At 38.4% G+C, this 72,089-nt stretch overlaps 2 protein-coding genes across 3 annotated transcripts; one reads left to right on the top strand and one right to left on the bottom strand.

Moving 5' to 3' along the window:
• Positions 1–45,357: 45,357 nt before the first annotated feature.
• On the bottom strand, positions 45,358–52,732 carry LOC309691449 (uncharacterized protein). The gene is made up of 3 exons (XM_082509096.1): positions 52,398–52,732; positions 51,858–51,901; positions 45,358–50,788 (listed from the first exon to the last, which is right to left on the bottom strand). Exon 3 carries the CDS (start codon positions 49,770–49,772, stop codon positions 46,416–46,418), a length of 3,357 nt encoding a protein of 1,118 aa, XP_082365222.1. The 5' UTR covers positions 49,773–50,788; positions 51,858–51,901; positions 52,398–52,732; the 3' UTR covers positions 45,358–46,415.
• Positions 52,733–58,417: 5,685 nt separating this feature from the next.
• Positions 58,418–65,858, top strand: LOC309690765 (uncharacterized protein). 2 transcript variants are annotated; one of them, XM_082508096.1, is made up of 6 exons: positions 58,418–58,507; positions 58,586–58,687; positions 58,963–59,223; positions 62,223–62,365; positions 63,877–63,954; positions 65,443–65,858. In XM_082508096.1, the coding sequence occupies exons 1-6, from the start codon at positions 58,444–58,446 to the stop codon at positions 65,458–65,460; spliced, it is 666 nt and encodes a 221-aa protein (XP_082364222.1). In that variant the 5' UTR covers positions 58,418–58,443; the 3' UTR covers positions 65,461–65,858. The 2 variants fall into 2 exon arrangements, with proteins under 2 accessions (XP_082364222.1, XP_082364221.1); XM_082508095.1 differs by lacking the exon at positions 65,443–65,858 and having other exon boundaries at positions 63,877–64,152.
• The last annotated feature ends 6,231 nt before the right edge of the window (positions 65,859–72,089 follow it).

Raw genomic sequence — 72,089 nt, 5'->3', positions numbered from 1 at the left:
TCTTTCCAACACTGATAAGCACAGAGGCCAACTTTGACATTAAAAGGTGTAAAAACAAGTACAAGATATTTACAATAAGCAGCCCTCAGTGCAAGAAAGAGTCTTTCCAACACTGATAAGCACAGAGGCCAACTTTGACATTAAAAGGTGTTCAAAAAGTACAAGATATTTACAATAAGCAGGCCTCAGTGCAAGAAAGAGTCTTTCCAACACGGAAAAAGCACAGAGGCCAACTTTGACATTAAAAGGTGTAAAAATCAAGTACAAGATATTCACAATAAGCAGACCTCAGTGCAAAAACGTGTCTTTCCAACACTGACAAGCACAGAGGCCAACTTTGACATTAAAAGGTGTAAAATCAAGTACAAGATATTCACAATAAGCAGACCTCAGTGCAAGAAAGAGTCTTTTCAACACTGAAAAAGCACAGAGGCCAACTTTGACATTAAAAGGTGTTCAAACAAGTACAAGATATTTACAATAAGCAGACCTCAGTGAAAGAAAGAGTCTTTCTAACACTGCAGAAGCGCAGAGGCCAACTTTGACATGAAAAGGTGTTCAAACAAGTACAAGATATTTACAATAAGCAGACCTCAGTGCAAGAAAGAGTCTTTCCAACACTGAAAAAGCACAGAGGCCAACTTTGACATTAAAAGGTGTTCAAACAAGTATAAGATATTTACAATAAGCAGACCTCAGTGCAAGAAAGAGTCTTTCTAAAACTGCAGAAGCACAGAGGCCAACTTTGACATTAAAAGGTGTAAAATCAAGTACAAGATATTCACAATAAGCAGACCTCAGTGCAAGAAAGAGTCTTTCCAACACTGAAAAAGCACAGAGGCCAACTTTGACATTAAAAGGTGTTCAAACAAGTACAAGATATTTACAATAAGCAGACCTCAGTGCAAGAAAGAGTCTTTCCAACACTGAAAAAGCACAGAGGCCAACTTTGACATTAAAAGGTGTAAAATCAAGTACAAGATATTCACAATAAGCAGACCTCAGTGCAAGAAAGGGTCTTTCCAACACTGAAAAAGCACAGAGGCCAACTTTGACATTAAAAGGTGTAAAATCAAGTACAAGATATTCACAATAAGCAGACCTCAGTGCAAGAAAGAGTCTTTCCAACACGGAAAAAGCACAGAGGCCAACTTTAACATTAAAAGGTCTTCAAACAAGTACAAGATATTTACAATAAGCAGACCTCAGTGCAAGAAAGAGTCTTTCTAACACTGATAAGCACAGAGGCCAACTTTGACATGAAAAGGTGTTCAAACAAGTACAAGATATTTACAATAAGCAGACCTCAGTGCAAGAAAGAGTCTTTCCAACACTGATAAGCACAGAGGCCAACTTTGACATGAAAAGGTGTTCAAACAAGTACAAGATATTTACAATAAGCAGACCTCAGTGCAAGAAAGAGTCTTTCCAACACTGATAAGCACAGATGCCAACTTTGACATTAAAAGGTGTAAAAACAAGTACAAGATATTTACAATAAGCAGACCTCAGTGCAAGAAAGAGTCTTTCCAACACTGATAAGGTCAGAGGCCAACTTTGACATAAAAGGTGTAAAAACAAGTACAAGATATTTACAATAAGCAGCCCTCAGTGCAAGAAAGAGTCTTTCCAACACTGATAAGCACAGAGGCCAACTTTGACATTAAAAGGTGTTCAAACAAGTACAAGATATTTACAATAAGCAGACCTCAGTGCAAGAAAGAGTCTTTCCAACACTGAAAAAGCACAGAGGCCAACTTTGACATTAAAAGGTGTAAAAACAAGTACAAGATATTTACAATAAGCAGACCTCAGTGCAAGAAAGAGTCTTTCCAACACTGAAAAGCACAGAGGCCAACTTTGACATGAAAAGGTGTTCAAACAAGTACAAGATATTTACAATAAGCAGACCTCAGTGCAAGAAAGAGTCTTTCCAACACTGATAAGCACAGAGGCCAACTTTGACATAAAAGGTGTAAAAACAAGTACAAGATATTTACAATAAGCAGCCCTCAGTGCAAGAAAGAGTCTTTCCAACACGGAAAAAGCACAGAGGCCAACTTTGACATTAAAAGGTGTTCAAACAAGTACAAGATATTTACAATAAGCAGACCTCAGTGCAAAAACGTGTCTTTCCAACACTGACAAGCACAGAGGCCAACTTTGACATTAAAAGGTGTTCAAACATGTACAAGATATTTACAATAAGCAGACCTCAGTGCAAGAAAGAGTCTTTCTAACACTGCAGAAGTGCAGAGGCCAACTTTGACATTAAAAGGTGTTCAAACATGTACAAGATATTTACAATAAGCAGACCTCAGTGCAAGAAAGAGTCTTTCCAACACTGATAAGCACAGAGGCCAACTTTGACATTAAAAGGTGTAAAATCAAGTACAAGATATTTACAATAAGCAGACCTCAGTGCAAGAAAGAGTCTTTCCAACACTGAAAAAGCACAGAGGCCAACTTTGACATTAAAAGGTGTAAAATCAAGTACAAGATATTTACAATAAGCAGACCTCAGTGCAAGAAAGAGTCTTTCCAACACTGATAAGCACAGAGGCCAACTTTGACATTAAAAGGTGTTCAAACAAGTACAAGATATTTACAATAAGCAGACCTCAGTGCAAGAAAGAGTCTTTCCAACACTGATAAGCACAGAGGCCAACTTTGACATTAAAAGGTGTTCAAACAAGTATAAGATATTTACAATAAGCAGACCTCAGTGCAAGAAAGAGTCTTTCTAACACTGAGGAAGCGCAGAGGCCAACTTTGACATTAAAAGGTGTAAAAAAAAGTACAAGATATTTACAATAAGCAGACCTCAGTGCAAGAAAGAGTCTTTCCAACACTGAAAAAGCACAGAGGCCAACTTTGACATTAAAAGGTGTTCAAACAAGTATAAGATATTTACAATAAGCAGACCTCAGTGCAAGAAAGAGTCTTTCTAACACTGAGGAAGCGCAGAGGCCAACTTTGACATTAAAAGGTGTAAAAAAAAAGTACAAGATATTTACAATAAGCAGACCTCAGTGCAAGAAAGAGTCTTTCTAAAACTGCAGAAGCACAGAGGCCAACTTTGACATGAAAAGGTGTAAAAACAAGTACAAGATATTAACAATAAGCAGACCTCAGTGCAAGAAAGAGTCTTTCTAACACTGCAGAAGCGCAGAGGCCAACTTTGACATTAAAAGGTGTAAAATCAAGTACAAGATATTCACAATAAGCAGACCTCAGTGCAAGAAAGAGTCTTTCCAACACTGAAAAGCACAGAGGCCAACTTTGACATGAAAAGGTGTTCAAACAAGTACAAGATATTTACAATAAGCAGACCTCAGTGCAAGAAAGAGTCTTTCCAACACTGAAAAGCACAGAGGCCAACTTTGACATTAAAAGGTGTTCAAACAAGTACAAGATATTTACAATAAGCAGCCCTCAGTGCAAGAAAGAGTCTTTCCAACACTGAAAAGCACAGATGCCAACTTTGACATTAAAAGGTGTTCAAACAAGTACAAGATATTTACAATAAGCAGACCTCAGTGCAAGAAAGAGTCTTTCCAACACTGAAAAGCACAGAGGCCAACTTTGACATTAAAAGGTGTTCAAACAAGTACAAGATATTTACAATAAGCAGCCCTCAGTGCAAGAAAGAGTCTTTCCAACACTGATAAGCACAGATGCCAACTTTGACATTAAAAGGTGTAAAAACAAGTACAAGATATTTACAATAAGCAGACCTCAGTGCAAGAAAGAATCTTTCCAACACTGATAAGGTCAGAGGCCAACTTTGACATAAAAGGTGTAAAAACAAGTACAAGATATTTACAATAAGCAGACCTCAGTGCAAGAAAGAGTCTTTCCAACACTGATAAGCACAGAGGCCAACTTTGACATTAAAAGGTGTTCAAAAAGTACAAGATATTTACAATAAGCAGGCCTCAGTGCAAGAAAGAGTCTTTCCAACACTGAAAAAGCACAGAGGCCAACTTTGACATTAAAAGGTGTTCAAACAAGTATAAGATATTTACAATAAGCAGACCTCAGTGCAAGAAAGAGTCTTTCCAACACTGAAAAAGCACAGAGGCCAACTTTGACATTAAAAGGTGTTCAAACAAGTATAAGATATTTACAATAAGCAGACCTCAGTGCAAGAAAGAGTCTTTCTAAAACTGCAGAAGCACAGAGGCCAACTTTGACATGAAAAGGTGTAAAAACAAGTACAAGATATTAACAATAAGCAGACCTCAGTGCAAGAAAGAGTCTTTCCAACACTGAAAAAGCACAGAGGCCAACTTTGACATGAAAAGGTGTAAAAACAAGTACAAGATATTTACAATAAGCAGACCTCAGTGCAAGAAAGAGTCTTTCCAACACTGAAAAAGCACAGAGGCCAACTTTGACATTAAAAGGTGTTCAAACAAGTACAAGATATTTACAATAAGCAGACCTCAGTGCAAGAAAGAGTCTTTCCAACACTGAAAAAGCACAGAGGCCAACTTTGACATTAAAAGGTGTAAAATCAAGTACAAGATATTCACAATAAGCAGACCTCAGTGCAAGAAAGGGTCTTTCCAACACTGAAAAAGCACAGAGGCCAACTTTGACATTAAAAGGTGTAAAATCAAGTACAAGATATTTACAATAAGCAGACCTCAGTGCAAGAAAGAGTCTTTCTAACACTGATAAGCACAGAGGCCAACTTTAACATTAAAAGGTCTTCAAACAAGTACAAGATATTTACAATAAGCAGACCTCAGTGCAAGAAAGAGTCTTTCTAACACTGATAAGCACAGAGGCCAACTTTGACATTAAAAGGTGTTCAAACAAGTACAAGATATTTACAATAAGCAGACCTCAGTGCAAGAAAGAGTCTTTCCAACACTGATAAGCACAGAGGCCAACTTTGACATTAAAAGGTGTTCAAACAAGTACAAGATATTTACAATAAGCAGACCTCAGTGCAAGAAAGAGTCTTTCCAACACGGAAAAAGCACAGAGGCCAACTTTGACATTAAAAGGTGTTCAAACAAGTACAAGATATTTACAATAAGCAGACCTCGGTGCAAGAAAGAGTCTTTCCAACACGGAAAAAGCACAGAGGCCAACTTTGACATTAAAAGGTGTAAAAAAAAGTACAAGATATTTACAATAAGCAGACCTCAGTGCAAGAAAGAGTCTTTCCAACACTGAAAAAGCACAGAGGCCAACTTTGACATTAAAAGGTGTTCAAACAAGTATAAGATATTTACAATAAGCAGACCTCAGTGCAAGAAAGAGTCTTTCTAACACTGAGGAAGCGCAGAGGCCAACTTTGACATTAAAAGGTGTAAAAAAAAGTACAAGATATTTACAATAAGCAGACCTCAGTGCAAGAAAGAGTCTTTCTAAAACTGCAGAAGCACAGAGGCCAACTTTGACATGAAAAGGTGTAAAAACAAGTACAAGATATTTACAATAAGCAGACCTCAGTGCAAGAAAGAGTCTTTCCAACACTGAAAAAGCACAGAGGCCAACTTTGACATTAAAAGGTGTTCAAACAAGTACAAGATATTTACAATAAGCAGACCTCAGTGCAAGAAAGAGTCTTTCCAACACTGATAAGCACAGAGGCCAACTTTGACATTAAAAGGTGTAAAAACAAGTACAAGATATTTACAATAAGATGACCTAAGTGCAAGAAAGAGTCTTTCCAACACTGATAAGGTCAGAGGCCAACTTTGACATAAAAGGTGTAAAATCAAGTACAAGATATTCACAATAAGCAGACCTCAGTGCAAGAAAGAGTCTTTCTAAAACTGCAGAAGCACAGAGGCCAACTTTGACATTAAAAGGTGTAAAATCAAGTACAAGATATTCACAATAAGCAGACCTCAGTGCAAGAAAGAGTCTTTCCAACACTGAAAAAGCACAGAGGCCAACTTTGACATTAAAAGGTGTTCAAACAAGTACAAGATATTTACAATAAGCAGACCTCAGTGCAAGAAAGAGTCTTTCCAACACTGATAAGCACAGAGGCCAACTTTGACATGAAAAGGTGTAAAAACAAGTACAAGATATTTACAAAAAGCAGACCTCAGTGCAAGAAAGAGTCTTTCCAACACTGAAAAAGCACAGAGGCCAACTTTGACATTAAAAGGTGTAAAATCAAGTACAAGATATTCACAATAAGCAGACCTCAGTGCAAGAAAGGGTCTTTCCAACACTGAAAAAGCACAGAGGCCAACTTTGACATTAAAAGGTGTAAAATCAAGTACAAGATATTTACAATAAGCAGACCTCAGTGCAAGAAAGAGTCTTTCCAACACGGAAAAAGCACAGAGGCCAACTTTAACATTAAAAGGTCTTCAAACAAGTACAAGATATTTACAATAAGCAGACCTCAGTGCAAGAAAGAGTCTTTCTAACACTGATAAGCACAGAGGCCAACTTTGACATGAAAAGGTGTTCAAACAAGTACAAGATATTTACAATAAGCAGACCTCAGTGCAAGAAAGAGTCTTTCCAACACTGATAAGCACAGAGGCCAACTTTGACATTAAAAGGTGTTCAAACAAGTACAAGATATTTACAATAAGCAGACCTCGGTGCAAGAAAGAGTCTTTCCAACACGGAAAAAGCACAGAGGCCAACTTTGACATTAAAAGGTGTAAAATCAAGTACAAGATATTCACAATAAGCAGACCTCAGTGCAAGAAAGAGTCTTTCTAACACTGAGGAAGCGCAGAGGCCAACTTTGACATTAAAAGGTGTAAAAAAAAGTACAAGATATTTACAATAAGCAGACCTCAGTGCAAGAAAGAGTCTTTCTAAAACTGCAGAAGCACAGAGGCCAACTTTGACATGAAAAGGTGTAAAAACAAGTACAAGATATTAACAATAAGCAGACCTCAGTGCAAGAAAGAGTCTTTCTAACACTGCAGAAGCGCAGAGGCCAACTTTGACATTAAAAGGTGTTCAAACAAGTACAAGATATTTACAATAAGCAGACCTCAGTGCAAGAAAGAGTCTTTCCAACACTGAAAAAGCACAGAGGCCAACTTTGACATTAAAAGGTGTAAAAACAAGTACAAGATATTTACAATAAGCAGACCTCAGTGCAAGAAAGAGTCTTTCCAACACTGAAAAGCACAGAGGCCAACTTTGACATGAAAAGGTGTTCAAACAAGTACAAGATATTTACAATAAGCAGACCTCAGTGCAAGAAAGACTCTTTCCAACACTGAAAAAGCACAGAGGCCAACTTTGACATTAAAAGGTGTAAAAACAAGTACAAGATATTTACAATAAGATGACCTAAGTGCAAGAAAGAGTCTTTCCAACACTGATAAGCACAGAGGCCAACTTTGACATTAAAAGGTGTAAAAACAAGTACAAGATATTTACAATAAGCAGACCTCAGTGCAAGAAAGAGTCTTTCCAACACTGATAAGGTCAGAGGCCAACTTTGACATAAAAGGTGTAAAAACAAGTACAAGATATTTACAATAAGCAGCCCTCAGTGCAAGAAAGAGTCTTTCCAACACTGAAAAAGCACAGAGGCCAACTTTGACATGAAAAGGTGTTCAAACAAGTACAAGATATTTACAATAAGCAGACCTCAGTGCAAGAAAGAGTCTTTCCAACACTGAAAAGCACAGAGGCCAACTTTGACATGAAAAGGTGTTCAAACAAGTACAAGATATTTACAATAAGCAGACCTCAGTGCAAGAAAGAGTCTTTCCAACACTGATAAGCACAGAGGCCAACTTTGACATTAAAAGGTGTAAAAACAAGTACAAGATATTTACAATAAGCAGACCTCAGTGCAAGAAAGAGTCTTTCCAACACTGAAAAGCACAGAGGCCAACTTTGACATGAAAAGGTGTTCAAACAAGTACAAGATATTTACAATAAGCAGCCCTCAGTGCAAGAAAGAGTCTTTCCAACACGGAAAAAGCACAGAGGCCAACTTTGACATTAAAAGGTGTTCAAACAAGTACAAGATATTTACAATAAGCAGACCTCAGTGCAAAAACGTGTCTTTCCAACACTGACAAGCACAGAGGCCAACTTTGACATTAAAAGGTGTAAAATCAAGTACAAGATATTCACAATAAGCAGACCTCAGTGCAAGAAAGAGTCTTTCTAAAACTGCAGAAGCACAGAGGCCAACTTTGACATTAAAAGGTGTAAAATCAAGTACAAGATATTCACAATAAGCAGACCTCAGTGCAAGAAAGAGTCTTTCTAACACTGCAGAAGTGCAGAGGCCAACTTTGACATTAAAAGGTGTTCAAACATGTACAAGATATTTACAATAAGCAGACCTCAGTGCAAGAAAGAGTCTTTCCAACACTGATAAGCACAGAGGCCAACTTTGACATTAAAAGGTGTAAAATCAAGTACAAGATATTTACAATAAGCAGACCTCAGTGCAAGAAAGAGTCTTTTCAACACTGAAAAAGCACAGAGGCCAACTTTGACATTAAAAGGTGTTCAAACAAGTACAAGATATTTACAATAAGCAGACCTCAGTGCAAGAAAGAGTCTTTCCAACACTGATAAGCACAGAGGCCAACTATGACATTAAAAGGTGTTCAAACAAGTACAAGATATTTACAATAAGCAGACCTCAGTGCAAGAAAGAGTCTTTCCAACACTGATAAGCACAGAGGCCAACTTTGACATGAAAAGGTGTAAAAAAAAGTACAAGATATTTACAATAAGCAGACCTCAGTGCAAGAAAGAGTCTTTCCAACACTGAAAAAGCACAGAGGCCAACTTTGACATTAAAAGGTGTAAAAAAAAGTACAAGATATTTACAATAAGCAGACCTCAGTGCAAGAAAGAGTCTTTCTAACACTGAGGAAGCGCAGAGGCCAACTTTGACATTAAAAGGTGTAAAAAAAAGTACAAGATATTTACAATAAGCAGACCTCAGTGCAAGAAAGAGTCTTTCTAAAACTGCAGAAGCACAGACGCCAACTTTGACATGAAAAGGTGTAAAAACAAGTACAAGATATTAACAATAAGCAGACCTCAGTGCAAGAAAGAGTCTTTCTAACACTGCAGAAGCGCAGAGGCCAACTTTGACATTAAAAGGTGTAAAATCAAGTACAAGATATTCACAATAAGCAGACCTCAGTGCAAGAAAGAGTCTTTCCAACACTGAAAAGCACAGAGGCCAACTTTGACATGAAAAGGTGTTCAAACAAGTACAAGATATTTACAATAAGCAGACCTCAGTGCAAGAAAGAGTCTTTCCAACACTGATAAGCACAGAGGCCAACTTTGACATTAAAAGGTGTTCAAACAAGTACAAGATATTTACAATAAGCAGACCTCGGTGCAAGAAAGAGTCTTTCCAACACGGAAAAAGCACAGAGGCCAACTTTGACATTAAAAGGTGTAAAATCAAGTACAAGATATTCACAATAAGCAGACCTCAGTGCAAGAAAGAGTCTTTCTAACACTGAGGAAGCGCAGAGGCCAACTTTGACATTAAAAGGTGTAAAAAAAAGTACAAGATATTTACAATAAGCAGACCTCAGTGCAAGAAAGAGTCTTTCTAAAACTGCAGAAGCACAGAGGCCAACTTTGACATGAAAAGGTGTAAAAACAAGTACAAGATATTAACAATAAGCAGACCTCAGTGCAAGAAAGAGTCTTTCTAACACTGCAGAAGCGCAGAGGCCAACTTTGACATTAAAAGGTGTTCAAACAAGTACAAGATATTTACAATAAGCAGACCTCAGTGCAAGAAAGAGTCTTTCCAACACTGAAAAAGCACAGAGGCCAACTTTGACATTAAAAGGTGTAAAAACAAGTACAAGATATTTACAATAAGCAGACCTCAGTGCAAGAAAGAGTCTTTCCAACACTGAAAAGCACAGAGGCCAACTTTGACATGAAAAGGTGTTCAAACAAGTACAAGATATTTACAATAAGCAGACCTCAGTGCAAGAAAGACTCTTTCCAACACTGATAAGCACAGAGGCCAACTTTGACATTAAAAGGTGTAAAAACAAGTACAAGATATTTACAATAAGATGACCTAAGTGCAAGAAAGAGTCTTTCCAACACTGATAAGCACAGAGGCCAACTTTGACATTAAAAGGTGTAAAAACAAGTACAAGATATTTACAATAAGCAGACCTCAGTGCAAGAAAGAGTCTTTCCAACACTGATAAGGTCAGAGGCCAACTTTGACATAAAAGGTGTAAAAACAAGTACAAGATATTTACAATAAGCAGCCCTCAGTGCAAGAAAGAGTCTTTCCAACACTGAAAAAGCACAGAGGCCAACTTTGACATGAAAAGGTGTTCAAACAAGTACAAGATATTTACAATAAGCAGACCTCAGTGCAAGAAAGAGTCTTTCCAACACTGAAAAGCACAGAGGCCAACTTTGACATGAAAAGGTGTTCAAACAAGTACAAGATATTTACAATAAGCAGACCTCAGTGCAAGAAAGAGTCTTTCCAACACTGATAAGCACAGAGGCCAACTTTGACATTAAAAGGTGTAAAAACAAGTACAAGATATTTACAATAAGCAGACCTCAGTGCAAGAAAGAGTCTTTCCAACACTGAAAAGCACAGAGGCCAACTTTGACATGAAAAGGTGTTCAAACAAGTACAAGATATTTACAATAAGCAGCCCTCAGTGCAAGAAAGAGTCTTTCCAACACGGAAAAAGCACAGAGGCCAACTTTGACATTAAAAGGTGTTCAAACAAGTACAAGATATTTACAATAAGCAGACCTCAGTGCAAAAACGTGTCTTTCCAACACTGACAAGCACAGAGGCCAACTTTGACATTAAAAGGTGTAAAATCAAGTACAAGATATTCACAATAAGCAGACCTCAGTGCAAGAAAGAGTCTTTCTAAAACTGCAGAAGCACAGAGGCCAACTTTGACATTAAAAGGTGTAAAATCAAGTACAAGATATTCACAATAAGCAGACCTCAGTGCAAGAAAGAGTCTTTCTAACACTGCAGAAGTGCAGAGGCCAACTTTGACATTAAAAGGTGTTCAAACATGTACAAGATATTTACAATAAGCAGACCTCAGTGCAAGAAAGAGTCTTTCCAACACTGATAAGCACAGAGGCCAACTTTGACATTAAAAGGTGTAAAATCAAGTACAAGATATTTACAATAAGCAGACCTCAGTGCAAGAAAGAGTCTTTTCAACACTGAAAAAGCACAGAGGCCAACTTTGACATTAAAAGGTGTTCAAACAAGTACAAGATATTTACAATAAGCAGACCTCAGTGCAAGAAAGAGTCTTTCCAACACTGATAAGCACAGAGGCCAACTATGACATTAAAAGGTGTTCAAACAAGTACAAGATATTTACAATAAGCAGACCTCAGTGCAAGAAAGAGTCTTTCCAACACTGATAAGCACAGAGGCCAACTTTGACATGAAAAGGTGTAAAAAAAAGTACAAGATATTTACAATAAGCAGACCTCAGTGCAAGAAAGAGTCTTTCCAACACTGAAAAAGCACAGAGGCCAACTTTGACATTAAAAGGTGTAAAAAAAAGTACAAGATATTTACAATAAGCAGACCTCAGTGCAAGAAAGAGTCTTTCTAACACTGAGGAAGCGCAGAGGCCAACTTTGACATTAAAAGGTGTAAAAAAAAGTACAAGATATTTACAATAAGCAGACCTCAGTGCAAGAAAGAGTCTTTCTAAAACTGCAGAAGCACAGACGCCAACTTTGACATGAAAAGGTGTAAAAACAAGTACAAGATATTAACAATAAGCAGACCTCAGTGCAAGAAAGAGTCTTTCTAACACTGCAGAAGCGCAGAGGCCAACTTTGACATTAAAAGGTGTAAAATCAAGTACAAGATATTCACAATAAGCAGACCTCAGTGCAAGAAAGAGTCTTTCCAACACTGAAAAGCACAGAGGCCAACTTTGACATGAAAAGGTGTTCAAACAAGTACAAGATATTTACAATAAGCAGACCTCAGTGCAAGAAAGAGTCTTTTCAACACTGAAAAAGCACAGAGGCCAACTTTGACATGAAAAGGTGTTCAAACAAGTACAAGATATTTACAATAAGCAGACCTCAGTGCAAGAAAGAGTCTTTCCAACACTGAAAAGCACAGAGGCCAACTTTGACATTAAAAGGTGTTCAAACAAGTACAAGATATTTACAAAAAGCAGCCCTCAGTGCAAGAAAGAGTCTTTCCAACACTGAAAAGCACAGAGGCCAACTTTGACATTAAAAGGTGTTCAAACAAGTACAAGATATTTACAATAAGCAGACCTCAGTGCAAGAAAGAGTCTTTCTAAAACTGCAGAAGCACAGAGGCCAACTTTGACATTAAAAGGTGTAAAATCAAGTACAAGATATTTACAATAAGCAGACCTCAGTGCAAGAAAGAGTCTTTCTAACACTGAAAAAGCACAGAGGCCAACTTTGACATTAAAAGGTGTTCAAACATGTACAAGATATTTACAATAAGCAGACCTCAGTGCAAGAAAGAGTCTTTCCAACACTGAAAAAGCACAGAGGCCAACTTTGACATTAAAAGGTGTTCAAACAAGTACAAGATATTTACAATAAGCAGACCTCAGTGCAAGAAAGAGTCTTTCCAACACTGATAAGGTCAGAGGCCAACTTTGACATGAAAAGGTGTAAAATCAAGTACAAGATATTTACAATAAGCAGACCTCAGTGCAAGAAAGAGTCTTTCTAACACTGAAAAAGCACAGAGGCCAACTTTGACATTAAAAGGTGTTCAAACATGTACAAGATATTTACAATAAGCAGACCTCAGTGCAAGAAAGAGTCTTTCCAACACTGAAAAAGCACAGAGGCCAACTTTGACATTAAAAGGTGTTCAAACAAGTACAAGATATTTACAATAAGCAGACCTCAGTGCAAGAAAGAGTCTTTCCAACACTGATAAGCACAGATGCCAACTTTGACATTAAAAGGTGTTCAAACAAGTACAAGATATTTACAATAAGCAGACCTCAGTGCAAAAACGTGTCTTTCCAACACTGACAAGCACAGAGGCCAACTTTGACATGAAAAGGTGTAAAAACAAGTACAAGATATTTACAATAAGCAGACCTCAGTGCAAGAAAGAGTCTTTCCAACACTGAAAAAGCACAGAGGCCAACTTTGACATGAAAAGGTGTTCAAACAAGTACAAGATATTTACAATAAGCAGACCTCAGTGCAAGAAAGAGTCTTTCCAACACTGAAAAAGCACAGAGGCCAACTTTGACATGAAAAGGTGTAAAAATCAAGTACAAGATATTTACAATAAGCAGACCTCAGTGCAAGAAAGAGTCTTTCCAACACGGAAAAAGCAAAGAGGCCAACTTTAACATTAAAAGGTCTTCAAACAAGTACAAGATATTTACAATAAGCAGACCTCAGTGCAAGAAAGAGTCTTTCCAACACTGATAAGCACAGAGGCCAACTTTGACATTAAAAGGTGTTCAAACAAGTACAAGATATTTACAATAAGCAGACCTCAGTGCAAGAAAGAGTCTTTCTAACACTGCAGAACCGCAGAGGCCAACTTTGACATGAAAAGGTGTAAAAACAAGTACAAGATATTTACAATAAGCAGACCTCAGTGCAAGAAAGAGTCTTTTCAACACTGAAAAAGCACAGAGGCCAACTTTGACATTAAAAGGTGTTCAAACAAGTACAAGATATTTACAATAAGCAGACCTCAGTGCAAGAAAGAGTCTTTCCAACACTGAAAAGCACAGAGGCCAACTTTGACATTAAAAGGTGTAAAAACAAGTACAAGATATTTACAATAAGCAGACCTCAGTGCAAGAAAGAGTCTTTCCAACACTGAAAAAGCACAGAGGCCAACTTTGACATTAAAAGGTGTAAAAACAAGTACAAGATATTTACAATAAGCAGACCTCAGTGCAAGAAAGAGTCTTTCCAACACGGAAAAAGCACAGAGGCCAACTTTGACATGAAAAGGTGTTCAAACAAGTACAAGATATTTACAATAAGCAGACCTCAGTGCAAGAAAGAGTCTTTCCAACACTGATAAGCTCAGAGGCCAACTTTGACATGAAAAGGTGTAAAAACAAGTACAAGATATTTACAATAAGCAGACCTCAGTGCAAGAAAGAGTCTTTCCAACACTGATAAGCACAGAGGCCAACTTTGACATGAAAAGGTGTAAAAACAAGTACAAGATATTTACAATAAGCAGACCTCAGTGCAAGAAAGAGTCTTTCCAACACTGATAAGCACAGAGGCCAACTTTGACATGAAAAGGTGTAAAAACAAGTACAAGATATTTACAATAAGCAGACCTCAGTGCAAGAAAGAGTCTTTCCAACACTGATAAGCTCAGAGGCCAACTTTGACATGAAAAGGTGTAAAAACAAGTACAAGATATTTACAATAAGCAGACCTCAGTGCAAGAAAGAGTCTTTCCAACACTGAAAAAGCACAGAGGCCAACTTTGACATTAAAAGGTGTTCAAACAAGTACAAGATATTTACAATAAGCAGACCTCAGTGCAAAAACGTGTCTTTCCAACACTGATAAAGCACAGAGGCCAACTTTGACATGAAAAGGTGTAAAAACAAGTACAAGATATTTACAATAAGCAGACCTCAGTGCAAGAAAGAGTCTTTCCAACACTGAAAAAGCAAAGAGGCCAACTTTGACATGAAAAGGTGTTCAAACAAGTACAAGATATTTACAATAAGCAGACCTCAGTGCAAGAAAGAGTCTTTCCAACACTGAAAAAGCACAGAGGCAAACTTTGACATTAAAAGGTGTTCAAACAAGTACAAGATATTTACAATAAGCAGACCTCAGTGCAAGAAAGAGTCTTTCCAACACTGATAAGCTCAGAGGCCAACTTTGACATGAAAAGGTGTAAAAACAAGTACAAGGTATTTACAATAAGCAGACCTCAGTGCAAGAAAGAGTCTTTCCAACACTGAAAAAGCACAGAGGCCAACTTTGACATTAAAAGGTGTTCAAACAAGTACAAGATATTTACAATAAGCAGGCCTCAGTGCAAAAACGTGTCTTTCCAACACTGATAAAGCACAGAGGCCAACTTTGACATGAAAAGGTGTAAAAACAAGTACAAGATATTTACAATAAGCAGACCTCAGTGCAAGAAAGAGTCTTTCTAACACTGCAGAAGCACAGAGGCCAACTTTGACATGAAAAGGTGTTCAAACAAGTAAAAGATAATTTACAATAAGCAGACCTCAGTGCAAGAAAGAGTCTTTCCAACACTGAAAAAGCACAGAGGCCAACTTTGACATGAAAAGGTGTTCAAACAAGTACAAGATATTTACAATAAGCAGACCTCAGTGCAAGAAAGAGTCTTTCCAACACTGATAAGCACAGAGGCCAACTTTGACATGAAAAGGTGTAAAAACAAGTACAAGATATTAACAATAAGCAGACCTCAGTGCAAGAAAGAGTCTTTCCAACACTGATAAGCACAGAGGCCAACTTTGACATGAAAAGGTGTAAAAACAAGTACAAGATATTCACAATAAGCAGACCTCAGTGCAAGAAAGAGTCTTTTCAACACTGATAAGCACAGAGGCCAACTTTGACATGAAAAGGTGTAAAAACAAGTACAAGATATTTACAATAAGCAGACCTCAGTGCAAGAAAGAGTCTTTTCAACACTGAAAAAGCACAGAGGCCAACTTTGACATGAAAAGGTGTTCAAACAAGTACAAGATATTTACAATAAGCAGACCTCAGTGCAAGAAAGAGTCTTTCCAACACTGAAAAGCACAGAGGCCAACTTTGACATTAAAAGGTGTTCAAACAAGTACAAGATATTTACAATAAGCAGACCTCAGTGCAAGAAAGAGTCTTTCCAACACTGAAAAAGCACAGAGGCCAACTTTGACATGAAAAGGTGTAAAAATCAAGTACAAGATATTTACAATAAGCAGACCTCAGTGCAAGAAAGAGTCTTTCCAACACGGAAAAAGCAAAGAGGCCAACTTTAACATTAAAAGGTCTTCAAACAAGTACAAGATATTTACAATAAGCAGCCCTCAGTGCAAGAAAGAGTCTTTCTAACACTGCAGAAGCACAGAGGCCAACTTTGACATGAAAAGGTGTTCAAACAAGTAAAAGATAATTTACAATAAGCAGACCTCAGTGCAAGAAAGAGTCTTTCCAACACTGAAAAAGCACAGAGGCCAACTTTGACATGAAAAGGTGTTCAAACAAGTACAAGATATTTACAATAAGCAGACCTCAGTGCAAGAAAGAGTCTTTCCAACACTGAAAAAGCACAGAGGCCAACTTTGACATTAAAAGGTGTTCAAACAAGTACAAGATATTTACAATAAGCAGACCTCAGTGCAAGAAAGAGTCTTTCCAACACTGATAAGCACAGAGGCCAACTTTGACATGAAAAGGTGTAAAAACAAGTACAAGATATTAACAATAAGCAGACCTCAGTGCAAGAAAGAGTCTTTCCAACACTGATAAGCACAGAGGCCAACTTTGACATGAAAAGGTGTAAAAACAAGTACAAGATATTCACAATAAGCAGACCTCAGTGCAAGAAAGAGTCTTTTCAACACTGATAAGCACAGAGGCCAACTTTGACATTAAAAGGTGTTCAAACAAGTACAAGATATTTACAATAAGCAGACCTCAGTGCAAGAAAGAGTCTTTCCAACACTGAAAAAGCACAGAGGCCAACTTTGACATGAAAAGGTGTAAAAACAAGTACAAGATATTTACAATAAGCAGACTTCGGTGCAAGAAAGAGTCTTTCCATCACTGATAAGCACAGAGGCCAACTTTGACATGAAAAGGTGTAAAAACAAGTACAAGATATTTACAATAAGCAGACCTCAGTGCAAGAAAGAGTCTTTCCAACACTGAAAAAGCACAGAGGCCAACTTTGACATGAAAAGGTGTAAAAACAAGTACAAGATATTTACAATAAGCAGACCTCAGTGCAAGAAAGAGTCTTTCCAACACTTAAAAAGCACAGAGGCCAACTTTGACATGAAAAGGTGTAAAAACAAGTACAAGATATTTACAATAAGCAGACCTCAGTGCAAGAAAGAGTCTTTCCAACACTGAAAAAGCACAGAGGCCAACTTTGACATGAAAAGGTGTAAAAACAAGTACAAGATATTTACAATAAGCAGACTTCGGTGCAAGAAAGAGTCTTTCCATCACTGATAAGCACAGAGGCCAACTTTGACATGAAAAGGTGTAAAAACAAGTACAAGATATTTACAATAAGCAGACCTCAGTGCAAGAAAGAGTCTTTCCAACACTGAAAAAGCACAGAGGCCAACTTTGACATGAAAAGGTGTAAAAACAAGTACAAGATATTTACAATAAGCAGACCTCAGTGCAAGAAAGAGTCTTTCCAACACTGATAAGGTCAGAGGCCAACTTTGACATAAAAGGTGTAAAAACAAGTACAAGATATTTACAATAAGCAGCCCTCAGTGCAAGAAAGAGTCTTTTCAACACTGAAAAAGCACAGAGGCCAACTTTGACATTAAAAGGTGTTCAAAGAAGTACAAGATATTTACAATAAGCAGACCTCAGTGCAAGAAAGAGTCTTTCCAACACTGATAAGGTCAGAGGCCAACTTTGACATAAAAGGTGTTCAAACAAGTACAAGATATTTCCAAATGCAGTTCTCGGTGCAAGAAAGAGTCTTTCCAGCACGGAAAAAGCACAGAGGCCAACTTTGACATTAAAAGGTGTTCAAAGAAGTACAAGATATTTACAATAAGCAGACCTCGGTGCAAGAAAGAGTCTTTCCAGCACGGAAAAAGCACAGAGGCCAACTTTGACATGAAAAGGTGTAAAAATCAAGTACAAGATATTTACAATAAGCAGACCTCAGTGCAAGAAAGAGTCTTTCCAACACGGAAAAAGCAAAGAGGCCAACTTTAACATTAAAAGGTCTTCAAACAAGTACAAGATATTTACAATAAGCAGCCCTCAGTGCAAGAAAGAGTCTTTCTAACACTGCAGAAGCACAGAGGCCAACTTTGACATGAAAAGGTGTTCAAACAAGTAAAAGATAATTTACAATAAGCAGACCTCAGTGCAAGAAAGAGTCTTTCCAACACTGAAAAAGCACAGAGGCCAACTTTGACATGAAAAGGTGTTCAAACAAGTACAAGATATTTACAATAAGCAGACCTCAGTGCAAGAAAGAGTCTTTCCAACACTGATAAGCACAGAGGCCAACTTTGACATGAAAAGGTGTTCAAACAAGTACAAGATATTTACAATAAGCAGACCTCAGTGCAAGAAAGAGTCTTTCCAACACTGATAAGCACAGAGGCCAACTTTGACATGAAAAGGTGTAAAAACAAGTACAAGATATTTACAATAAGCAGACTTCGGTGCAAGAAAGAGTCTTTCCATCACTGATAAGCACAGAGGCCAACTTTGACATGAAAAGGTGTAAAAACAAGTACAAGATATTTACAATAAGCAGACCTCAGTGCAAGAAAGAGTCTTTCCAACACTGAAAAAGCACAGAGGCCAACTTTGACATGAAAAGGTGTAAAAACAAGTACAAGATATTAACAATAAGCAGACCTCAGTGCAAGAAAGAGTCTTTCCAACACTGAAAAAGCACAGAGGCCAACTTTGACATGAAAAGGTGTAAAAACAAGTACAAGATATTAACAATAAGCAGACCTCAGTGCAAGAAAGAGTCTTTCCAACACTGAAAAAGCACAGAGGCCAACTTTGACATTAAAAGGTGTTCAAACAAGTACAAGATATTAACAATAAGCAGACCTCAGTGCAAGAAAGAGTCTTTCCAACACTGAAAAAGCACAGAGGCCAACTTTGACATGAAAAGGTGTTCAAACAAGTACAAGATATTTACAATAAGCAGACCTCAGTGCAAGAAAGAGTCTTTCCAACACTGATAAGGTCAGAGGCCAACTTTGACATAAAAGGTGTAAAAACAAGTACAAGATATTTACAATAAGCAGCCCTCAGTGCAAGAAAGAGTCTTTTCAACACTGAAAAAGCACAGAGGCCAACTTTGACATTAAAAGGTGTTCAAACAAGTACAAGATATTTACAATAAGCAGACCTCAGTGCAAGAAAGAGTCTTTTCAACACGGAAAAAGCACAGAGGCCAACTTTGACATTAAAAGGTGTTCAAAGAAGTACAAGATATTAACAATAAGCAGACCTCAGTGCAAGAAAGAGTCTTTCCAACACTGAAAAAGCACAGAGGCCAACTTTGACATTAAAAGGTGTAAAAACAAGTACAAGATATTAACAATAAGCAGACCTCAGTGCAAGAAAGAGTCTTTCCAACACTGAAAAAGCACAGAGGCCAACTTTGACATGAAAAGGTGTAGAAACAAGTACAAGATATTTACAATAAGCAGACCTCAGTGCAAGAAAGAGTCTTTCCAACACTGATAAGGTCAGAGGCCAACTTTGACATAAAAGGTGTAAAAACAAGTACAAGATATTTACAATAAGCAGCCCTCAGTGCAAGAAAGAGTCTTTTCAACACTGAAAAAGCACAGAGGCCAACTTTGACATTAAAAGGTGTTCAAACAAGTACAAGATATTTACAATAAGCAGACCTCAGTGCAAGAAAGAGTCTTTCCAACACTGATAAGGTCAGAGGCCAACTTTGACATAAAAGGTGTAAAAACAAGTACAAGATATTTACAATAAGCAGGCCTCAGTGCAAGAAAGAGTCTTTCCAACACTGAAAAAGCACAGAGGCCAACTTTGACATGAAAAGGTGTAAAAACAAGTACAAGATATTAACAATAAGCAGACCTCGGTGCAAGAAAGAGTCTTTCCAACACGGAAAAAGCACAGAGGCCAACTTTGACATGAAAAGGTGTAAAAATCAAGTACAAGATATTTACAATAAGCAGACCTCAGTGCAAGAAAGAGTCTTTCCAACACGGAAAAAGCAAAGAGGCCAACTTTAACATTAAAAGGTCTTCAAACAAGTACAAGATATTTACAATAAGCAGCCCTCAGTGCAAGAAAGAGTCTTTCTAACACTGCAGAAGCACAGAGGCCAACTTTGACATGAAAAGGTGTTCAAACAAGTAAAAGATAATTTACAATAAGCAGACCTCAGTGCAAGAAAGAGTCTTTCCAACACTGAAAAAGCACAGAGGCCAACTTTGACATGAAAAGGTGTAAAAACAAGTACAAGATATTAACAATAAGCAGACCTCAGTGCAAGAAAGAGTCTTTCCAACACTGAAAAAGCACAGAGGCCAACTTTGACATTAAAAGGTGTTCAAACAAGTACAAGATATTTACAATAAGCAGACCTCAGTGCAAGAAAGAGTCTTTCCAACACTGATAAGCTCAGAGGCCAACTTTGACATGAAAAGGTGTAAAATCAAGTACAAGATATTTACAATAAGCAGACCTCGGTGCAAGAAAGAGTCTTTCCAACACTGAAAAAGCACAGAGGCCAACTTTGACATGAAAAGGTGTTCAAACAAGTACAAGATATTTACAATAAGCAGACCTCAGTGCAAGAAAGAGTCTTTCCAACACTGAAAAAGCACAGAGGCCAACTTTGACATGAAAAGGTGTTCAAACAAGTACAAGATATTTACAATAAGCAGACCTCAGTGCAAGAAAGAGTCTTTCCAACACTGAAAAAGCACAGAGGCCAACTTTGACATTAAAAGGTGTTCAAACAAGTACAAGATATTTACAATAAGCAGACCTCAGTGCAAGAAAGAGTCTTTCCAACACTGAAAAAGCACAGAGGCCAACTTTGACATTAAAAGGTGTTCAAACAAGTACAAGATATTTACAATAAGCAGACCTCAGTGCAAGAAAGAGTCTTTCCAACACTGAAAAAGCACAGAGGCAAACTTTGACATTAAAAGGTGTTCAAACAAGTACAAGATATTTACAATAAGCAGACCTCAGTGCAAGAAAGAGTCTTTCCAACACTGATAAGCTCAGAGGCCAACTTTGACATGAAAAGGTGTAAAAACAAGTACAAGGTATTTACAATAAGCAGACCTCAGTGCAAGAAAGAGTCTTTCCAACACTGATAAGCTCAGAGGCCAACTTTGACATGAAAAGGTGTAAAATCAAGTACAAGATATTTACAATAAGCAGACCTCAGTGCAAGAAAGAGTCTTTCCAACACTGAAAAAGCACAGAGGCCAACTTTGACATTAAAAGGTGTTCAAACAAGTACAAGATATTTACAATAAGCAGACTTCAGTGCAAAAACGTGTCTTTCCAACACTGACAAGCACAGAGGCCAACTTTGACATGAAAAGGTGTAAAAACAAGTACAAGATATTTACAATAAGCAGACCTCAGTGCAAGAAAGAGTCTTTCCAACACTGAAAAAGCACAGAGGCCAACTTTGACATGAAAAGGTGTAAAAACAAGTGCAAGATATTAACAATAAGCAGACCTCAGTGCAAGAAAGAGTCTTTCCAACACTGAAAAAGCACAGAGGCCAACTTTGACATGAAAAGGTGTAAAAACAAGTACAAGATATTAACAATAAGTAGACCTCAGTGCAAGAAAGAGTCTTTCCAACACTGAAAAAGCACAGAGGCCAACTTTGACATGAAAAGGTGTAAAAACAAGTACAAGATATTTACAATAAGCAGACCTCAGTGCAAGAAAGAGTCTTTCCAACACTGAAAAAGCACAGAGGCAAACTTTGATATTAAAAGGTGTTCAAACAAGTACAAGATATTTACAATAAGCAGACCTCAGTGCAAAAACGTGTCTTTCCAACACTGATAAGCACAGAGGCCAACTTTGACATGAAAAGGTGTAAAAACAAGTACAAGATATTTACAATAAGCAGACCTCAGTGCAAGAAAGAGTCTTTCCAACACTGAAAAAGCACAGAGGCCAACTTTGACATTAAAAGGTGTTCAAACAAGTACAAGATATTTACAATAAGCAGACCTCAGTGCAAGAAAGAGTCTTTCCAACACTGATAAGCACAGAGGCCAACTTTGACATGAAAAGGTGTAAAAACAAGTACAAGATATTAACAATAAGCAGACCTCAGTGCAAGAAAGAGTCTTTCCAACACTGATAAGCACAGAGGCCAACTTTGACATGAAAAGGTGTAAAAACAAGTACAAGATATTCACAATAAGCAGACCTCAGTGCAAGAAAGAGTCTTTTCAACACTGAAAAAGCACAGAGGCCAACTTTGACATGAAAAGGTGTTCAAACAAGTACAAGATATTTACAATAAGCAGACCTCAGTGCAAGAAAGAGTCTTTCCAACACTGAAAAAGCACAGAGGCCAACTTTGACATGAAAAGGTGTAAAAACAAGTACAAGATATTTACAATAAGCAGACCTCAGTGCAAGAAAGAGTCTTTCCAACACTGAAAAAGCACAGAGGCCAACTTTGACATGAAAAGGTGTAAAAACAAGTACAAGATATTTACAATAAGCAGACCTCAGTGCAAGAAAGAGTCTTTCCAACACTGATAAGGTCAGAGGCCAACTTTGACATAAAAGGTGTAAAAACAAGTACAAGATATTTACAATAAGCAGCCCTCAGTGCAAGAAAGAGTCTTTTCAACACTGAAAAAGCACAGAGGCCAACTTTGACATTAAAAGGTGTTCAAAGAAGTACAAGATATTTACAATAAGCAGACCTCAGTGCAAGAAAGAGTCTTTCCAACACTGATAAGGTCAGAGGCCAACTTTGACATAAAAGGTGTTCAAAGAAGTACAAGATATTTCCAAATGCAGTTCTCGGTGCAAGAAAGAGTCTTTCCAGCACGGAAAAAGCACAGAGGCCAACTTTGACATTAAAAGGTGTTCAAAGAAGTACAAGATATTTACAATAAGCAGACCTCGGTGCAAGAAAGAGTCTTTCCAGCACGGAAAAAGCACAGAGGCCAACTTTGACATGAAAAGGTGTAAAAATCAAGTACAAGATATTTACAATAAGCAGACCTCAGTGCAAGAAAGAGTCTTTCCAACACGGAAAAAGCAAAGAGGCCAACTTTAACATTAAAAGGTCTTCAAACAAGTACAAGATATTTACAATAAGCAGCCCTCAGTGCAAGAAAGAGTCTTTCTAACACTGCAGAAGCACAGAGGCCAACTTTGACATGAAAAGGTGTTCAAACAAGTAAAAGATAATTTACAATAAGCAGACCTCAGTGCAAGAAAGAGTCTTTCCAACACTGAAAAAGCACAGAGGCCAACTTTGACATGAAAAGGTGTTCAAACAAGTACAAGATATTTACAATAAGCAGACCTCAGTGCAAGAAAGAGTCTTTCCAACACTGATAAGCACAGAGGCCAACTTTGACATGAAAAGGTGTAAAAACAAGTACAAGATATTTACAATAAGCAGACTTCGGTGCAAGAAAGAGTCTTTCCATCACTGATAAGCACAGAGGCCAACTTTGACATGAAAAGGTGTAAAAACAAGTACAAGATATTTACAATAAGCAGACCTCAGTGCAAGAAAGAGTCTTTCCAACACTGAAAAAGCACAGAGGCCAACTTTGACATGAAAAGGTGTAAAAACAAGTACAAGATATTAACAATAAGCAGACCTCAGTGCAAGAAAGAGTCTTTCCAACACTGAAAAAGCACAGAGGCCAACTTTGACATGAAAAGGTGTTCAAACAAGTACAAGATATTAACAATAAGCAGACCTCAGTGCAAGAAAGAGTCTTTCCAACACTGAAAAAGCACAGAGGCCAACTTTGACATGAAAAGGTGTAGAAACAAGTACAAGATATTTACAATAAGCAGACCTCAGTGCAAGAAAGAGTCTTTCCAACACTGATAAGGTCAGAGGCCAACTTTGACATAAAAGGTGTAAAAACAAGTACAAGATATTTACAATAAGCAGCCCTCAGTGCAAGAAAGAGTCTTTTCAACACTGAAAAAGCACAGAGGCCAACTTTGACATTAAAAGGTGTAAAAACAAGTACAAGATATTTACAATAAGCAGGCCTCAGTGCAAGAAAGAGTCTTTCCAACACTGAAAAAGCACAGAGGCCAACTTTGACATGAAAAGGTGTAAAAATCAAGTACAAGATATTAACAATAAGCAGACCTCGGTGCAAGAAAGAGTCTTTCCAACACGGAAAAAGCACAGAGGCCAACTTTGACATGAAAAGGTGTAAAAATCAAGTACAAGATATTTACAATAAGCAGACCTCAGTGCAAGAAAGAGTCTTTCCAACACGGAAAAAGCAAAGAGGCCAACTTTAACATTAAAAGGTCTTCAAACAAGTACAAGATATTTACAATAAGCAGACCTCAGTGCAAGAAAGAGTCTTTTCAACACGGAAAAAGCACAGAGGCCAACTTTGACATTAAAAGGTGTTCAAAGAAGTACAAGATATTAACAATAAGCAGACCTCAGTGCAAGAAAGAGTCTTTCCAACACTGAAAAAGCACAGAGGCCAACTTTGACATTAAAAGGTGTAAAAACAAGTACAAGATATTAACAATAAGCAGACCTCAGTGCAAGAAAGAGTCTTTCCAACACTGAAAAAGCACAGAGGCCAACTTTGACATGAAAAGGTGTAGAAACAAGTACAAGATATTTACAATAAGCAGACCTCAGTGCAAGAAAGAGTCTTTCCAACACTGATAAGGTCAGAGGCCAACTTTGACATAAAAGGTGTAAAAACAAGTACAAGATATTTACAATAAGCAGCCCTCAGTGCAAGAAAGAGTCTTTTCAACACTGAAAAAGCACAGAGGCCAACTTTGACATTAAAAGGTGTTCAAACAAGTACAAGATATTTACAATAAGCAGACCTCAGTGCAAGAAAGAGTCTTTCCAACACTGATAAGGTCAGAGGCCAACTTTGACATAAAAGGTGTAAAAACAAGTACAAGATATTTACAATAAGCAGGCCTCAGTGCAAGAAAGAGTCTTTCCAACACTGAAAAAGCACAGAGGCCAACTTTGACATGAAAAGGTGTAAAAACAAGTACAAGATATTAACAATAAGCAGACCTCGGTGCAAGAAAGAGTCTTTCCAACACGGAAAAAGCACAGAGGCCAACTTTGACATGAAAAGGTGTAAAAATCAAGTACAAGATATTTACAATAAGCAGACCTCAGTGCAAGAAAGAGTCTTTCCAACACGGAAAAAGCAAAGAGGCCAACTTTAACATTAAAAGGTCTTCAAACAAGTACAAGATATTTACAATAAGCAGCCCTCAGTGCAAGAAAGAGTCTTTCTAACACTGCAGAAGCACAGAGGCCAACTTTGACATGAAAAGGTGTTCAAACAAGTAAAAGATAATTTACAATAAGCAGACCTCAGTGCAAGAAAGAGTCTTTCCAACACTGAAAAAGCACAGAGGCCAACTTTGACATGAAAAGGTGTAAAAACAAGTACAAGATATTAACAATAAGCAGACCTCAGTGCAAGAAAGAGTCTTTCCAACACTGAAAAAGCACAGAGGCCAACTTTGACATTAAAAGGTGTTCAAACAAGTACAAGATATTTACAATAAGCAGACCTCAGTGCAAGAAAGAGTCTTTCCAACACTGATAAGCTCAGAGGCCAACTTTGACATGAAAAGGTGTAAAATCAAGTACAAGATATTTACAATAAGCAGACCTCGGTGCAAGAAAGAGTCTTTCCAACACTGAAAAAGCACAGAGGCCAACTTTGACATGAAAAGGTGTTCAAACAAGTACAAGATATTTACAATAAGCAGACCTCAGTGCAAGAAAGAGTCTTTCCAACACTGAAAAAGCACAGAGGCCAACTTTGACATTAAAAGGTGTTCAAACAAGTACAAGATATTTACAATAAGCAGACCTCAGTGCAAGAAAGAGTCTTTCCAACACTGAAAAAGCACAGAGGCCAACTTTGACATTAAAAGGTGTTCAAACAAGTACAAGATATTTACAATAAGCAGACCTCAGTGCAAGAAAGAGTCTTTCCAACACTGAAAAAGCACAGAGGCAAACTTTGACATTAAAAGGTGTTCAAACAAGTACAAGATATTTACAATAAGCAGACCTCAGTGCAAGAAAGAGTCTTTCCAACACTGATAAGCTCAGAGGCCAACTTTGACATGAAAAGGTGTAAAAACAAGTACAAGATATTTACAATAAGCAGACCTCAGTGCAAGAAAGAGTCTTTCCAACACTGATAAGCTCAGAGGCCAACTTTGACATGAAAAGGTGTAAAATCAAGTACAAGATATTTACAATAAGCAGACCTCAGTGCAAGAAAGAGTCTTTCCAACACTGAAAAAGCACAGAGGCCAACTTTGACATTAAAAGGTGTTCAAACAAGTACAAGATATTTACAATAAGCAGACTTCAGTGCAAAAACGTGTCTTTCCAACACTGACAAGCACAGAGGCCAACTTTGACATGAAAAGGTGTAAAAACAAGTACAAGATATTTACAATAAGCAGACCTCAGTGCAAGAAAGAGTCTTTCCAACACTGAAAAAGCACAGAGGCCAACTTTGACATGAAAAGGTGTAAAAACAAGTGCAAGATATTAACAATAAGCAGACCTCAGTGCAAGAAAGAGTCTTTCCAACACTGAAAAAGCACAGAGGCCAACTTTGACATGAAAAGGTGTAAAAACAAGTACAAGATATTAACAATAAGTAGACCTCAGTGCAAGAAAGAGTCTTTCCAACACTGAAAAAGCACAGAGGCCAACTTTGACATGAAAAGGTGTAAAAACAAGTACAAGATATTTACAATAAGCAGACCTCAGTGCAAGAAAGAGTCTTTCCAACACTGAAAAAGCACAGAGGCAAACTTTGATATTAAAAGGTGTTCAAACAAGTACAAGATATTTACAATAAGCAGACCTCAGTGCAAAAACGTGTCTTTCCAACACTGATAAGCACAGAGGCCAACTTTGACATGAAAAGGTGTAAAAACAAGTACAAGATATTTACAATAAGCAGACCTCAGTGCAAGAAAGAGTCTTTCCAACACTGAAAAAGCACAGAGGCCAACTTTGACATTAAAAGGTGTTCAAACAAGTACAAGATATTTACAATAAGCAGACCTCAGTGCAAGAAAGAGTCTTTCCAACACTGATAAGCACAGAGGCCAACTTTGACATGAAAAGGTGTAAAAACAAGTACAAGATATTAACAATAAGCAGACCTCAGTGCAAGAAAGAGTCTTTCCAACACTGATAAGCACAGAGGCCAACTTTGACATGAAAAGGTGTTCAAACAAGTACAAGATATTTACAATAAGCAGACCTCAGTGCAAGAAAGAGTCTTTCCAACACTGAAAAGCACAGAGGCCAACTTTGACATGAAAAGGTGTTCAAACAAGTACAAGATATTTACAATAAGCAGACCTCAGTGCAAGAAAGAGTCTTTCCAACACTGAAAAAGCACAGAGGCCAACTTTGACATGAAAAGGTGTAAAAACAAGTACAAGATATTTACAATAAGCAGACCTCAGTGCAAGAAAGAGTCTTTCCAACACTGAAAAAGCACAGAGGCCAACTTTGACATGAAAAGGTGTAAAAACAAGTACAAGATATTTACAATAAGCAGACCTCAGTGCAAGAAAGAGTCTTTCCAACACTGATAAGGTCAGAGGCCAACTTTGACATAAAAGGTGTAAAAACAAGTACAAGATATTTACAATAAGCAGCCCTCAGTGCAAGAAAGAGTCTTTTCAACACTGAAAAAGCACAGAGGCCAACTTTGACATTAAAAGGTGTTCAAAGAAGTACAAGATATTTACAATAAGCAGACCTCAGTGCAAGAAAGAGTCTTTCCAACACGGAAAAAGCAAAGAGGCCAACTTTAACATTAAAAGGTCTTCAAACAAGTACAAGATATTTACAATAAGCAGCCCTCAGTGCAAGAAAGAGTCTTTCTAACACTGCAGAAGCACAGAGGCCAACTTTGACATGAAAAGGTGTTCAAACAAGTAAAAGATAATTTACAATAAGCAGACCTCAGTGCAAGAAAGAGTCTTTCCAACACTGAAAAAGCACAGAGGCCAACTTTGACATGAAAAGGTGTTCAAACAAGTACAAGATATTTACAATAAGCAGACCTCAGTGCAAGAAAGAGTCTTTCCAACACTGATAAGCACAGAGGCCAACTTTGACATGAAAAGGTGTAAAAACAAGTACAAGATATTTACAATAAGCAGACTTCGGTGCAAGAAAGAGTCTTTCCATCACTGATAAGCACAGAGGCCAACTTTGACATGAAAAGGTGTAAAAACAAGTACAAGATATTTACAATAAGCAGACCTCAGTGCAAGAAAGAGTCTTTCCAACACTGAAAAAGCACAGAGGCCAACTTTGACATGAAAAGGTGTAAAAACAAGTACAAGATATTAACAATAAGCAGACCTCAGTGCAAGAAAGAGTCTTTCCAACACTGAAAAAGCACAGAGGCCAACTTTGACATGAAAAGGTGTTCAAACAAGTACAAGATATTAACAATAAGCAGACCTCAGTGCAAGAAAGAGTCTTTCCAACACTGAAAAAGCACAGAGGCCAACTTTGACATGAAAAGGTGTAGAAACAAGTACAAGATATTTACAATAAGCAGACCTCAGTGCAAGAAAGAGTCTTTCCAACACTGATAAGGTCAGAGGCCAACTTTGACATAAAAGGTGTAAAAACAAGTACAAGATATTTACAATAAGCAGCCCTCAGTGCAAGAAAGAGTCTTTTCAACACTGAAAAAGCACAGAGGCCAACTTTGACATTAAAAGGTGTTCAAACAAGTACAAGATATTTACAATAAGCAGACCTCAGTGCAAGAAAGAGTCTTTCCAACACTGATAAGGTCAGAGGCCAACTTTGACATAAAAGGTGTAAAAACAAGTACAAGATATTTACAATAAGCAGGCCTCAGTGCAAGAAAGAGTCTTTCCAACACTGAAAAAGCACAGAGGCCAACTTTGACATGAAAAGGTGTAAAAACAAGTACAAGATATTAACAATAAGCAGACCTCGGTGCAAGAAAGAGTCTTTCCAACACGGAAAAAGCACAGAGGCCAACTTTGACATGAAAAGGTGTAAAAATCAAGTACAAGATATTTACAATAAGCAGACCTCAGTGCAAGAAAGAGTCTTTCCAACACGGAAAAAGCAAAGAGGCCAACTTTAACATTAAAAGGTCTTCAAACAAGTACAAGATATTTACAATAAGCAGCCCTCAGTGCAAGAAAGAGTCTTTCCAACACTGATAAGCACAGAGGCCAACTTTGACATTAAAAGGTGTTCAAACAAGTAAAAGATAATTTACAATAAGCAGACCTCAGTGCAAGAAAGAGTCTTTCCAACACTGAAAAAGCACAGAGGCCAACTTTGACATGAAAAGGTGTAAAAACAAGTACAAGATATTAACAATAAGCAGACCTCAGTGCAAGAAAGAGTCTTTCCAACACTGAAAAAGCACAGAGGCCAACTTTGACATGAAAAGGTGTAAAAACAAGTACAAGATATTAACAATAAGCAGACCTCAGTGCAAGAAAGAGTCTTTCCAACACTGAAAAAGCACAGAGGCCAACTTTGACATGAAAAGGTGTTCAAACAAGTACAAGATATTTACAATAAGCAGACCTCAGTGCAAGAAAGAGTCTTTTCAACACGGAAAAAGCACAGAGGCCAACTTTGACATTAAAAGGTGTTCAAAGAAGTACAAGATATTAACAATAAGCAGACCTCAGTGCAAGAAAGAGTCTTTCCAACACTGATAAGGTCAGAGGCCAACTTTGACATAAAAGGTGTAAAAACAAGTACAAGATATTTACAATAAGCAGCCCTCAGTGCAAGAAAGAGTCTTTTCAACACTGAAAAAGCACAGAGGCCAACTTTGACATTAAAAGGTGTTCAAACAAGTACAAGATATTTACAATAAGCAGACCTCAGTGCAAGAAAGAGTCTTTTCAACACGGAAAAAGCACAGAGGCCAACTTTGACATTAAAAGGTGTTCAAAGAAGTACAAGATATTAACAATAAGCAGACCTCAGTGCAAGAAAGAGTCTTTCCAACACTGAAAAAGCACAGAGGCCAACTTTGACATTAAAAGGTGTAAAAACAAGTACAAGATATTAACAATAAGCAGACCTCAGTGCAAGAAAGAGTCTTTTCAACACGGAAAAAGCACAGAGGCCAACTTTGACATTAAAAGGTGTTCAAAGAAGTACAAGATATTAACAATAAGCAGACCTCAGTGCAAGAAAGAGTCTTTCCAACACTGAAAAAGCACAGAGGCCAACTTTGACATGAAAAGGTGTAAAAACAAGTACAAGATATTTACAATAAGCAGACCTCAGTGCAAGAAAGAGTCTTTCCAACACTGATAAGGTCAGAGGCCAACTTTGACATAAAAGGTGTAAAAACAAGTACAAGATATTTACAATAAGCAGCCCTCAGTGCAAGAAAGAGTCTTTCCAACACTGATAAGGTCAGAGGCCAACTTTGACATAAAAGGTGTAAAAACAAGTACAAGATATTTACAATAAGCAGACCTCAGTGCAAGAAAGAGTCTTTCCAACACTGATAAGGTCAGAGGCCAACTTTGACATAAAAGGTGTAAAAACAAGTACAAGATATTTACAATAAGCAGGCCTCAGTGCAAGAAAGAGTCTTTCCAACACTGAAAAAGCACAGAGGCCAACTTTGACATTAAAAGGTGTAAAAACAAGTACAAGATATTTACAATAAGCAGACCTCGGTGCAAGAAAGAGTCTTTCCAACACGGAAAAAGCACAGAGGCCGACTTTGACATTAAAAGGTGTAAAAACAAGTACAAGATATTAACAATAAGCAGACCTCGGTGCAAGAAAGAGTCTTTCCAACACGGAAAAAGCACAGAGGCCAACTTTGACATAAAAGGTGTAAAAACAAGTACAAGATATTTACAATAAGCAGACCTCGGTGCAAGAAAGAGTCTTTCCAACACGGAAAAAGCACAGAGGCCAACTTTGACATTAAAAGGTGTAAAAACAAGTACAAGATATTAACAATAAGCAGACCTCGGTGCAAGAAAGAGTCTTTCCAACACGGAAAAAGCACAGAGGCCAACTTTGACATGAAAAGGTGTAAAAATCAAGTACAAGATATTTACAATAAGCAGACCTCAGTGCAAGAAAGAGTCTTTCCAACACGGAAAAAGCAAAGAGGCCAACTTTAACATTAAAAGGTCTTCAAACAAGTACAAGATATTTACAATAAGCAGCCCTCAGTGCAAGAAAGAGTCTTTCTAACACTGCAGAAGCACAGAGGCCAACTTTGACATGAAAAGGTGTTCAAACAAGTACAAGATATTTACAATAAGCAGACCTCAGTGCAAGAAAGAGTCTTTCCAACACTGATAAGCACAGAGGCCAACTTTGACATTAAAAGGTGTTCAAACAAGTACAAGATATTTACAATAAGCAGACCTCAGTGCAAGAAAGAGTCTTTACAACACTGAAAAAGCACAGAGGCCAACTTTGACATTAAAAGGTGTAAAAACAAGTACAAGATATTTACAATAAGCAGACCTCAGTGCAAGAAAGAGTCTTTCCAACACTGATAAGCACAGAGGCCAACTTTGACATTAAAAGGTGTTCAAACAAGTAAAAGATAATTTACAATAAGCAGACCTCAGTGCAAGAAAGAGTCTTTCCAACACTGAAAAAGCACAGAGGCCAACTTTGACATGAAAAGGTGTAAAAACAAGTACAAGATATTTACAATAAGCAGACTTCGGTGCAAGAAAGAGTCTTTCCATCACTGATAAGCACAGAGGCCAACTTTGACATGAAAAGGTGTAAAAACAAGTACAAGATATTTACAATAAGCAGCCCTCAGTGCAAGAAAGAGTCTTTCCAACACTGATAAGCACAGAGGCCAACTTTGACATTAAAAGGTGTTCAAATAAGTACAAGATATTTACAATAAGCAGACCTCAGTGCAAGAAAGAGTCTTTCCAACACTGATAAGCACAGAGGCCAACTTTGACATTAAAAGGTGTTCAAACAAGTACAAGATATTTACAATAAGCAGGCCTCAGTGCAAGAAAGAGTCTTTACAACACTGAAAAAGCACAGAGGCCAACTTTGACATGAAAAGGTGTTCAAACAAGTACAAGATATTTACAATAAGCAGGCCTCAGTGCAAGAAAGAGTCTTTACAACACTGATAAGCACAGAGGCCAACTTTGACATTAAAAGGTGTTCAAACAAGTACAAGATATTAACAATAAGCAGACCTCAGTGCAAGAAAGAGTCTTTCTAACACTGCAGAAGCGCAGAGGCCAACTTTGACATTAAAAGGTGTTCAAACAAGTACAAGATATTTACAATAAGCAGACCTCAGTGCAAGAAAGAGTCTTTTCAACACTGAAAAAGCCCAGAGGCCAACTTTGACATTAAAAGGTGTTCAAACAAGTACAAGATATTTACAATAAGCAGACCTCAGTGCAAGAAAGAGTCTTTCCAACACTGATAAGGTCAGAGGCCAACTTTGACATAAAAGGTGTAAAAACAAGTACAAGATATTTACAATAAGCAGGCCTCAGTGCAAGAAAGAGTCTTTCCAACACTGAAAAAGCACAGAGGCCAACTTTGACATTAAAAGGTGTAAAAACAAGTACAAGATATTAACAATAAGCAGACCTCGGTGCAAGAAAGAGTCTTTCCAACACGGAAAAAGCACAGAGGCCAACTTTGACATGAAAAGGTGTAAAAACAAGTACAAGATATTTACAATAAGCAGACCTCAGTGCAAGAAAGAGTCTTTCCAACACTGAAAAAGCACAGAGGCCAACTTTGACATGAAAAGGTGTAAAAACAAGTACAAGATATTAACAATAAGCAGACCTCAGTGCAAGAAAGAGTCTTTCCAACACTGAAAAAGCACAGAGGCCAACTTTGACATGAAAAGGTGTAAAAACAAGTACAAGATATTAACAATAAGCAGACCTCAGTGCAAGAAAGAGTCTTTCCAACACTGAAAAAGCACAGAGGCCAACTTTGACATTAAAAGGTGTTCAAACAAGTACAAGATATTAACAATAAGCAGACCTCAGTGCAAGAAAGAGTCTTTCCAACACTGAAAAAGCACAGAGGCCAACTTTGACATGAAAAGGTGTAAAAACAAGTACAAGATATTTACAATAAGCAGACCTCAGTGCAAGAAAGAGTCTTTCCAACACTGATAAGGTCAGAGGCCAACTTTGACATAAAAGGTGTAAAAACAAGTACAAGATATTTACAATAAGCAGCCCTCAGTGCAAGAAAGAGTCTTTTCAACACTGAAAAAGCACAGAGGCCAAATTTGACATTAAAAGGTGTTCAAACAAGTACAAGATATTTACAATAAGCAGACCTCAGTGCAAGAAAGAGTCTTTTCAACACGGAAAAAGCACAGAGGCCAACTTTGACATTAAAAGGTGTTCAAAGAAGTACAAGATATTTACAATAAGCAGACCTCAGTGCAAGAAAGAGTCTTTCCAACACTGATAAGGTCAGAGGCCAACTTTGACATAAAAGGTGTAAAAACAAGTACAAGATATTTACAATAAGCAGGCCTCAGTGCAAGAAAGAGTCTTTCCAACACTGAAAAAGCACAGAGGCCAACTTTGACATGAAAAGGTGTAAAAACAATTACAAAATATTAACAATAAGCAGACCTCGGTGCAAGAAAGAGTCTTTCCAACACGGAAAAAGCACAGAGGCCAACTTTGACATGAAAAGGTGTAAAAATCAAGTACAAGATATTTACAATAAGCAGACCTCAGTGCAAGAAAGAGTCTTTCCAACACGGAAAAAGCACAGAGGCCAACTTTGACATTAAAAGGTGTTCAAACAAGTACAAGATATTTACAATAAGCAGACCTCAGTGCAAGAAAGAGTCTTTCCAACACTGAAAAGCAAAGAGGCCAACTTTGACATGAAAAGGTGTTCAAACAAGTACAAGATATTTACAATAAGCAGACCTCAATGCAAGAAAGAGTCTTTCCAACACTGAAAAAGCACAGAGGCCAACTTTGACATTAAAAGGTGTTCAAACAAGTACAAGATATTTACAATAAGCAGACCTCAGTGCAAGAAAGAGTCTTTCCAACACTGATAAGCACAGAGGCCAACTTTGACATTAAAAGGTGTAAAAACAAGTACAAGATATTTACAATAAGCAGACCTCAGTGCAAGAAAGAGTCTTTCCAACACTGATAAGCACAAAGGCCAACTTTGACATTAAAAGGTGTAAAATCAAGTACAAGATATTTACAATAAGCAGCCCTCAGTGCAAGAAAGAGTCTTTCCAACACTGATAAGCACAGAGGCCAACTTTGACATTAAAAGGTGTTCAAACAAGTACAAGATATTTACAATAAGCAGACCTCAGTGCAAGAAAGAGTCTTTCCAACACTGATAAGCACAAAGGCCAACTTTGACATTAAAAGGTGTTCAAACAAGTACAAGATATTTACAATAAGCAGACCTCAGTGCAAGAAAGAGTCTTTCCAACACTGACAAGCACAGAGGCCAACTTTGACATTAAAAGGTGTAAAATCAAGTACAAGATATTTACAATAAGCAGCCCTCAGTGCAAGAAAGAGTCTTTCTAACACTGCAGAAGCACAGAGGCCAACTTTGACATGAAAAGGTGTTCAAACAAGTACAAGATATTTACAATAAGCAGACCTCAGTGCAAGAAAGAGTCTTTCCAACACTGAAAAAGCACAGAGGCCAACTTTGACATTAAAAGGTGTAAAATCAAGTACAAGATATTTACAATAAGCAGACCTCAGTGCAAGAAAGAGTCTTTCCAACACTGATAAGCACAGAGGCCAACTTTGACATGAAAAGGTGTAAAAACAAGTACAAGATATTTACAATAAGCAGACCTCATTGCAAGAAAGAGTCTTTCCAACACTGATAAGCACAAAGGCCAACTTTGACATGAAAAGGTGTAAAAACAAGTACAAGATATTTACAATAAGCAGACCTCAGTGCAAGAAAGAGTCTTTCCAACACTGATAAGCACAGAGGCCAACTTTGACATGAAAAGGTGTTCAAACAAGTACAAGATATTTACAATAAGCAGCCCTCAGTGCAAGAAAGAGTCTTTCCAACACTGAAAAAGCACAGAGGCCAACTTTGACATTAAAAGGTGTTCAAACAAGTACAAGATATTAACAATAAGCAGACCTCAGTGCAAGAAAGAGTCTTTCCAACACTGAAAAAGCACAGAGGCCAACTTTGACATTAAAAGGTGTTCAAACAAGTACAAGATATTTACAATAAGCAGACCTCAGTGCAAGAAAGAGTCTTTCCAACACTGAAAAAGCACAGAGGCCAACTTTGACATGAAAAGGTGTAAAAACAAGTACAAGATATTAACAATAAGCAGACCTCAGTGCAAGAAAGAGTCTTTCCAACACTGAAAAAGCACAGAGGCCAACTTTGACATGAAAAGGTGTAAAAACAAGTACAAGATATTAACAATAAGCAGACCTCAGTGCAAGAAAGAGTCTTTCCAACACTGAAAAAGCACAGAGGCCAACTTTGACATTAAAAGGTGTTCAAACAAGTACAAGATATTAACAATAAGCAGACCTCAGTGCAAGAAAGAGTCTTTCCAACACTGAAAAAGCACAGAGGCCAACTTTGACATGAAAAGGTGTAAAAACAAGTACAAGATATTTACAATAAGCAGACCTCAGTGCAAGAAAGAGTCTTTCCAACACTGATAAGGTCAGAGGCCAACTTTGACATAAAAGGTGTAAAAACAAGTACAAGATATTTACAATAAGCAGCCCTCAGTGCAAGAAAGAGTCTTTTCAACACTGAAAAAGCACAGAGGCCAAATTTGACATTAAAAGGTGTTCAAACAAGTACAAGATATTTACAATAAGCAGACCTCAGTGCAAGAAAGAGTCTTTTCAACACGGAAAAAGCACAGAGGCCAACTTTGACATTAAAAGGTGTTCAAAGAAGTACAAGATATTTACAATAAGCAGACCTCAGTGCAAGAAAGAGTCTTTCCAACACTGATAAGGTCAGAGGCCAACTTTGACATAAAAGGTGTAAAAACAAGTACAAGATATTTACAATAAGCAGGCCTCAGTGCAAGAAAGAGTCTTTCCAACACTGAAAAAGCACAGAGGCCAACTTTGACATGAAAAGGTGTAAAAACAATTACAAAATATTAACAATAAGCAGACCTCGGTGCAAGAAAGAGTCTTTCCAACACGGAAAAAGCACAGAGGCCAACTTTGACATGAAAAGGTGTAAAAATCAAGTACAAGATATTTACAATAAGCAGACCTCAGTGCAAGAAAGAGTCTTTCCAACACGGAAAAAGCACAGAGGCCAACTTTGACATTAAAAGGTGTTCAAACAAGTACAAGATATTTACAATAAGCAGACCTCAGTGCAAGAAAGAGTCTTTCCAACACTGAAAAGCAAAGAGGCCAACTTTGACATGAAAAGGTGTTCAAACAAGTACAAGATATTTACAATAAGCAGACCTCAATGCAAGAAAGAGTCTTTCCAACACTGAAAAAGCACAGAGGCCAACTTTGACATTAAAAGGTGTTCAAACAAGTACAAGATATTTACAATAAGCAGACCTCAGTGCAAGAAAGAGTCTTTCCAACACTGATAAGCACAGAGGCCAACTTTGACATTAAAAGGTGTAAAAACAAGTACAAGATATTTACAATAAGCAGACCTCAGTGCAAGAAAGAGTCTTTCCAACACTGATAAGCACAAAGGCCAACTTTGACATTAAAAGGTGTAAAATCAAGTACAAGATATTTACAATAAGCAGCCCTCAGTGCAAGAAAGAGTCTTTCCAACACTGATAAGCACAGAGGCCAACTTTGACATTAAAAGGTGTTCAAACAAGTACAAGATATTTACAATAAGCAGACCTCAGTGCAAGAAAGAGTCTTTCCAACACTGATAAGCACAAAGGCCAACTTTGACATTAAAAGGTGTTCAAACAAGTACAAGATATTTACAATAAGCAGACCTCAGTGCAAGAAAGAGTCTTTCCAACACTGACAAGCACAGAGGCCAACTTTGACATTAAAAGGTGTAAAATCAAGTACAAGATATTTACAATAAGCAGCCCTCAGTGCAAGAAAGAGTCTTTCTAACACTGCAGAAGCACAGAGGCCAACTTTGACATGAAAAGGTGTTCAAACAAGTACAAGATATTTACAATAAGCAGACCTCAGTGCAAGAAAGAGTCTTTCCAACACTGAAAAAGCACAGAGGCCAACTTTGACATTAAAAGGTGTAAAATCAAGTACAAGATATTTACAATAAGCAGACCTCAGTGCAAGAAAGAGTCTTTCCAACACTGATAAGCACAGAGGCCAACTTTGACATGAAAAGGTGTAAAAACAAGTACAAGATATTTACAATAAGCAGACCTCATTGCAAGAAAGAGTCTTTCCAACACTGATAAGCACAAAGGCCAACTTTGACATGAAAAGGTGTAAAAACAAGTACAAGATATTTACAATAAGCAGACCTCAGTGCAAGAAAGAGTCTTTCCAACACTGATAAGCACAGAGGCCAACTTTGACATGAAAAGGTGTTCAAACAAGTACAAGATATTTACAATAAGCAGCCCTCAGTGCAAGAAAGAGTCTTTCCAACACTGAAAAAGCACAGAGGCCAACTTTGACATTAAAAGGTGTTCAAACAAGTACAAGATATTAACAATAAGCAGACCTCAGTGCAAGAAAGAGTCTTTCCAACACTGAAAAAGCACAGAGGCCAACTTTGACATTAAAAGGTGTTCAAACAAGTACAAGATATTTACAATAAGCAGACCTCAGTGCAAGAAAGAGTCTTTCCAACACTGAAAAAGCACAGAGGCCAACTTTGACATGAAAAGGTGTAAAAACAAGTACAAGATATTAACAATAAGCAGACCTCAGTGCAAGAAAGAGTCTTTCCAACACTGAAAAAGCACAGAGGCCAACTTTGACATTAAAAGGTGTAAAAACAAGTACAAGATATTTACAATAAGCAGCCCTCAGTGCAAGAAAGAGTCTTTCCAACACTGAAAAAGCACAGAGGCCAACTTTGACATTAAAAGGTGTTCAAACAAGTACAAGATATTTACAATAAGCAGCCCTCAGTGCAAAAACGTGTCTTTCCAACACTGACAAGCACAGAGGCCAACTTTGACATGAAAAGGTGTAAAAACAAGTACAAGATATTTACAATAAGCAGACTTCGGTGCAAGAAAGAGTCTTTCCAACACTGAAAAAGCACAGAGGCCAACTTTGACATTAAAAGGTGTTCAAACAAGTACAAGATATTTACAATAAGCAGACCTCAGTGCAAAAACGTGTCTTTCCAACACTGACAAGCACAGAGGCCAACTTTGACATGAAAAGGTGTAAAAACAAGTACAAGATATTTACAATAAGCAGACTTCGGTGCAAGAAAGAGTCTTTCCATCACTGATAAGCACAGAGGCCAACTTTGACATGAAAAGGTGTAAAAACAAGTACAAGATATTTACAATAAGCAGACCTCAGTGCAAGAAAGAGTCTTTCCAACACTGATAAGGTCAGAGGCCAACTTTGACATAAAAGGTGTAAAAACAAGTACAAGATATTTACAATAAGCAGCCCTCAGTGCAAGAAAGAGTCTTTTCAACACTGAAAAAGCACAGAGGCCAACTTTGACATTAAAAGGTGTTCAAACAAGTACAAGATATTAACAATAAGCAGACCTCAGTGCAAGAAAGAGTCTTTCCAACACTGATAAGGTCAGAGGCCAACTTTGACATAAAAGGTGTAAAAACAAGTACAAGATATTTACAATAAGCAGCCCTCAGTGCAAGAAAGAGTCTTTTCAACACTGAAAAAGCACAGAGGCCAAATTTGACATTAAAAGGTGTTCAAAGAAGTACAAGATATTTACAATAAGCAGACCTCAGTGCAAGAAAGAGTCTTTCCAACACTGATAAGGTCAGAGGCCAACTTTGACATAAAAGGTGTTCAAAGAAGTACAAGATATTTACAATAAGCAGACCTCAGTGCAAGAAAGAGTCTTTCCAACACTGAAAAAGCACAGAGGCCAACTTTGACATGAAAAGGTGTAAAAACAAGTACAAGATATTAACAATAAGCAGACCTCGGTGCAAGAAAGAGTCTTTCCAACACGGAAAAAGCACAGAGGCCAACTTTGACATGAAAAGGTGTAAAAACAAGTACAAGATATTTACAATAAGCAGACCTCAGTGCAAGAAAGAGTCTTTCCAACACTGAAAAAGCACAGAGGCCAACTTTGACATGAAAAGGTGTAAAAACAAGTACAAGATATTAACAATAAGCAGACCTCAGTGCAAGAAAGAGTCTTTCCAACACTGAAAAAGCACAGAGGCCAACTTTGACATGAAAAGGTGTAAAAACAAGTACAAGATATTTACAATAAGCAGACCTCAGTGCAAGAAAGAGTCTTTCCAACACTGAAAAAGCACAGAGGCCAACTTTGACATTAAAAGGTGTTCAAACAAGTACAAGATATTAACAATAAGCAGACTTCGGTGCAAGAAAGAGTCTTTCCATCACTGATAAGCACAGAGGCCAACTTTGACATGAAAAGGTGTAAAAACAAGTACAAGATATTTACAATAAGCAGACCTCAGTGCAAGAAAGAGTCTTTCCAACACTGATAAGGTCAGAGGCCAACTTTGACATAAAAGGTGTAAAAACAAGTACAAGATATTTACAATAAGCAGCCCTCAGTGCAAGAAAGAGTCTTTTCAACACTGAAAAAGCACAGAGGCCAACTTTGACATTAAAAGGTGTTCAAACAAGTACAAGATATTAACAATAAGCAGACCTCAGTGCAAGAAAGAGTCTTTCCAACACTGATAAGGTCAGAGGCCAACTTTGACATAAAAGGTGTAAAAACAAGTACAAGATATTTACAATAAGCAGCCCTCAGTGCAAGAAAGAGTCTTTTCAACACTGAAAAAGCACAGAGGCCAAATTTGACATTAAAAGGTGTTCAAAGAAGTACAAGATATTTACAATAAGCAGACCTCAGTGCAAGAAAGAGTCTTTCCAACACTGATAAGGTCAGAGGCCAACTTTGACATAAAAGGTGTTCAAAGAAGTACAAGATATTTACAATAAGCAGACCTCAGTGCAAGAAAGAGTCTTTCCAACACTGAAAAAGCACAGAGGCCAACTTTGACATGAAAAGGTGTAAAAACAAGTACAAGATATTAACAATAAGCAGACCTCAGTGCAAGAAAGAGTCTTTCCAACACTGATAAGCACAGAGGCCAACTTTGACATTAAAAGGTGTTCAAACAAGTACAAGATATTTACAATAAGCAGACCTCAGTGCAAGAAAGAGTCTTTCTAACACTGATAAGCACAGATGCCAACTTTGACATTAAAAGGTGTAAAAACAAGTACAAGATATTTACAATAAGCAGACCTCAGTGCAAGAAAGAGTCTTTCCAACACGGAAAAAGCACAGAGGCCAACTTTGACATGAAAAGGTGTTCAAACAAGTACAAGATATTTACAATAAGCAGACCTCAGTGCAAGAAAGAGTCTTTCCAACACGGAAAAAGCACAGAGGCCAACTTTGACATGAAAAGGTGTAAAAATCAAGTACAAGATATTTACAATAAGCAGACCTCAGTGCAAGAAAGAGTCTTTCCAACACGGAAAAAGCAAAGAGGCCAACTTTAACATTAAAAGGTGTTCAAACAAGTACAAGATATTTACAATAAGCAGACCTCAGTGCAAGAAAGAGTCTTTCCAACACTGAAAAAGCACAGAGGCCAACTTTGACATGAAAAGGTGTAAAAACAAGTACAAGATATTTACAATAAGCAGACCTCAGTGCAAGAAAGAGTCTTTCCAACACTGAAAAGCACAGAGGCCAACTTTGACATTAAAAGGTGTTCAAACAAGTACAAGATATTTACAATAAGCAGACCTCAGTGCAAGAAAGAGTCTTTCTAACACTGATAAGGTCAGAGGCCAACTTTGACATGAAAAGGTGTAAAAACAAGTACAAGATATTAACAATAAGCAGACCTCGGTGCAAGAAAGAGTCTTTCCAACACGGAAAAAGCACAGAGGCCAACTTTGACATGAAAAGGTGTTCAAACAAGTACAAGATATTTACAATAAGCAGACCTCAGTGCAAGAAAGAGTCTTTCCAACACTGATAAGCACAGAGGCCAACTTTGACATGAAAAGGTGTAAAAACAAGTACAAGATATTTACAATAAGCAGACCTCAGTGCAAGAAAGAGTCTTTCCAACACTGAAAAAGCACAGAGGCCAACTTTGACATGAAAAGGTGTAAAAATCAAGTACAAGATATTTACAATAAGCAGACCTCAGTGCAAGAAAGAGTCTTTCCATCACTGATAAGCTCAGAGGCCAACTTTGACATGAAAAGGTGTTCAAACAAGTACAAGATATTTACAATAAGCAGACCTCAGTGCAAGAAAGAGTCTTTCCATCACTGATAAGCTCAGAGGCCAACTTTGACATGAAAAGGTGTTCAAACAAGTACAAGATATTTACAATAAGCAGACCTCAGTGCAAGAAAGAGTCTTTCCAACACTGATAAGCACAGAGGCCAACTTTGACATGAAAAGGTGTAAAAACAAGTACAAGATATTTACAATAAGCAGACTTCGGTGCAAGAAAGAGTCTTTCCAACACTGATAAGCACAGAGGCCAACTTTGACATGAAAAGGTGTAAAAACAAGTACAAGATATTTACAATAAGCAGACCTCAGTGCAAGAAAGAGTCTTTCCAACACTGAAAAAGCACAGAGGCCAACTTTGACATGAAAAGGTGTAAAAATCAAGTACAAGATATTTACAATAAGCAGACTTCGGTGCAAGAAAGAGTCTTTCCAACACTGAAAAAGCACAGAGGCCAACTTTGACATGAAAAGGTGTAAAAACAAGTACAAGATATTTACAATAAGCAGACCTCAGTGCAAAAACGTGTCTTTCCAACACTGACAAGCACAGAGGCCAACTTTGACATGAAAAGGTGTTCAAACAAGTACAAGATATTTACAATAAGCAGACCTCAGTGCAAGAAAGAGTCTTTCCAACACTGAAAAAGCACAGAGGCCAACTTTGACATGAAAAGGTGTAAAAACAAGTACAAGATATTTACAATAAGCAGACCTCAGTGCAAAAACGTGTCTTTCCAACACTGACAAGCACAGAGGCCAACTTTGACATGAAAAGGTGTTCAAACAAGTACAAGATATTTACAATAAGCAGACCTCAGTGCAAGAAAGAGTCTTTCCAACACTGAAAAAGCACAGAGGCCAACTTTGACATGAAAAGGTGTAAAAACAAGTACAAGATATTTACAATAAGCAGCCCTCAGTGCAAGAAAGAGTCTTTCCAACACTGAAAAAGCACAGAGGCCAACTTTGACATGAAAAGGTGTAAAAACAAGTACAAGATATTTACAATAAGCAGACCTCAGTGCAAGAAAGAGTCTTTCCAACACTGAAAAAGCACAGAGGCCAACTTTGACATTAAAAGGTGTTCAAACAAGTACAAGATATTTACAATAAGCAGGCCTCAGTGCAAGAAAGAGTCTTTACAACACTGAAAAAGCACAGAGGCCAACTTTGACATTAAAAGGTGTAAAATCAAGTACAAGATATTTACAATAAGCAGACCTCAGTGCAAGAAAGAGTCTTTTCAACACTGAAAAAGCACAGAGGCCAACTTTGACATTAAAAGGTGTTCAAACAAGTACAAGATATTTACAATAAGCAGACCTCAGTGCAAGAAAGAGTCTTTCCAACACTGATAAGCACAGATGCCAACTTTGACATTAAAAGGTGTAAAAACAAGTACAAGATATTTACAATAAGCAGACCTCAGTGCAAGAAAGAGCCTTTACAACACTGATAAGCACAGAGGCCAACTTTGACATTAAAAGGTGTTCAAACAAGTACAAGATATTTACAATAAGCAGGCCTCAGTGCAAGAAAGAGTCTTTACAACACTGAAAAAGCACAGAGGCCAACTTTGACATTAAAAGGTGTAAAATCAAGTACAAGATATTTACAATAAGCAGACCTCAGTGCAAGAAAGAGTCTTTTCAACACTGAAAAAGCACAGAGGCCAACTTTGACATTAAAAGGTGTTCAAACAAGTACAAGATATTTACAATAAGCAGACCTCAGTGCAAGAAAGAGTCTTTCCAACACTGATAAGCACAGATGCCAACTTTGACATTAAAAGGTGTAAAAACAAGTACAAGATATTTACAATAAGCAGACCTCAGTGCAAGAAAGAGTCTTTCCAACACGGAAAAAGCACAGAGGCCAACTTTGACATGAAAAGGTGTTCAAACAAGTACAAGATATTTACAATAAGCAGACCTCAGTGCAAGAAAGAGTCTTTCCAACACGGAAAAAGCACAGAGGCCAACTTTGACATGAAAAGGTGTAAAAATCAAGTACAAGATATTTACAATAAGCAGACCTCAGTGCAAGAAAGAGTCTTTCCAACACGGAAAAAGCAAAGAGGCCAACTTTAACATTAAAAGGTGTTCAAACAAGTACAAGATATTTACAATAAGCAGACCTCAGTGCAAGAAAGAGTCTTTCCAACACTGAAAAAGCACAGAGGCCAACTTTGACATGAAAAGGTGTAAAAACAAGTACAAGATATTTACAATAAGCAGACCTCAGTGCAAGAAAGAGTCTTTCCAACACTGAAAAGCACAGAGGCCAACTTTGACATTAAAAGGTGTTCAAACAAGTACAAGATATTTACAATAAGCAGACCTCAGTGCAAGAAAGAGTCTTTCTAACACTGATAAGGTCAGAGGCCAACTTTGACATGAAAAGGTGTAAAAACAAGTACAAGATATTAACAATAAGCAGACCTCGGTGCAAGAAAGAGTCTTTCCAACACGGAAAAAGCACAGAGGCCAACTTTGACATGAAAAGGTGTTCAAACAAGTACAAGATATTTACAATAAGCAGACCTCAGTGCAAGAAAGAGTCTTTCCAACACTGATAAGCACAGAGGCCAACTTTGACATGAAAAGGTGTAAAAACAAGTACAAGATATTTACAATAAGCAGACCTCAGTGCAAGAAAGAGTCTTTCCAACACTGAAAAAGCACAGAGGCCAACTTTGACATGAAAAGGTGTAAAAATCAAGTACAAGATATTTACAATAAGCAGACCTCAGTGCAAGAAAGAGTCTTTCCATCACTGATAAGCTCAGAGGCCAACTTTGACATGAAAAGGTGTTCAAACAAGTACAAGATATTTACAATAAGCAGACCTCAGTGCAAGAAAGAGTCTTTCCATCACTGATAAGCTCAGAGGCCAACTTTGACATGAAAAGGTGTTCAAACAAGTACAAGATATTTACAATAAGCAGACCTCAGTGCAAGAAAGAGTCTTTCCAACACTGATAAGCACAGAGGCCAACTTTGACATGAAAAGGTGTAAAAACAAGTACAAGATATTTACAATAAGCAGACTTCGGTGCAAGAAAGAGTCTTTCCAACACTGATAAGCACAGAGGCCAACTTTGACATGAAAAGGTGTAAAAACAAGTACAAGATATTTACAATAAGCAGACCTCAGTGCAAGAAAGAGTCTTTCCAACACTGAAAAAGCACAGAGGCCAACTTTGACATGAAAAGGTGTAAAAATCAAGTACAAGATATTTACAATAAGCAGACTTCGGTGCAAGAAAGAGTCTTTCCAACACTGAAAAAGCACAGAGGCCAACTTTGACATGAAAAGGTGTAAAAACAAGTACAAGATATTTACAATAAGCAGACCTCAGTGCAAAAACGTGTCTTTCCAACACTGACAAGCACAGAGGCCAACTTTGACATGAAAAGGTGTTCAAACAAGTACAAGATATTTACAATAAGCAGACCTCAGTGCAAGAAAGAGTCTTTCCAACACTGAAAAAGCACAGAGGCCAACTTTGACATGAAAAGGTGTAAAAACAAGTACAAGATATTTACAATAAGCAGCCCTCAGTGCAAGAAAGAGTCTTTCCAACACTGAAAAAGCACAGAGGCCAACTTTGACATTAAAAGGTGTTCAAACAAGTACAAGATATTTACAATAAGCAGGCCTCAGTGCAAGAAAGAGTCTTTACAACACTGAAAAAGCACAGAGGCCAACTTTGACATTAAAAGGTGTAAAATCAAGTACAAGATATTTACAATAAGCAGACCTCAGTGCAAGAAAGAGTCTTTTCAACACTGAAAAAGCACAGAGGCCAACTTTGACATTAAAAGGTGTTCAAACAAGTACAAGATATTTACAATAAGCAGACCTCAGTGCAAGAAAGAGTCTTTCCAACACTGATAAGCACAGATGCCAACTTTGACATTAAAAGGTGTAAAAACAAGTACAAGATATTTACAATAAGCAGACCTCAGTGCAAGAAAGAGCCTTTACAACACTGATAAGCACAGAGGCCAACTTTGACATTAAAAGGTGTTCAAACAAGTACAAGATATTTACAATAAGCAGGCCTCAGTGCAAGAAAGAGTCTTTACAACACTGAAAAAGCACAGAGGCCAACTTTGACATTAAAAGGTGTAAAATCAAGTACAAGATATTTACAATAAGCAGACCTCAGTGCAAGAAAGAGTCTTTTCAACACTGAAAAAGCACAGAGGCCAACTTTGACATTAAAAGGTGTTCAAACAAGTACAAGATATTTACAATAAGCAGACCTCAGTGCAAGAAAGAGTCTTTCCAACACTGATAAGCACAGATGCCAACTTTGACATTAAAAGGTGTAAAAACAAGTACAAGATATTTACAATAAGCAGACCTCAGTGCAAGAAAGAGCCTTTACAACACTGATAAGCACAGAGGCCAACTTTGACATTAAAAGGTGTTCAAACAAGTACAAGATATTTACAATAAGCAGGCCTCAGTGCAAGAAAGAGTCTTTACAACACTGAAAAAGCACAGAGGCCAACTTTGACATTAAAAGGTGTAAAATCAAGTACAAGATATTTACAATAAGCAGACCTCAGTGCAAGAAAGAGTCTTTCCAACACTGAAAAATCACAGAGACCAACTTTGACATTAAAAGGTGTAAAAACAAGTACAAGTGTTAACTCAAAATACACGACGTCGTACTCTCAGTCACAGCGCTTTATTTGTTCCGCCATTTTTCATACGGACAACAACAACAACCCTTCGCGGGCTACAGTACTCTCGCGATAAAATAGAAAATAACAAGTTAACAATCTCCCTCTTTCTTAAAATAAAATAAAATAAAAGTATAAACACACCCCTGTAAACATTTGTATACATATATGTATATATTTATATAAACAAAAAAAAAATTTCAAAAGTGCTTTGCTTTACTTAAAGCATACTATCATTGCACACAATAAACAATGGTACATTTGAATGCAAAGACAACTTTGTAAACAAAGGATTACAGTATCCAGAGTCCTTCATCTAGCGCCTTTAGAAGGGTTAAAGGTGAAACTCCCTTTTTTGTCAGACAATCAGCAAGTTGAGATTTTGAATCTGACCAACAAACCTGTCTGATTTTCTTGCCTTGTATGAGCTCTTTAATGCTGCTCATTTCTAGCCCCAGTCTCTTCTCTGTAACCTGCTTAGTAGACTTGAGTGCATCAAACAAGGAATGATTATCAGTCACACAGATCAAAGGAAGAGCGTTTAGACCAGTGTTACCAGTTGTAAGCTCAGAAAAAAGTGTTGCCAGGAAGACTGCACTGTCTATTCCATCTGACATGGCAAGAGTTTCTCCTGCCAGTGTACTTCTGACCACGCGCCTGATTTTTTTAGACTGCCAGAAGAGAGGACAAAACTTTCCTCCTTTACCCATAAGGACGATTAATGCCCCTCCTTGAGTACCGCCATCAGGAAGGTTGCCAAATGAAGCATCACTGAAAACAACCAATGCCAGATCCTCACTGTTACCCAAGTGCTGAAACTTAAGAGTCCCTTTCTCTGCCTTAAGTTTACGGATTACTTTGTTCACTTCATGAATAGACTGTACAGTTGCATCTTTGATATTAGATCCAAGGCTACATGTGTCAAACATAACATCAGGCCTTGTTTGTTTGGCAACCCACAAAATCTGTCCTATTTTTGACCTGAGTTGCTCACGTTCTGTTTCACTTAAGGAAGCCTCCCTCTGTACAGCCCGTGCTGCTTGTAACTGAACCGGTTGTAGGTTGTCAATGTAAAGTTGTTGATGCACCTCTATTACATCATTAACTGTACAAATGTCCATACCAACATAAGAAAAGCTGTCATGTTCTTCACGGCCCACAAGGAAGGTAGATTTCAGTACAGGAATGATATGAGTTGCAAAGTGACTTGAACCAGCCCAAAGGAAATCATCAACGTGACATGCAAGCACTCCTGTAACCTCAGATTGTTCATTCTGCCAATAGAACACTGCAGGATCAACCTGTGATATTTTACCACCAGTTTTGAGCATAATGTCTTTGACCTTATTGTACCAATAAAGTGAAGCATCTGCAAGTCCATAAACACACTTTTTCAGTTTCCATTGAACATTGTCCTTGCCAGCTTCAGGTGGGGGACGAAGATAGATGCCTCTTGACAGTTCCATTCCCTGCAAGAAGGCAGATTTAATGTCCATTGAATTTACTCTCCACTTGTTTTGACATATCACAGCTAGCACCAGTCTGAGGGACTCAGACGCACATGTTGGAGAGTCTTTCTGTAGTTCTTTAGTATTTACCTCTTCAAACCCCCGTGCCACAAGTCGAGCCTTTGGGACAACACCATTAGTAGTTTCTTTGAGTGTACAGACCCATCTAGTAGACAGACATTTTTGACCCAGTTCTTTCACTTCATCAAACACACCATTACTTTGCCAGCTCTCAATCTCCTGCTGCTTATCAGAATCAAAGGAAATATCTTTTGTTATGAGTACATCTGCATCTCTGTTTTCACCTTCACTACCATCATGCTCAAGATATTGCACATTGTACCAGTTTTTGTATTGCCCTTTTGCTTTTCCCGCTCTGCCTAGCACTCTGGCTGTGTGTTGAACACCGTTGTCTCTGTTGGTAAAAGCAATCAGCTGTCCTGATCTTAATTTTACATTTGCAGAGACGTGATCAGTGGGTGTAGAGGGCTCATTTGCAGTTTGTGTGACAGACATGTTTTCTGTAGTGTTGGTTTCTCTGTCAATAGTGATGTCTTCTTCCTCACTAATACTCTGTTCACCATCGGGTGTGTCAGTGTCATCATTTTCAACTGCGTCTTTGTTGTCATCATCAGTAGTACTGTGTGGTATTTGTTTATCTCCAGTCTGTGAATCCACTTTAGTCAATCTTGACTGGTGTACTCTTACAAGAGTCCCCCCATGTCTTACAAATACAACAGTTCCATCCTGCCCAATAACTACACCTGGACCCTTCCACTCTGTACAGTCGACTCGTTTGTAGTATACTTTATCTCCTGCCTCATATTTGTCATCTGTAGGCCTAAGTTGTTTGCGTAGTGCTCTCCTGATCCTTTCTGAACACTCTGCCTCAGTAAATGCTTTCCTGGAAGCATGTAATGCTGAGATATGTTCAGCTACTCTTGCACTTACAGTTGTGCCCTCTAAGGCAGGTGGCTTATCCATCAACACAGAAGGAAGGTTGGGGTTTTGGCCAAACACAAGTTGATGTGGACTATAACCATGTACATTAAGCATACTGTTTTTGGCCATAAGGGCCCAGTCTAGCGCAGTGTGCCAGTCACATCCACGTTCCTTTTTTACCTTCAGGAGGATTTCTGTAAGTGTCATGTTATGTCTCTCCAGTAGTCCGTTGCTCCAGGGACTATACCCCGCCGTTGTTTTTACCTCAATGTTGAAGTTTTCAGCCATGTCCCGAATGTCTGTGTTGTTGAACTCTCCGCCGTTGTCTGTGTAGAGCCGTCTGGGGGCACCGTGAATGCTTATCCAGGTGTGAATGAAGGAGTTGATGATCTCTGCAGCTTTCTTTGTCTTTACGATGCTGCCGGCACTGAAGCGTGTGAAGTGGTCGATGATGTGAAGGTACCACACATTGGGCTCCAGCTCATGTAGATCCATCGCTACTGTCTCATTATACTCAGAAGCCAGGGGTAGACCAACAGCAGGTCTCGGCTTGGTTTTGCAATATTTCTGACAAATGTCACAGTCATGAACTATCTCTTGTAGAATAACTGCACATTGTTTATCTGTATTGCCAGAGCTTTGGATGAGCCTCAATAACCTCTCTGCAGATGCATGACCAAACTGCTTATGAAGTTTCACAAGGACTTTCTGTTTCTCTTTTGTAGACATTTCAGCAGTTACCATGAGAACTTCATTTTCATTGCAACTTTCTGTAGTATTTTCATCTCTAATGTCCACGCAATAGTGTCCCGAACTAGTGAGCTCTAGAGGAACAGGCTGCTTGAACATGACAACACTGTCATTCTCCATGTCTAGAACAGTCCCTGCTTTCTTGAGAGACGTTTTGCTCAGTAGTAGTGGAATGTCAACAGGAACTACTTCACTTTCAATGTCACATTTTGTTTGTCCAATTTTGGCTGGAAGTTTCACTTTTCTGCTGGAATACACTACAATACCATCCCCAAAGCGAAATGGTCTGGAGCTGGGGGTTTCTGATTGCAACAGCTTGTTTACTTGGCCTTGGCTGAGGTCACGCATGTAACTATCTAGCCACTTCTGACCACAAACTGTACGTGTACATGCAGTATCAATAATGGTTGACCCCAGTGCCTCAGTCAGGAAAATTTCAGCGTCTGTCATTGAGGCTTTAGTGTACAAAGTAATGTTACACTCCTCCACTTTTTCATCCGGTTATAACGCTGTTCAAAGTCTATAATGTAGTCTGCCATGGACACGCTGTGGTTCTTTGCAATGGAGTCAAAACACGAGTAGGCTTCATAAGCGTGGTCTTTCTCTTCTCTCTGAAACACCGCGTCAAGTTTTGCAAGCAGTATTTCCATACCGTCATCTTTGTCTGCGGGTATCTCCATGGCCGTTTCTCTGGCTCTTCCCTCGAGGCCCAGCACCACCGCGAGTGCCTGTTTCTTTTTATCCAGCTCCGTAACTCGTCTCCAGATGTTGACTTCATTCTTCCAGCATTCGTATGGCCTGGCTTCATCAAGCTTTGGTGGTACTTTGTAATTGGAAACCATCCTCTGCTACCAATGTTAACTCAAAAGACACGACGTCGTACTCTCATTCACAGCGCTTTATTCATTCCGCCATTTTTCATACGGACAACAACAACAACCCTTCGCGGGCAACAGTACTCTCGCGATAAAACAGAAAATAACAAGTTAACACAATATATTTACAATAAGCAGACCTCAGTGCAAGAAAGAGTCTTTCCACCAATGAAAAAGCACAAAGGCCAACTTTGAAATTAAAAGGTGTAAAAACAAGTACAAGATATTTGCAATAAGCAGACCTCGGTTCAAGAAAGAGTCTTTCTAACACTGATAAGCACAGAGGCCAACTTTGACATGAAAAGGTGTAAAAACAAGTACAAGATATTTACAATAAGCAGACCTCAGTGCAAGAAAGCCAGGTGGGGAGGGAGTACTCACCTTCCACTTCACTGACACGCATCAGCATCCAGTTCTTCATGAGAAGAGGGGGAGGATGAGAGGGCGATGTACTCACCTTTACTGACACGCACGGTATCAGTGTCCCACGCTTCATCAGAAGAGATGGCGCTCAGGAGACTGTCATCAAGGATCCTGATGACTTCAGAAAGGTCTCGTTCTTGGGACGTTCAACAATGTAGTCAAGACAGCCTGTAAGGAAACAAAGTTTAAAATAACAGTAGGAATGTAGTAAGCACCCAGTGCTAAAGCTACAGGCTACATTCATATCAGACTGAATGACACTTTACTTGTTCATGTGAGAAGAAAACAAGATTTCAACTATGTCCACAATCATTAAGTGAAGCATCCAAATCTCTGCCAAGGCAGCTCACTCTGTGCACACTACACTTTTAAGGTAACAGTATTGTATTTTGTATACATTCATTTTGTTTATTTGTTCTTTTTAAACCTTTATGCAAACACTACGTTGGACTAGGTCATGGATAATAGGTACTGATTTGTAAAGAACTGGACATGAATAGCATACTGCAGAAAATCCATAAATAATTTAGCAGCTCATTCTCATATTTTTTTTAATTCTTTCATTAACGATGTAAAATATAACGAAACATTTAATCTCCCCATGTACCAATTCCATGTCCTAAATATTGCTAATGCAAAAAAGGCAGTAGAACTCCACACACAATTTTAAAAATAAAACACATTTTTGTAACAGTTTGACTTTATGATTATTTTTGACTATGATTGATGTTTTAATATTCTTTTTTATATTATTTCATTTTATTTTATTTATCATCGCATATGTAGCTGGGGAAAAGTTATAGTTTATTCAAATGAAGCCTTTGAGAAGAAAATGATGTCAGGACCTACAGGGGATATGGTGTGTTTACTCCTATATGTCCTAACATTGTGAGGAGATGCTGTTACCATAGAAACCGATATACACATATACATATGTATATTTGGGGAGGGGGGCATTTTACGAATTTTAAGCTAATTTTAACCATTTCATTGGAAAAAAGTGTCAAATTTGAAGGCTTCAAATCAAAGTAAAACCTTTTTTCACATTCATACACCAGTCGGTAATAAATTCTACACCTCTCCTGGAAAATTTAAAGCATAAAAGCGATTTGCCAGGAAAAGTCTTAGAACACACTTATTTTGATCACATTAAAACGTGATATTCACACTGGAACCTGTAAAATTACTATAGTCATCTAGTGACTCTTGAAATAATTGAAGAAATTTTGAAATGTACCTGGTGGCTGTCGAGGAGTCGGGGTCCACGATCTTCAAGCTTTGCTGTTATGATGAAACACAAGTACAAAAGATCCAAAGATGCAGTAGTTGTTGTCGCTTTGTAGTAAAATCTGCTTTCTGTAGAAATATTCTCCAAAAGTTATCTTTCCACAAGCTGAGCTTGGAGCAGGTCAAGACAAATCCAAGAGCAAGTGTAAAGGAACAGCTGGAACCTTGCGCAGCATTCATATACCAACAGCCTGCATGGTTACGGTTGCTAACATGCGTGTGCACGTGATATAACTATATGAACTGAGCCCATCAGTGTAATTTACAGTAAAGTTATGGTCATTTATAGTTACTGCCTTTGTCACCCTTTATGTGGGATGTCTAATAACCATGTAGGTATATCCAGAAATAAACACAGATATTAGAAAGCAGCAAGTCAGTACCTGCGATGTTTGTTTCAGTGAATAACATTAGCATAGCTCATGCTAATATTACAGCTTCACATTTTTCTTTTCAAAGGTAACAAAAACTTTGCGTTCTCGCTACTTACCATGCTGTAATACAGGTATATGCTAGCAATGACAACATTTAACAGATGTTTTTTAAATGCTAGCCGTGCTAATTAGCCTTAGGATCGCTTGAGGTCTTGTTTCCAGCTCTAGTTGTCATAAGGGAACTTAGGCCTGTGCAAGCCTTTGGCACGAAAATGAGTCTCGTAAAGCTCACTATTAAACTGACAAAAAGCCTTAGAACCTAGAAACTATTATTCTTACAACTGTGCTGTGTTTATGTTATAACATATAGCAAGAACCTATAACGATAATTGACATTTGACCTCACTGTATGATTATAGCAGCTGTGTGTTATGTCATGGCATGTTTTTAAAATGCCACCTGAAATTTAGGAGGGGGGTTCTTGAGAGTTTTGTACTTTCATCTGATAACACATACTGTTTATGTATATTTAACACAACAGGCAAGGGATTGTGGTATAATTAGAATTAACACAGATTGTGTAGTCTTTAAATAGACGAGCATTTTTAAAAGCACACATATTATTTGAACACTTCCGTAACTTATTTTTAGTTTTGCTGCACATAAGTTGAATGCAATTAAATCTCATTACCTTTTATTATCCTTGAACTTATTTCATTACACGTAATATAAACACTGCTTATTTAGAAAATAATAATTAAAACACTCCTTGTAATGCGTTAAAATCAGCCCAACTTTTATTTTCAAATTTAAAGCATTTCAGCCAACATACTGAACACTGTTCTGCTGAACAACACACATATTTCCAATATTGTAGCTGGTGTTACTTAATAATTTATTATTTTATTTGTCACACACTTTAAAACTTTAATAACTTTTCAATAAAACAAAGTCTCAGATTTAATTATTCTGAAACTAAGTTTAAGCTTCCCATAACTTTTTATTGCAAGTTACATTACTAATATAATAAATATAAAATGTTTTTATTGTTCATCCACAAGTGCAGTCTCTGGCTCAAACAACACAGAAGCTTGGTATGTTCATTTGTCAGTCGAGGCATTACTGCTTGAGTGCCTGTCATGAATTTAGCTCATCCAAATGCAATTGTCTGACGAAAGTCTTTAACATTGTCCCAACTTCCCTTAAGTACAGTGGCAGTAGATGTGGGCTGGAGATGCAATGACCTTGAACCTGCAGGTGACCACACCATCTGTGATGGAGGGCTCATCTCTCCTGGTGTCCTGCAAGGAAACAACAATATTCTTTAGAACACCAAGTTATATTTGATCTACTTATTTCACTTATCTGTGGCCGGGTTGTGGGGGCAGCAGCCTAAGCAGAGAACTCCAGACCTCCTTTTCCACACCCACCTCCTCCAGCTTATCTAGGGGAACTCCATCATGTCTTGGGTCTGATTCAGGGCCTCCTCCTGGTGGGAGCTCGTCCAGTACACCTCACCTGGGAGACGCTCAGGAGGAATCCTTGTCAGATGCCAGAACCACTTTAACCTGCTCCTTTTGATGTGGATGAGAGAAAAATACAGAAAAAACCCAATAATCATATGATTTCTGATGAGCATGCGCTTTGGCAACAGTGGGAAGGAAAAACTCCATTTTAAAAGAAAGAATCCTCCAGTAGCACCAGGCTGAGGAAGGGACAGCCATCTGCCACAACCTGTTGGGATGAGCAGAGGAAGACAGGACAAAAGATAAAACTGAAGGCTCTGCCTCCCATTCTACTTTTAAATACTCTAGGAACAACAAGTAAGCCTGCAGTGTGAGAGCGAAGTGCTCTAATAGGGTGATATGGTACTACAAGGTCATTAAGATAAGATGGGGCCTGATTATTTAAGACCTTGTATGTGAGGAGCAGGATTTTGAATTCAATTCTGGATTTAACAGGGAGCCATAGTCTGTCCCCCAGTGCATGTAGCAGGCATGGAGGAGATCCAGGCCCCAGACACCCAGAGGCCCCCAGAATGTGAGAGCCCAAGGAGGACTATCGGAGTTGCAGCCATGCCACCCTCCTGGGAAGCGCTGAGGAGAGCCCCAGATTAGAGGTCACCCAGCAGCCACGGAGCAGAAGCCGCAGGGGGCCCGTGATGTGGCCGTGGGCTCTGCCGGCAGACAGCTGTGCCAGAGTGACCTGAGCCACAGGCCCAGAGGCCAGAGGACTGAGAGCCCCCCACCCCCCGGAAGTGGCCTGACGGAGCCACGGGTGCCAGACCCCGCCAAGCAGTCACTGGGAGTGAGCCGGTACATACCTGAGCGCCCAGCCCCGGACACCAGAACCACCAACACACCGACGCCTGAGGGCATCAGCTAACGGCAAGGAGTGTGGTGAATCGAGATAGGCCTCCATACCTTGGAGGGCCTGAGATGTTCCCAGAGACATGGAGTGTAACCGACCTGACATACAGACACAGTCGAACAGGCGCACGCAGCCACCAACGGGCATTCCCACCCTCATGCACACATATTCAAATACTCCACAATCACCCAACGTGGAGACAGACACAAATGGACACTGTACACAGTCCTCTTTTAAGGAAGAAAAATCATTGCAGATTCATGCATTACTCACTTTGAAACAGTTACAACAACATATCTAATAAAATGGACATTCTCAGTCACCCACACATGAAGTCCTACCCCACCACCCTCGGGAAAAAACATACGTTACTTATGTTGTTTCTTTTTATGTGTTTTACAACTGTGAAAGATTCACTGACTCTTACTAAATGACCTCACACAGTGCCTAATTTCTAAAAAGGATTTCACACTAATAGAAACACATCGACGTCTCTTTTTCTCAGAGAGAAACATGTAAACCTGCACTCACACTGTATTCTTTTTGTTAAACCATCACTGGCTCCTTCACTGGCCTCCTCATGTTTGGGTGACACTTAACAGCTAATTACTGAAATGTTCTCATTGCATGTTTGTATATCAACTAACGCACGGTTGGATCACCCAGAGAACTTTCTACTCACACGAAACATTTTTGCAAATGCATCCTGACGCTAATTTGACCTGCAGGCTTTCAATTGCTCCTCTGTTGTAAACCCCACAGCAGCTTTTTCAGGCCAAAAGAAGGTTTTGCACTAGCACAGAATCTGACCCTGAATATCACCATGATAGCTCTGACCACTTGATTTCTCGTTCTTAACTTTATCAAATGAAACACTCTGAAGATGACAGCTGAATTCCAATCAATTAAACTAACTCTGCATATTGTATTCCTGTCTTGGGATCAAAGTGCTGGAGAGGTGATCCGGTGAGTTCCTGCAGGACAACATGATGTGAAAAATTCTTGTTTGGTTTGAACAACAAAACTGATGAGTTGCTGACTGTGAGCTGCAGCTAGTGTAAATCATGCTTTTGATGGATATTTCTCACTGACACACTTTTTGACCTCCTCTAATAACAAATGTTACCTGAGTTCAGTGTGCACTGCTTTCGTGTCAAGCAGATATGTGTCATATGTCATATGTGTTCTTGATTGAACCTCCTGCTCTGGTTGTTTCATGCAGGCTATACTTATGTTCTTGATCAAAACCGACCTCAAAAATAAATGATGTTTATCTTAAGATAGACACTCAGTGATGCTGCAATAGCAGGAACTGACCTACAAACCCTCATCCTGCCCTGCACCAGTGGTCACAGTGGGAGATTGAAGTAGTTTAAGCAGTTTTGTCCTGTTGAAATCATCTTTAGTGAGCCCCTCTGATAAATATTTAGACTTTCACACATTTCAGGTTGTAGGAGTGGGCTGATTAAAGTGTCTACTTTCTTCACTTTACAAGCAGCTTAAATATTGTACAAGGACATTGCTCAAAATTTTATAACACATCTGTTCTGCTATCCCTCCTGTCAGCTAAGCACAGAAAGCTGAGGCTACAGTTCATATGGGTTTGGAAAATTGGGAAACAATGCTGAGTCTCAATTTCAATCTTGTTGTAACACAGATTATATTTTTCATGAATAGAGTCAGCCAGGACACAGCCTTCCCCTGCACCCATACCTACTCCTAATACCTAATACACAGAAGAGTAAACACAGTCAGTAAGCTTGTCACTTACGGAACTCATCAGGAATCAGAAGACTGCAAATCCTGTAAAAGAGTTAAAGATGCAGCGTTAAGAGCATATGAGCTGGCATTATGGTTAGTTTATTGAAATTTAATTTTACACTTTTTTATTTAACAAGCAGACCTCAGTGCAAGAAAGAGTCTTTCCAACACTGAAAAATCACAGAGACCAACTTTGACATTAAAAGGTGTAAAAACAAGTACAAGATAAAAATGTAGGAGACTCTCACCCACGCTTGACTGCAAAAGGTGGCTTGTGTAAAATCCTGTCCCTGCTGAGATTTCTTCTGCTATGATGGGTCATTGAAGTCTAACTGCCTAACAGTTACATTTATTTCTGTATCTCAATAAATCATGTTCGGTTTTACCACATGATCTCTCCTTATTGAACTGCTTTTGTAGATAAGCTTCAAGCCAGAAATGAACTATACCTAAACCAAAAATATTAGTGAGAAAGTGTCTGGACAATCTCCAGCTGTGCTGCGTGTATTAAAGATAACTTCATACACTGTCTGGTTGTCATGTCTGAAACAGGCTGTACAGTCACACAGATAAAAGACAGCAGTCATGTTTCTAATGATATAAATCAACCAGAAAGATTTTAAAGATAAAAGCTGTGAGGCCTCACTAGAGAAAGGATGGCTTGTTATCATTACATGAAGTGATTTAGAAATAATATGTAAGCTTTCAGGGCAGCACTCACAGCTTCTTAAAACTGATTACCTGATGGTAAGCTTACACAGATATGTAAACATACAGGTGAACTCTAAGAGGTTATAAAGAAGAGAGCTGTGCTGCTATTTTTACAGAACACAATTTATTTACATTTTTATATTTACAATCAGTTTTTATTTATTTAAACAAAATAAACACTACAAAACTAGAACAAAACTATCTTATGTACAATATCAACAGTTTCTCCCCTATTTCCTTTTTTCTTCCACCCATCTTTGTCTCTCTGCCTCGTAGAAAGGAGACTCCTGAAACTCCTTCCAGGTAATCTCCTTGGCCATGCCCTTGTGCCTGTGCAGAGATTGCACTTTTGAAGGGCAGTAGATATATTTCCCTGCCACTCCAGGGAAGCCCGTGCGAACATGTGGGCTATTTGGGCCCTGTTTCAGGTTCATGTGGCAGAACCTGCAGAGGCGGCCTGTTAGTTGGGTTTCTGGCCTTTTCCTCTTTTCCTCCATCCTTTCCTCTGACCTCTTCCTGGTAGCATCCAGTTGCCTTTGGAAAAAGTCTGTCTGGGCAAATTCCTCAAAGGGCATTTTAATTCCATCACCAGGTTTTCTTGTTTTGTTTCCTCTCTCTACACCACAACCACCATTTATACTCTAATCCCTGAGTCATTTGGTAACCCTTCATTATTACCCAGAACCTGTCTCAGCTCCTCCCTGAATTCTTCGCAATATTCATACGTTTTCAGCTTCCATCATTTAAATCTGGCCTCTGTCTTCACTCGCTTCCTCTAATTGATTTCCAAAGTCACCTTGCAGTCTCCTATCTCTTTCAGATTTTTTTTTTAATTGTGTGCACCTTCCTCCACTGTTTTATATGTGTGTTACCCTGTGTTTATTCATCTGCTCTGTTGTGCAAAATCAAGTATTTGTACTTCTGTATTCTTCTCAATTCTCCCTTCGTGCTTGAATTTTAGTGCACTAGAAAAACCTTGGTGCGGTTTGCAGCAGCAAAAATGGTGTCATCAAAACTATGTGACTAAGTTTCCACTTGTGTTTTGCAAAATGTGCAACTTGTATAACGATTCACATGAAGAATCTTCTAATTCCCACAGTGTTAGCTTGTTTCCCATCACTTTTGGTTTGTATTAGGGAACTGAAAGTTCCTCAGAAAAAAAATACTTTTGTTTCTTTTCACATCGCCCAGCTATTACTGTGATAAGTTTAGTTCCCCTAAAGTTATTAAGAGAAGAAATTGAAACTAATGACGCATTCACAGTATTGCTGGCCTGTTCTGCAGAGCTGAGCATCTCAGGAATATCTGGCATTCTAACAAATGATGGAGGAAATTTATATGAATACTGAGTATGACAAATTTGACAATGCAAAAAACTGCACAGGTAAGAAACAGAGTAGACATATTTTTATCATCAGTCATAACTATTTTCCACTTCATTAGTGTTTGTTTCTCTTTTCAGGTCCAAGGAACTATAAGAGGAGTTTCCACTCAGGTGTGATTCCCTGTTTGGGCCTGCTGAGTTTTTTCCTGCTAATCGGACTCATCACCCTTGGTGTTTACTGTGAGTCTGATTCTAACACTCATGAGCCCACATATGAACAGAATAAAATGTCTTGAACTTTGTATTTTGGATGGTTTCAGACCATGCTGAATGAACTGTGACACACACACACTCATACTCTCCCATAGAGTACACTATCATAAATATCAGTTTAAGAACATTTTTCATTGCCTACAGGCAAATTTGAAATACTTTAGTTTTGGTCTAAAAACTATAAAAATTTATGCACAAGCTTTTTTCTGTGTCTCAAAAACATGCATCTCCAATTATTTTAGTTCATGATTCAGCTGCAGATGTCTCAGCTGTGAGTAGTAAACTTTCTTCCATGACTGAGGAGAGAGACCTTCTTAAGGCAAGTCTGTCCACTACCGGAAACAAACTTTCCTCCATGACTGAAGAGAGAGACCTTCTTAAGGCAAATCTGTCCAGTACCGGAAACAAGCTTTCCTCCATGACTGAGGAGAGAGACCTTCTGCAGGCCAACCTTGCTGAAAAGGCAAATGAGTTGGAACGGCTTCAGAGTTTGTCAAAGCAGAGTGAGTATGTGTATTTCCTGTTGAAATTACTTGTGTGTGTTTGTAAAAGTTAATAATGAAAAACAAGGATTCACTTTCCAGGTATTGTGAAAAGTCCTTGTCTCTTTGTGCCTTAATGAATAGAATTTTTGAATTTTTATTGAAATTCTGATGAATGAAGTTTAAATACTATTTCAATAATAAGGATGAAATGCCAAAATAACCTATCGTTTTTGTCAGGGAGTTTTTAATGTTTTATTTGATTATGCTTCAAATGTTATGTTATACTTATGTTCACATATTTCACCAGACACAGTTTTCTGTTGAAACAGGAAGCTGACCCTGTGACTCTGTGACATTTACCGCAAGAGATGAGTACAGAAATACACATCCGCAGAAGTTGACTTGCATTATCTTATTCTTAGAAATTGACTTGTAGCACACACACTTTATGACACACACACACACACACACACAGCTTACACACAGACAGCATCAGGACCTGCGTAACAGGAAATGTGATTATATTTGCATATTGACGATGTAACCTATAAAAGTAAACGAATACTGCAGTTCGGTGTGTCTCTCTGTCTGAGATTCACCCGTGCCGCACATTATCAATCTCAAGTGTCTCAGTGTTGTTTACTCACCTGACTGTTTGTTAACTGTAAATCTCTGACAGTTTTCAGTCAAACTGTTACTGCCTCTTCCTTACGGTGGGTCATGCTGGAAAGTCTCGTTGCCTCGCCACTGTTAATGCAGACCTCAGAACAGTTAAGGCATTGTTCATAACACAGATTCACAACAAAGACACTCAGATAATCAAAACTTTTTTTTTCTTTTCAACATTAATTTAAGACGAATATCAAATAGTTTTCTACTTTTATCAAAATCGTACTGACTTTGGAAAGAGTACTACACAAAAAGAAAAGACATCTAGTTTAAAATCAAAACAACTACTAGCTAAGTATTTGAACAACTAGAAAAAGCACCTGCTATCACAACTAGAGATTTACAAGGTAAAACACAAACGCTATGGAGAGAGGGAACCGGGATGTCAGGTCAGGATGGAGATATCATAATCCCCACACTCCGAGACTGACACTCCAAGCCCCAAGAACAACTGGTGCATTCAAGGTGTGGAATATGAGAGCACCTGAAGGAGAAGAGTGTGTGTGTGGTTTGTGGCCCAGCTGCAGGGGAGGGGTGAAGCAATGTGTTTATGGCGTGGTGTCAGATCAGTGCAGGTCATGATGATGGTCTCCATCATCTAATCATGCCTTCCCTACTTGAGTAGGTCGGCGGGACCTGACAAGAGAACTGTGAGGTGTGTGCCGATCTGAAGCTGGAAATCCATGCAGACGAAAGGAACAAGAAAAACACTGCAAATAAACATTTGAAAACTTGCAATGCTATGTGCGTCAGGTCCTTTTGTGTTACAAGAAGATCAGGGCTATGGTGGAAACCTGGACCCTCAGTGCCTCAGTGGCTGATTACCATTAGTATGTGAAGTACTCTCCAAAAGTCTATTTGAAGATGTGAATTTAGCATTATGCATAATGCCTACTGTAACCATCACTGAAACCACAGAGAGTTAGACAGACAGAAGTTAGCCCACTATGAGAACAGCTGAAAGGAGTGATGAAGAGAGGGGTTCCTAAGAAGTACAACTAGGTGTCCATACCTGACTAAAAACTGCGTGCCAAGCAAAGACTCACAGTCTTAGCTAACTGTTAGGAAAAAAAGCAGTAACTCAATACGGCAAGACCAGGCTGACCAACCTTTGCATCTCTTGGATTAACTGCAAGAAAGCCAATAAACTCAATGCCTCACAAATGGATCTTATAATGCCCAGAACCACCAGGACCCTAAGAGCCTTCATCAGGAATTCAGTGGAGATGTGGAGAACAACACTACAGGCCAACTTCAAGCAAACTGTACAAGTCATCATCAAGTGCGAGATTTACCAAAGAGATGCTGTGACTCCACTGCTATTCTGCATAAGCCTATGTAGTCGGAAGGTAACAAAGAGAGGGAAGGTAGTTAGAAATGAGGGGATTGCACTACCAGAAGTCAGTGCTGCAGACATTGTGGACCGCTACAAGTACCTGAGAATCCCACAGGAAAATGGGAAACACGAAGAGGCCTCTTGGAAAACCGCAACCAAATAACTGCAGAGAGTAAGGCTTGTCCTGAGGAGTCAGCTGAACAGGAAGAACAAGATATAAGCAATCAAGCCTATGCCCTGCTGGTTGTCAGATACCCTTCTGGGATAATAAACTGGCCACAGGAGGAGATGCAAATGGAGAGTCCTCTTTATACACAGGGTTCAGTGCTAGGACCAATTCTGTTTACATTATACAAGCTTTCCTTAGGCAGTATCATTAGAAAGCATAGCATGCATTTTCATGGCTATGCATATGACACCTGACTTTATCTATCCATGAAGCCAGATAACACACATCAATTAGTTAACCTGCAGGGATGTCTTAAAGACATAAAGACCTGGATAAACTCTAATTTTTCTCCGTCTATATTGAGATAAAACTGAGGTTATTGTCCTTGGCCCTAAAAAGATTAGAAATACGATAGCTAACCAAATGCTTACTCTGGATGGCATTATTTTTGTCTCCAGTAACACTGTGGGGAACCTTGGAGTGATTTTTGACCTGGATATGTCCTTCAATCCACATATTAAATAAATATGTAGGACTGCTTTTTTTCAAATGTGAGGCTGAAAAATATGTGAAAAGTGTGGTGTGTAACACTGGTAACTTAGATCTGTCACATCCTTCATCAAAATGAGCACACAAACAATTTGGTTCTAGTGCTTTCACAATTTTATTTTATGACACAATTTGTTTTATCTTGATTCTCCAGCAGGACATGTGATGTTTAGTTGATCTAACTGACAAAATATGTTAATATAAAACTAATTTATATTAACATAATAAGTAATAGGTACTGTTAATAACTATTAAAACTACTGTTTGATGTTTCTTGTTTGATGTTTCTTCCAGAAAAAACGTGTCCCACAGGATGGAGCATATTCAGTGGTAGTTGTTATTTCCTCTCTGTAAGATCTGGTAACTGGGGTGAAGCTAGACAGGACTGTAGAGGCAAAGGGGCAGATCTGGTGGTGATGAAGAACTCTGAAGAACAGGTACAGTATGTGTGTATATATATATATATATATATATATATATATATATATATATATACTACCAGTCAAACGTTTTAGAACACACATTTTTTCTAGTTGTTTATTAAAAATTATGCTATTTAATGTCTCATTGTAGTCTTAAATGAAAGCATAGCACAAATAAGCAATTGAGTGAAAAAAGAAATCACAGAATCAAAATGTATTCTAAACTCTAGACTCATCGAAGTAGCCTCATTTGGCAGATACAACAGTTGAACACACCCATGTAGGGCTGTACGATATGACCAAAATCTCATATCCCGATATAAGACATTTATCATCCAACGATATAAATCACAAAAATGTAACATTTTCTGTAAATTCTGTGAAGCTCGGGCAACCCGACTTGGGTGAAGTGTTTTCAGCTGGACTGACTGTTGCAAAAGTTGAAACGGCCGCAATTTTCTTTGTATTTATTACACAACGTGCTGCTGGCAAGAGCCTGTTCTAAGGTTTATTTTTTTAGCACCTGACGGCTCTTTTTAGCTTCTCGTCTGTAAACACTCTGCATACTATTTCATGTGATTCATTTTGAAAAATCTCAATAGGATCTTCAGCTTTATTGTGAAAGGTTTATGTGGAAAACAAACAAGCAGACGGCAGAGCCACGTGACGGTTTTACCCATGTTGTTGCTAACTACAACGCATAAAAACAGTCGGTTCTCCGTCCGTAGTGTGGTTAATTTAAATATAAGTGAAAGAGAGAACTTTAAGAAACCATCAAAATGATAAAATATTGCCGTTAACAGTTTATTTTGCAACACCACAAAACAAGCGATAGCATAATTTGAAACAATAGACGTTTTCATATTGCCATCCGATCCACATCGTTATATCAAACAGGCACTTGTAGGTGCTTTGCTTTCACTCTTCTGTCCAGTTCATCCCCAACCAGCTTTATGGAGTTTAAGTCTGCAGACTGTGCTGGCCACTCCATGTTTTTAAGTTTACCATCATGTTATTTTTTATTGAGGTAGTTCTGGGATAGCTTGGACTCATGTTTTGGATCGTTATCTTGCTTTAGGATGAACCCCTGACCAACTAGGTGCATACCAGAGGGTATGCATGGCACTGCAGAATGCTGCAGTATCCGTTTTGGTTCAGGGTGCCTCTCAATCTGTACTTTTCTGTGAATGTACATATGACTTATTGAAACCTCAAGTCTGCTTAGATAAATATTTTATGCAGTCAGCCAGCTAACGACGGAACAATCAGAAACGTGATGTGTGGAGGCAGAAAAAGACAACAGAATGTAAAAAAGCAGAAGATGAATGTGATGTACACACTGGTTCTCCACCTTGATGTGACATGTGTTAGTTTTCAGGTTCCTGTTAGCTCATTGCACTGAAGGAAAAAATATTTACCTGATTGTGAGAAATGTGTCAAAGAAATTGAGAATTTTCTTCAAAAAAACAGCACACCCTAAATTCTGTTTAAAAAATAAACAAATTTTTTTTTTGCATGTTAAACAGAACTTTCTCGCTACAATCATCAACGATAACACTTGGATTGGTTTGACTGACTATGGAATGGAGGGACTGTGGAAATGGGTAGATGGAACTCCACTCACTCTGGCATAAGTCTTTACTGTGGTTCAGTTTATTACTTTTACTGAATTTCTAGCAGATGTTTTCTCATGAACATAGAGCTTACATGTCAGTAGGTCTGTGAAGGTTCTCAGTCATCCAGGTCATCAGCATGTGCCCAAAAGAAGTCAGTACAATCCATCTTTAAAGTTCTGCTCTTATTTTGGCTCATCCTACTGACATGTAGTCTAAGGAAATTGGAAAGAAAAGTGTCTGGACTTCTTTGAGTTGCTTGAAGACATTTCACCTCTTATCCGAGAAGCTTCTTCAGTTCTAAGGTCAAATGGTGGAGAGTCCCAGATTTAAACCCAGTTGGAGTTTCCCCCCAAAGAGGGACAAAAGGACCTCCTGATGATCCTCTACCTAATCACATGAGCCAAGGTATGGAAATGGGTGTGGGTCACAATCAGCCAGGGTTTCGGGTGAGCTCATAGTGAAACCTGGCCCCACCCTATCATGTGATTTCCTGAGATCAGATGGCCCAGGATGTGAGCGGGCGTTGAGGCGTCTGGGAAGAATCTCAAAACTGGATTATGAATGGCAGACAGTTGGTGTCGTAAACCCCCGCCTCTGTTCAAAAATGGTCGCTCACAGTGGACATAGATGCTTCTTTCACTCCTCTTTCAAACCATCTGTCCTCTCTGTCCAAAATGTGAACATTGGCATCCTCAAAAGTGTGACCTTTGACCTTTAGATGCAGATGGACTGCTGAGTCTTGTCCTGTGGAGGTGGCTCTTCTGTGTTGTGCCATGCGCTTGTGAAGTAGCTGTTTGGTCTCTCCAATGTAGTCCCCCAAAGCGCTTTACATATCCAGTCATCCACCCATTCACACACACATTCACACACTGGTGATGGCAAATCTGGGACTCTCCACCATTTGACCTTAGAACTGAAGAAGCTTCTCGGATGAGAGGTGAAATGTCTTCAAGCAACTCAAAGAAGTCCAGACACTTTTCTTTCCAATTTCCTTAGACTACATGTCAGTAGGATGAGCCAAAATAAGAGCAGAACTTTAAAGATGGATTGTACTGACTTCTTTTAGGCACATGCTGACAGAAGAACTCAGTTATAATGTTTTAAATATTTCATGACATCTATCCATTTTCTCCTCTATTAAGATAGCACACATCTTTGGACTGTGGGAGGAAGTGACAGAGAACTCACATAGGCAGAGAAAATGCAAACTGCGCACAGAGAGGACTCTGGTAGCCAATAGATTTAAACCTAGGCAACAGTGCTAACCACCACATTAATACACTGCATTATTTTTATCTGGAATAGTGTGTTTGACTTTGCTGTACTCTGTGTAGGCTTATTTCTTCCATAACTATGTCCTAAGAAAAGCATTTGTTTACCTCAATTTTTCCTACAGCTAAAGAGCTGTAGAGTCAGGAGTGTCATATTTAATTTTTTATCCTCATTAAACACCTTTATTGTTAATTGTCCTATCAGGAACTGGGCAAAAAATGAACCCAATAATGGAGGCTCACGGCATGGTGAAGAAGACTGTGTGCATATAAGAGCTGCAGACCAGAGGACTTGGAATGATATTTCATGTACAGCTTCTATGAAATGGATCTGTAAAAAAATACCATAACACCATTTTACATCGAGACCATATATTTTTACATGCTTTGAAATTTTAGCTATGATTGTTATTCTATTCTGAATTTCATTTTAATGATGAATTCTATTCTCACTATAAATAAGTGCAACTTTTTAAATCTGCAATATTACATTAACGGAAAAATTAGCCAATGTTTGTATTTCTTGTTACAACATTTAATCAGCAGCCAGTTTTTAATTCAGAGAATCAAACACAGTCGTTTATTAGTAAACACACAAAGATTGTAGTTTCTAAAGTGCTGGGGGGGGGGGGGGGGGGAGCCTGCAGACTACTTTACTTCAGTTACTTCAGTTTACTTCACTGGTGTCTGTCAAAAAGGCAACAATTTCAACAGAGAATATAAAAGAGTATGAGAGAATATATTTTAAAATAATGCTGACAAACTATTGCTTTGCTTTTAAACGGAAAATCTTTAAATCTGAAGTTGTTTGTTTTGGTTTTGTTTGTTTATTTTTGGTATAACATTGTCCACAATCTAGCGCCTCTTGAACAGTTTGAAATGACAAGCGCTTCCACTAGAGGGTGCTGTTGTGTTAAATGTTAGTGAACACCATTTGGAAGAATGTTGTTGTTGTTTTTTTACTCTGTTATTTCTGATCATTTTTATGCACTTTTCATATGAGCAACATCATTCTCAAGTCTCTACTGTCAAAAAAGTTAAGGCTTTTCACATGACATAACACAGACTCACTTGTGCAAGAGATGATAAAATAATGAAAACCATCTCAATCATATGTCAGGATATAAAGTGAGTCAGCAGTCAATTTGACTCTGTGTTTAAAGAATTAAAACATTTCACCATCGTTTTAAGACTTAGACACAAATGCTTTTATAGTTTAACCAAAACATTACTGACTGGTAAGCATACTGCAAAAAAAAAAATGTAGGTCTAATGTAGAGCAAAAAAAAAAAATCAGACACAAAAATGTAATGTGCATTTATTTTTCATTTACAGTTTTTGCCCGTTGCCTGAACACATTTTGCAAAACTTTGCTCATTGTGCCAAAACCCTAAACACAAGTAAACATGACACAACACTGGGAAATATACCATTCACATCTGCACCAAATTGAAACTCTACTCTCAAAACCTAAACTCTGCTATCAAAACCTAACATTCCTTTGTCAAAATGTAACTCTGTTGACAAAATGACACATACTTGCATCATATGCAAACACTTACAGAGCAGGGGGAACACACTAGTCTACTTTATATAAAGCACTGCAGTCTTTGATTTCCATTGTTCATTCAGAAGGCATATTGGTACATATTCAGCTCGAAGTCCTTTGACCCTGTCACTGTTCCTCTCAAATGGGACTCTGTAGAGCTGCTTCATGGTGATGCTGTGTTTTCCCAAGATGCGTCTGATGGTGGTGATGCTCACATGGTTTATGTTGTTGAACACTTGCCTGTCTGCAAGTATTTGCTTTCGTAGCTGGTGGAGACGGATGGCATTGTCTGCCCTCACTAGGTCCACAACGGCAAGTTCCTGCCGTTGTGTGAACAGGCGTTGGCGTCCTCCCCCAGAAGGTCTTCGAGTCATTCTAGAGAAATACAACCACATATTGTCATCGGTTTGCTTATTTTTCTTACAGTACTTTACTGTATATACTGTATCATCCACTGTACAACACTGTACTTCAATATAAGTAATCATGGTATGTTTCACAGAAACTACCACTTTGGCTGCAAAAGGAGCATTAGCACCCTGCAGTACGCTGTACACTTGATATGGTGATATACTGTAGAACAGTACTATAAAACCATCTGAGTGGAGTAGAAGGCAGTGAGATGAAGACAGACCTGTTTTCTAGTTGGAATTTTCTTATTACAGATGCCACTGTGAAGCGGCTTAGATGTGGGTGGACTCTCTGCCCAGCTTCCCTCATAGTCAGGCCGTGGTTGATGACATGGTCCACCAAAGTTGCTCTTATATCATCAGAAATATGGGTCCGTGCATGGCCTCTTTGACCTCCTCCTCCTCTTCCTCTTGCTCTCCCTCCATCCATGCTTGCAAAGTTCTTGAAATGGCTAAACTGAGGGCTTTTTGTGGTTGGCTAATTGGTGTTCAGTTTTGCAAGTAAGTGCCTTCAGGTGTATATTTGAGTGGTTGCAATTACCCGATGTGTTTTGTATTTTGGATACATGTGTTTTCCAAATGGCACCCTGAAATTTCATTTTTGAACGAAGTGTCTTATGTATGAAATAGAGTGTAGCATGCAGGACCATGTGTGTTGCATAAAGGAGTAGGTGTGTTGCATAATTGCAACCAGAGTGCAAAGCAGCACTTTTGTTTAAGGTATGGGTACATGTGTTTGAGGTATGGTAACAAAAGCTTCAAGTTGTGTTACTTTAGTCTAAGCATGGGTTTATAGTGTTCAAGCAACGAGCAAAAACTGTAACAGAAGGAAGACATCTCTACAGCTAATATCTCCCAAAACTGGGCAACTCACACCAAAACAATTTAAGCGGATAAACAGCAGGCCAAAAGAAAATGTGTGTTACGGCGGGGTACGCTAGACCCAAAAGCAGACAGTGAGAGAAACTGAACTTTAAACAAAAGCGAGCCTTTATTTGGGCTGATGGCAGGAGTAAAAACAAAAGCTAAGGCAAAACAATGACAATATGTACAGTTGATTTTGATGCGAGCTGTCCCTTTAATGCTAACCTCAAACCTGGTTTCAACAGAACTGAAACATGCAGTCATTTTCAAAGCATTTTAAAAAGTAAACAGTCCTTATGAAATCTGATGTAACAGACAACTAAACCATCAGAAAATTAACTTGATGACAGCTCACTATATCGATGAATGCATCAAATCCTTCAATGACAAATAAAAAAAGACAGAATATATGAACTCAGGGATAATTATAACATTTACATCTGTAACCATTAGTACTCCCATCAAGTTCAAATGATGTGCATTTCAAAGTAATTGCTGGAAAGGACAAACTCGGTGCAAAATTCAGGATAAGAACTGTCAGTGCATGGTACTTCAAGGGTAGCTCCACAGGTGTGAGCAACAGGCTTTCTGTTGAGCCCAGTTTCAGCATTAAAGCACGTGAGAATTTTGTCAACACAGATGACAGAAGACCCAGTGCAGAAGTGCAGGAGTTTTTCAGCTCTGGTTTCATCAGCATTTTTGACATAATGCTGAAGATGGTTAAAGGTTGTCTGTTCTCTCTGAGATAGCATCAATTTTGTTGTTTCGAATAGCTGATTCACTCTTTTTCCTGTGGCCTTCTTTGTCACAAACAGAGACTTTTTCTCTCTTGTCTGACAGTTTAAGCTGCAGACATGCCATGGTTGTGGAGAAGAAATCCATTATATACTATGGCAGTGTTGGGAAGTAACAGAATACATGCACCAAAGTTATGTATTTAAAATACAAAATATGAGTAACTTTTCTGTTACAGTTACCATTTAAAAAGGTGGTATTCAGAATACAGTTACTTTGTTGAAATAAATGGATTACACGGCGGTCTTTCCTGTTTCATATGTTCGGCTATGCCCTCTCTATTTTTGGTAATTCCACGCCGGTGGAAACGCAAACAAAACACGCATTAAGAGGTTCTGATACCTGTGTCTCAATCTCGCAGCCTATGTCACCTCTACTTGCATAAAACTCAATGAGAGTAACGTATTCTGAATTCTGAAGTGGCTGTTTAGTCTCTCCAATGTAGAGGTCTGAGCATTTCTCGCGACACTGTACATCATACACTACGTTGTCAAGTTTGTGTTTGGGGGTTTTGTCTTTGGGATGAACCAGTTTTTGTCTGAGTGTGTTGCTGGGTCTGAAGTAAGCTGGGATGTCGTGCTTGGAAAAAACTCTCCTGAGTTTCTCTGATAAACCTGCTACATAGGGGATGGCAATTTTGTTCCACTTGTTCTTCTTATCCTCCTTAGTTGGTGCCTGATCTTCTTTTCTGTGCATCTTTGCTGACTTGATAAAAGCCCAATTAAGATAACCACATGTTTTAAGAGCTTTCTTTACATGTGTGTGTTCCTTCTTTTTCTCTTCAGGCTTAGAAGGAATATTTTTGCCTGGTGTTGTAGGGTCCGGATTACTCCACGTTTGTGTTCCAGAGGGTGGTGGGAGTAAAAGAGGAGGTACTAGTCTATATGTGTCTGTGAATGTGTATGTGTGGGCTTCCGGTAAACTTTAATGTTGAGGTTTCCATTCCCTTCAATGTGCACGGCACAGTCCAGGATTGGCAAACAGTTATTCTTTGTGTCTTCCCTGGCGAACTTTATGTTTTTATCCACAGCGTTGATGTTTGCAGTGAAGGATACTTCTTGAGTTTTGATTTTGACCCAGGTGTCGTCCGCATATCTGTAGCAGTGGCTGGGCCAATTTGTTTCCCCTCTCTGATATGTTTTTATATACATTAGGGGTGGGCGATATAAACGATATACGATAAAAACGATATAAATTTGGCCAACGATAGAGATTTTGACTATACCGCTCTATCGCGATAGCGCATATTGATGATGTCATCAAGCTGCGCCTGTTTTGGTCGAAAGTAGTGATGGTAAATTTGATTCTTTTTACTGAATCGAGTTTTAATGAGTCACTCACCAAAGTGAATCTGGTTTTTTGAGTCATTTGATTCACTGAGTCAGTTGACCAGAGAGTGCAAAAATGTACATTTTCATGTATATCCTACTGCTAAGATGAGTGATTCTAAAACTAAAACTATTTTATAGAGCAAAAAACAGCAAAAACATTTCTAAAACTAAGCAATTTCCTATCAAAATTGCTTAATAAACATTTATTTTGTTTATTTTTATTTTATTAGTATTTTCGTTAAATGTGTCAAATATATATTTTCTCATCTAAATGTCCACTGAGCTGTGAGCCAGGGGGCGGTAATGCGCCTTAACATTGGTTGCCAACCAAGAAGAAGAAGAAGCTGTGAGCCAGGAGGGAGTGGGTTAGTGAGTCCTGAGTGATTCGTTCGCTCTATGGCTGTATCCCAATTCAGGGTCTGCAGCCTTAAAGGCTGCATTTTAAGGCCGATTACGTCACAGCGGCGCGCCGAAGGCTGTCCCAATTTGAAGGCTGCTCGAAATGCGGCCCTCAAATGCGTCCTTCATTTCCCTGAATTTTAAGGATGTTTTTTTTTATTTTTATTATTATTATTTGCACAGAAATGTACAACAATTATGGCAATCTCTACAAAGATTCTATTTTCCCAACATGAAATAGTATCAGAAAAGGCTGAATTCCAGCATATAGGCTGTATCCCAATTCAGGGTCTGCAGCCTTAAAGTACGCAGCCTCAACGATCCTCAAGGGCCGCGTACTCAAAGACCGCTAAGGCCGGAAGTGCGAGGCTTGTGAAATGGGATGGTCTAGCCTCCGTTGTGCTGCCCAGGTTGCCTAGCAACCATGATACTAACAGCTGGAAACGTGTCATACAGCTTTGTGTGACAGAAATGAAGGAGAAAATCTTTTGTTCATTTGTTTGTTTGTTTCTACATGAGCTTTGATCATTCTCTGTAAGATTAAGGTCAGCTATTGAACGGCGTATATTTTAAAGTAAAGGCTTTAAAACAAAGTTAGTACAAACGTCACTAATGTCACATAACTTTGCCGACATGTGGCCAACAGTAATGTTTTAATGTTCTTCGTTATTAAACATTTGCACATAAATAAGTGACATAATATTTGTTAGATTTGTATTGTTCATTGTCATTTATGCTTAGAAATATTTAACCATATATGCTTAGAGGTGTATAATCATTTGTAGATTGAAAGAATGTCTCATCCTAGGAGGTCTGTAACAGCTCTGTGTAGCATGAAGGGGGAGTGCGTTCACTCCCTCTACAGAGTGTTCTGGCGTAGATCACACCTCCTAGGAGAGGTCGTATCTTCTCTTGTTGATATATGGTATAGCAAACACACGTATATCTGTTTAAGTATAAGAGCCTTTTGTTCAGATGGACCCGCTCCTGGCACCAGCGTTTGGGGAGTCTTCACAGGGTCACACCTTGACCTCACACACACACACACACACACACACACACACACACACACAGTATTCTTTGTTCACATGTATACCTATGTAGACGTCATATGTTAATGAACCTATGCATATTCATGTAACCTCAATAAAAGAACAGTGGTACGGGAGAGCGGACGAGAGCAACTGGGGTCAGGCGAGGGAACGGCGCCTCTTCGGTTTTCTCCCGTGCACGAATAACATGAAGAACTTTGCCTACTCGTGTCTTGCTTTGCAGTGTAATTATATTGTCTTCAATTTATTGTCACATCACATGTGCAGGCACACTGGCACAGCACATGCGAGTGAAATTCTTGTGTGCGAGCCCCACAAGCAACAGAGATGTGCAAACACAACAACACAAACGAGCAAAATACAAGAATGGCCAACCTGAAACTAATAAATATATGTACAATATATAATAGTGTATGCATTTCTGGATGTGTATACTAAATATTTTCCTACGT

The sequence above is a fragment of the Aulonocara stuartgranti genome, assembly GCF_965226115.1.
Source record: "Aulonocara stuartgranti genome assembly, chromosome: 16".
NCBI lineage: Eukaryota > Metazoa > Chordata > Actinopteri > Cichliformes > Cichlidae > Aulonocara > Aulonocara stuartgranti.
The sequence above is the reverse complement of the archived record's forward strand: the minus strand, read 5'-3'. Positions and strand labels throughout refer to the sequence as shown.

Bases quoted from the DNA above. Each gene is read 5' to 3' on its own strand.
- LOC309691449 (XM_082509096.1), bottom strand. From the start codon at position 49,772: ATGACAGACGCTGAAATTTTCCTGACTGAGGCACTGGGGTCAACCATT.
- LOC309690765 (XM_082508095.1), top strand. From the start codon at position 58,444: ATGATGGAGGAAATTTATATGAATACTGAGTATGACAAATTTGACAAT. The intron at 58,688-58,962 runs GTGAGTCTGATT...CAATTATTTTAG, and splicing joins CATCACCCTTGGTGTTTACT to TTCATGATTCAGCTGCAGAT. The intron at 62,366-63,876 runs GTACAGTATGTG...CATGTTAAACAG, and splicing joins TGAAGAACTCTGAAGAACAG to AACTTTCTCGCTACAATCAT.